Source organism: Meleagris gallopavo, chromosome 3 (assembly GCF_905368555.1).
Source record: "Meleagris gallopavo chromosome 3, MGAL_WU_HG_1.1, whole genome shotgun sequence".
Lineage (NCBI taxonomy): Eukaryota > Metazoa > Chordata > Aves > Galliformes > Phasianidae > Meleagris > Meleagris gallopavo.
The window spans coordinates 63,960,484-64,032,572 of record NC_139406.1 but is presented as its reverse complement, the minus strand read 5'-3'; the positions used below and the strand labels follow the sequence as shown (position 1 = coordinate 64,032,572).

General features: G+C 36.7%; 1 protein-coding gene across 3 annotated transcripts; it reads right to left on the bottom strand.

Moving 5' to 3' along the window:
• Positions 1-11,640: 11,640 nt before the first annotated feature.
• CRISPLD1 (cysteine rich secretory protein LCCL domain containing 1) lies at positions 11,641-49,973 on the bottom strand. Of its 3 annotated transcripts, XM_085221300.1 has the most exons (15): positions 49,513-49,654; positions 48,298-48,620; positions 28,884-29,002; positions 28,609-28,741; positions 26,910-27,025; positions 26,204-26,304; positions 24,928-25,107; positions 24,778-24,838; positions 24,555-24,621; positions 23,816-23,946; positions 21,322-21,365; positions 21,159-21,231; positions 19,270-19,345; positions 15,016-15,146; positions 11,641-13,205 (listed from the first exon to the last, which is right to left on the bottom strand). In XM_085221300.1, the coding sequence occupies exons 2-15, from the start codon at positions 48,553-48,555 to the stop codon at positions 13,154-13,156; spliced, it is 1,542 nt and encodes a 513-aa protein (XP_085077426.1). In that variant the 5' UTR covers positions 48,556-48,620; positions 49,513-49,654; the 3' UTR covers positions 11,641-13,153. The 3 variants fall into 3 exon arrangements, with proteins under 3 accessions (XP_085077426.1, XP_085077427.1, XP_085077428.1); XM_085221301.1 differs by lacking the exon at positions 48,298-48,620 and having other exon boundaries at positions 49,513-49,973; XM_085221302.1 differs by lacking the exon at positions 49,513-49,654 and having other exon boundaries at positions 48,426-48,559.
• Between the last annotated feature and the right edge of the window lie 22,116 nt (positions 49,974-72,089).

The following is a 72,089-nucleotide window of genomic DNA, read 5'->3' as shown; positions in this document are numbered from 1 at the left end:
GCTCTGTTTTTTAAGTTTATGGAGGTGACAGACTATGAATCCAAATTAATGCCCTTTGAAGAAATTTTGTCAATGTTTATTTTCAGTTTGTTTTTGAAGAATGTAGACTACACCATCAGCTTGTGTAAATTAGCACATATCCCTTGAAGTCAAGCGAGCCGGCCTGATTGACACCAGCTGAAAATCTGGCTTGAGTTTTTAAAAATCACTGTGATTAAATGCTGGTGTTATTTTTCTTGAGTAATACGTTTACCAAAGTGGAAAATGAGGCAAAATTTCAGAACTTTCAGCTAGGTATCCTGAAAGCAGCTAGGACAGTGGGCCACCATGGGGAGTTTCTTCTACATGACAGTAAAACTAGTAAATCTTATTTTCCTAAAATCTTGTCTGTTAAACCAAGAATCATAGAACCATAGAATCATAGGTACTTCCCACTAGACCAGGTTGCTCAAAGCCTGGTGTTGTATGCTTCCAGGCAGGGAGCAACCACAACCTCACTGCGCAACCTATTCCAGTGTCTCAACCCTCACAGTAAAGAATTTCTTCCTAATGTGTAGTCAAACCTACCCTCTTCCAGTTTAAAACCATTTTCCCTTTTTCTGTTACATGCCCTTATAAGAAGTCCCTCCCCAGCTCTCCTGTAGGTCCCCTCCAAATACTCGAAGGCTGCTATAACACACCCATAGAGTCTTCTCTTGTGTAGGCTGAGGAACCACAGCTCTTCAGCCTGTCCTCACAGGATGGTCGCTCCAGCCCTCTGACCAGTTTTGTGGCCCTCCTCTGGACCTGCTGCGATAGCTCCATGCTTTTCTTGTCTTGGGGGCCCCAGAACTGGACACAGTACTCCAGGTGGGGTCTCATGAGAGCAGACTAGTGGGGCAGAATCACCTTCCCTGACCTGCTGGTCAAGTTTCTCTTAATGCAATCCAGGATATGGTTGGCCTTCTGGCTTGCAAGTGCACATTGCTGGGTCATATTGAGTCTTTCATCAACTGGCACCCCCAAATCCTTCTCCTCAGGCTCCTCTCAGGCCATTCTTCATCCAACCTGTATTTGTTTTTGGGATTGCCCCAACTCAGATACAGGACTCTGCATTTGGACTTATTGAACTTCACGAGGTTGGCATGGGCCCACCTCTCAAGCCTATCCAGGTCCCTCTGGATGGCATCCCTCCCTCTAGCATGTCAACTGCACCACTCAGTTGATGTCATCTGGAAACTTGCTGAGAATGCACTTGATCCCACTGTCAATGTCACCTACAAAGATGTTAAATAACACTAGTCCCAGCACCAATTCCTGAAGAATGACACTCGTCACTGGTCTCCACTTGAACACCAAGCTGTTGACCACAACTCTCTTAATGTGACCATCCAGCCGATTTCTTCTCCAGCAAGTGGTCCATCCATCAAATCCATTTTTCTTTAATTTGATGACCAGGATGTCATGCTAGAAGAAACCCTGCTCGTTATGCCAGGGCGTTTCTGCTGGTAGAAAGAGATCAAGGGAAATATTGGCTGTGTCAAGCACAGAGACAAACTTAAAGAAACTATAACTTCAACCCAAAAAGAGTTTGGCATAACAGGTTAGAGACCAGCCCACATAAGAGAAGGTAGGGAATGCCAAATTCAGTGAATTTCCTGGACAGAGAGGTTGTGAATTAATTTCCCTTTTCACCCCGTTTCTGTGGGTAAAGCAAATTCAACCTTGTCTGGAAGATGTGCTTGTGCCTTGGTGTACTAATGCTATTCATAAAAATCGGAGGTACAGGGTTAGTAAGGCTGCTATGTTAAGAAAGATGGTATCCAGAGGGCAATACATAGCACCTCAAGAAAAATGTGCGGTGATCGCACAGTCAAGAAAATGTGTATAGTAGAGAGAATGGAGCAAAATTGAGAAAACTAAGCCTACTTTTATGATTAAAAACAGTCCTGCTCAGTTTGTTCAAAGAAAAATGAAAGGCACTCTTATGTTAGAAAGAAATAAATGGTTTGCTTCCAAAATAAGTATTTTGAATAATCTGTATACCTCTTTGTTACTTTTATTTTTTCTCTGAAAGAATCTCCCATTGTGTTGAATGATCCATAATTCATGCCACTTCCTGCAACGTTTCTAACCCTGGATGCTTTACTTCCTCTGTTCCACACAGAACTGTTCCAGGGAAATCAGACAAAGAATATTTTCTTACATCAGTTCATTCATCACATTCAAATGTCTTTGACTTGTTTGTGGAGCTAATGTAGGAAGGATTTGCCTTTTGCAGAGTATTATCTCATTGTATTGCAAATGGCATCACAATTTTACATTAAATCCTCTGAGTGGAGCCTTCATCTGATGTACACTGGCATGAATAAACTGACGGAATACTTTAGGTCTGAAGAGGTCTGCCTGTAACTATGAGATTGAATTACATCCATCTGAAACAGCAAAACTGGTCATCACATTCAGCAGACTGTTTCTCAGGTAGAGTTTTTGGGTTCCTGACAGTGGAAATTGGAGACATTGTTTAGAGCTAGATGAAGATCACAGCCAAATATCCAGTTAGGAGAGTCAGACCATTAAACTGAAATCTTTATTTAAGGAGAAAAGTCTGGAAATGAGATGGTAGCATAACATAAGGAATATTGTTTGTCACTCTATATCTATCTGTATCTATATATCTACCTATCGATCTATCTATCGATCTGTCTATATAGGCTGCCTCCACTTACAGAATGAGAAGCATTCCTACTAATCCCTGCATTAAATGTCTGAAACCGTAGCCACTGTGTCCTGGTTTCAGCTAGGACAAAGTTCATTTTCTTCATAGTGTTTGGTATGATGTTATGTTTTTGCCTTTAGGAGAAGAATAATGTTAACACAGTAATGTTTTATTTTCAATTTTTCAGCTTCTCATACTGAACTTCCAGTGAGTGCCTGAGGGGCATAAGGAGCTGAGAGGGAGAAGAACCAGAACAGTTGACTAGGACTGGTCCAAAGGGGTATTTCATACCATATGCCATCGTGTGAAAAAAACTTTAAAACTGAGGGGAATTGGCCAGAGGGACAGGCACTGCTCAGGGACTGGGCATTTTTTGACAGATGGTGAGCAATTGTGCTGTGCATCACTTTTTTTAGTGTATATATACACATTTACATATGATTATCATTAATGTTATTTCTCTCTTCCTTCTCAATCTTACTAACGTGTTTTTATTTCAACCTACAAGTTATACCTTTTTTTTCCCAATTCTTTCTCCCATCCCACTGGAAGAGAAAGGAGTTAGCAAAAGGCTGTATGGTGTTTAGCTGCTTGCTGGCTTAAATCACAACACTGAGCAAATTACTTGCAGACTAGTAGGAAGCCCTAGGGGCAAGGCATAAAGAGGACATCTCCTGTCAGTAGATCAAAGCTGCTTCCCATAACATCATCACACAGAAGCTAGTATAGTGTAGTCTGGATAACCAGGCACTGAGATGGATTAGAAACTGGCTGAATGACCAGGCCCAGATTGTGGTGATCTGTGGTACAAAGTGTAGTAAAAAAGCCAGTAACAAGGGGTAAATACTAAGTCCAAATCTGTTTAACATCTTAATTAATCACTTGTATGATGGGGTAGAGTGCATCCTCAGCAAGTTTGCTTAAGACTGTGAGGGGTGGCAGATACACTAAAGAGCCCTGCTACCACCCAGAGGGAAATGAACTGATCAGAACCTCATGAAGTTCAATAAGGAGAAGTGCAGAGTCCTTCACATGGAGAGGAACAACTCCAGGCACCTGTATATGCTGGCAGAAACCTGGCTGGAAAGCAGCTTTGCCAAAAAGAACCTGGTGGTTCAGGTCAACACCAAGCTGAATGTAAGGTAGTAGTGTGCTCTTGCCATCAAGAATGCTAATGATATTCGGAGTTCCATTATAAAGAGCATTGTCAACAGGTTGAGTGATGTGATACTTTCCCTCTACTGAACACTAGTATAGCCACAGTTGAAGTACTGTGTCCAGTTCTGGTCTCCCCAATACAAGAGAGACCTGTGCATACTGGAGAGAGCCCAGTGAAGGGCCATACACATTATTAAGATACTGGAGCACCTCTCTTGTGAGGAAAGGCTTAGACAGAGTTGAGACTACACGGATTTGAGAAGAGGAGGCTCAGGGAGATCTCATCAATGTCTATAAATACCTGAAGGGGGGGGTGCAAAGAGGACAGAGCCAGGTTTTGTTCACTAGTGCCCAGTGCCAGGACAAGAGGCGATGGGCACAAATTGAAACATGGAAGGTTCCCTCTGAGCATCAGGAAACACTTCACTGTGTGGGTAACTGAATGCTGGCACAGATTGCCCAGACAGGTTCTGGAGTCTCCTCCTTGGAGATATTCAAAAGCCACCTGAACATGGGGCCTGGGAACCCTGCTCTGTGTGTCCCTCCTTGAGCAGATTTGGACTAGGTGACCTCCAGAAGTCCTTTCCAGCCTTAACCATTGCATAATTCTGTAATCATCTAAGACTTGAATGTCCCAATGAAATGGATTAACTACATTTTATAAAGTTATCTCTTTATTAAAACATCTAGTACTGAGATAAGACATTCAGAATAGGCCATGCTGATCCTTCTTTGACAAAAACACTTGAAACACTGACATAGGTAAAATTTTATGATGCTCTAATCATCTGGTGAACACATTGCTTCTTTCAGAAATATTTTTATAACTTGGAAAAGCAGAGCTCTTCATACCCCAGTTTTTGAGGAGCACTACAGGTATTTATGAGATTATTCTGTTCACTGAATTACAACAGTTTAACTGAAAAGATAACCCAACCTTTCATTTATCAAATTTTGACATTTTATCTAACAATAAACAGCTTGACTGCTGCATAATATGGTTTGCTAAATTGCATAGAGAACAAAATCTCTGTTGTCAGTATTGTCCCTGTGCTGAAGACGCCTTTGTTACCACACTTTCTCATACATGCTCATGTTCCTCCCTCCCTCCCTTTCTCTCCTCTCTGATTTCACATGAACATTTCCAGAAACAGAGCCCTGCAAGGAGTCTGCCATCCCATTCACCCTGCTGTGCATTGCAGTGCAGTATCACCAGAGATATCCTCTCAAGATTTTCTCTTTCTTTGTAACTCCTACCTTTTACTAGGAAGGAAAAGAGGCGTTTATGCCTTGCTGAGGCTCAAAGCAGCTAGGTTAGGTGAGAGGAGAGACACGACTTCTGTTTCACAGTCACTTCTGTTGCTAGGCATGAGTCGTGAGAGTTGAGTCACAACTTCAACTGTGCAGATACTTTCAGTAACTTCAGGGTCAGAACCAGAAGTTGCACTGCATAACAAGTATTCGAGCTAACATATATCATTTTGTCAGTAGCTTGAAGGAAAGAAGCTATATCCTTTATATCGGCTTTTTTTTTAAGGGACAAAGACTTTATTCCCTGTGTGCAGATTATCTTCCTTGTACTGTGAGTTAATCCCCATATTACTGCATCCTTTCTAACTCTTCACCAATGTCTAATGCTCTGAATTTTCATTTCTAACACATAGGTGTCTGGGAATTTGTTTGTCTGGGGAGTACTGTGTGGTTTTATTGATCAATGAACTGGGGGAAATCAAGCAAAGAGAAGAGTTTTGAGCTGAACAGACTACAAGAATTTTAGTTCATTTTTAAATTCTTCAAATTCATTCAGAATAAAACAATTGGTTGGCACCTTCATATTTTCAATCTTAAGTAAAGATTCATCCTAAAAATTAAGAGAAACTTGATCTGTTATTACATATATTATAATATATATTATGTATATATATATTTTAAGGGAAACTTGAACTGTTTATTTTAGAAGACTTTGTAAATACAAACAAACCAAAGCAGTTTGGGAAGCTTTCTATGACATACCATTCATCCTGTCTTCTCCTTACTGAACAGTTTGTTCTGCTTTCTGTATTATGTGACTTTAGCTGAAGTTTATTTGATTTAGGATAGTAACCACACAGTTTTAAAGTACTGAAATCAATCTTTATTATGATTTATTATTTGAATTCTTCTATTCAGGGACCATGTGTTTGGTACAGTCGTATAAGTTTGTCTTCTAATACACAATAACGCCCTGTTTTTCAGTAAGAGATATTTTCCATATTCTCTGAACCTCCGATGTTCCAGCCTTTAGCTGCAAACTAGTCTCACTCTTTTTGTTAAAGACCAATTCTGTGATAGATTATGGATGTTATTTAGTATATTTTAAAGAATATTCACTATTTTGCCTATGCTTTTGGTTAGCGCTAAATAAGAAGCTGGGTTGAGTACTCAGCCCTCTAGGGAATCATAGATGGCAATTTTTTATAGGAGTGGCTCTGAGTTATTCTGTTCTGTATTGATATAAGAAAAATAACAGCTGAAAGTATTCTGAGAGATCATGGTAGAGATGGTGGTTTTCCTTAAGTATATTTTAGTTGTTTTGATTGGACTGCACTTCTCCAGGGACTGTAATAACTACAAATTGAACTGAAGCATTAGCAGAAAAGAAGTCTCAACCAAAGAAAAATATGTATATTGTGTAATAGATGCAACAACACATCTCATTCTATGCATAACTTCCTCATTCCTAGGACAAATCTGTTCACATTACAAAATAATTAAAATTACAAAATAATTGCCTTGCAACTTATGGAAAACTGCTTTAAAATGATGTGGGTTTTGAAGCTTCCAAATATGAATTAACGTTAGTGACAAGCTAAAACTGACCATATCTGCATAATCTGCACATCACTGAATACATCTGTTATAATATGCTCGAACTCTCAACCGGTGGCAGAAGGACAAGTCTTTGTTAGTCATCCACCAAACCTTCTGAGCAATAATTGCTTTATTTTCAAAATGCAAACTGATCTAATTTACTCTGTAATTCTTACTGGATAAGAGAGGGGGGCTCAGAGCATTTCACAAAACTATTCTTCATTTCAGTTATAGGCATGCCAGAGTAGGACTATCACCTCCACTATAGCAAGCACTAAATCAACTCATACAATGTACTTCTTTGTGTATGGAACTGGGCTAAATCCAAAATCTGAGACTAAGTCCTTTTGCATAAAATGATTGCTCTGTTTCTGTGCTTAGCGCAGCCTGCAGCTCAAAGGTCTTGGAGTCGTTCTGACACAACAAAATAAATGCTTATTCAGAAGACATGATCTTTCAGTATGAATAAAGAAAACCACCCAGCACCAACAAGAAACAGATGGAATGGAGATTGAACCGACTACAGGGAGATTTATTTAGCAACTGTTTCCAATTTATGTTTGAGATGTACAGTAGCAGTAATTTATGAGAAGTCAAAGCCAGCTTGCTATTTACATTGCATATAAACAAGCCTAAGTGAATAATTATGCAGCTGAAGTACTTGTTTTTCAAACATTAGGTTAAGTTTAGGAGATTTGGTACCTCTTAGTGCTTTTTCGTTTCTCAAGAATAGTAAAAATAATTTGCATTGCTACAAATCCTGTGGAGTCTCTCAGATAATTGCAAATAGATGCAAGAGCAAATCTAATATGAGTTTTTCCATTTATTCTAAGCTGATACTCCTAGTATGGATATTGTCTTCATAAAGAACGTTCATACAGAAATATCTGCAAACACACCAAATGAGGTTTGTTAAATGTCATCTAAAAGCCAATGCAGACTGCATGTCTTATATGCAACAAAATTTCAGATTATTTTTAATATTGCTGGTGTTTGGTACAGCAGTTTTTGTTCAGCTGTAATGGCTTTCTGAACATCTTACTAAACAGTCAGCATACAGTGACATTTTTATTTCCTTATAATGCCCATGCATTAAATGAAATCCTTGAATTTTAAAGCCTGAGTGTTTTTGGCATTGAAAATTAAAGTATTTTGCCTGAAGAAATAGGGTACTGCAACTTTATTCTAGTTGTTTGGCCAGTGTATCTCAGTTCTTAACCAACAATTTCACTGCTAGCCTTCAGACATTCGCACCATTGTTAATGAAGACAAAAACAATATTGGATAAATCACCAGGGGCAAATACTGAATTGAGTAACTAGGGCAATTACTACAGAAATCAGTGTGACTAGTAAGACATGGAGCATCACAACTGGCGACTTTGTTCACATGTTCTTGACTTTCCTCCCTTGGTCTCTTATATTTTACTGTCCCTTATTATAAAAGCTGGTCTGATGTGGGCTTTCAGGTACTGCTAGCTTCTGAACATTTAAGACTCATTAGTAGCACTTTGTGCAAAATGCTGTTATGGTTTTATGATTTGGACATCCGTCTCCCAGCAATCAGGCTAAGATGAACAAGACATTAGATGGATCACTGAACAGCTGATGGCAAATTTCAGGTGTCATATTATCATCCTGTGTTAACATGGAACAGGAACAGGAATCACATTTGATTCTATTTTCACACTGCATGGCAAAGACCTCTGATTTAATAATATCATTAATAAATATTGATATTTAAAATATCAATTTAGTCATTTATTCATGACAGTAAATACAGGCGAGAGCTAATGCTGACGGCATGGTTACTTTTCCCATAAGCATAATTTATGTCTTTATAAAATCATATGCAATTTTCTGAACACTAAAGTATGCTCTCATCTGTACATCTAAAGCTCCGTAAGATGCATTTTATACAGTGAGTGAAACAAAACTCTCCAAGCTCTTCATTCCTTGTTTAATTCCCTAGAGTTTCGCAGATGCTTTAAAAGGCCTTAAGATAGAAATTGTGACAGTACAGCATTTTATACAGTATTTATATGAATTTCCAAATAGAATATTGCACTGTATGAATTGTTTTTGTCACTTCTAAATATTTACATTTCTAAATTTGACCCTTTGTATTACTGCAGAAATTGCAGGAAATAAACCTTCCGTTGTGAATTCACAGGAAGCTGGCTTATCTGAGCTTTAAGCCAAATTCAAAACATACTTCAAAAGCAATTGCCACACAGAGGATACTGTATATGTGAGTAACTTGGTTACATCTCTACTATATGAAATAAAGTGCCATGCATTTTTCTGAGCATATGCATCAATACAGGAAAAAAAAAAAAAAAAAAAGATATTAGTATTCCTTTATTATTGTTATTATTTATTGTCTCCTGATAATCCATACGAAGCTGACAGTTGGGTATTTACATAAAATTTGAGACTGGGTACTTCATCAGTTAAAAACACACAAACTTATATACAAATTTTCCTAACCTGTGTTTCAGGCTTAGTTCTGAAAATACTTTATGCATAATTTTTAGATCAGACTGTCCCCTACATGGAAATGAGACACAGCAAAGTCTGCAAACTCTCTAATATATTTCAATATTGACAAAGTTTAAGAACTGCTTCTCACCATCCCTAGTTTATGTCTGCCTAGTACTGTAAGCAGTCTGCTGGCATGAATATGGGTTCCAAGTTCCCTAAAACTAAAATATTCTCAAACACTTATCAGAATGGTGAGATGCGAATGACTTGTGTCTGACCACTTTGCTATCATACTAATTGCTGTTTAGTCATAAAATTAGCCACTCCATCTGGAAGCAATGCAGCATAGCAGAGAGACCACAGCTGATGTGCACTGCTTCATCAGGCAGGTGAACTATGCTTGACGAATACTTGATCCCTCTCCACATGATTCATATGATTTCCTTTTGAAAAGATTGCAAGTTGTAATTGGAATTACCACAGGATCATGGGATGAGTTTCATAGTATTCTTCCTTGCTTCAGATAATGCTTTTAAGGGCCTATTGCATTCACTGGGTTTACATTTCTTAATACTTTAACTCTGAAATTCATAAATAGCAGATATCGGTGTACCATAACACCTTGGGTTTTTTAAGGGGAGAGTGTTTATTATTTTAAAAGAGAATTGTTATGGATCAGTGCTAATTACACTTGACAGCTATTTGCTGCTCAGTGGCAGTCAGCACTTAAATGGAATCTAGGAGAGGTGGAGCCAGGCTCCACCCCATCCAGTAGCACAGGTGAATTGCCTCCACCTGTGCTCCTGTGGCTGACTCATTGCTTGTTTCAGGAGGTCAATCAGAAGTTCAGGCCGTGATCAACAGTTCCCATACGTTAACCATGCAGTACTTTAGAATGTGAAGTCTTACTTTCTTCTATATTTTCTGCTTATACTATAATATGCTCTCAAATACAGCTAGTTACTCATTCAAACTAGTTGTAACTATCCGACATATAGTTGCTTTGTTGTAGACAAAAATGAGTAGCTCTCGCTCTACAACCATTGGGAAACAGATACTTCTCTCATTTTCAACAGTTCCAAGGGGCCAAAGTTAGCTGGGGATTTCTATTTTTATAGGTTAGAATGCATGCGGAAAAGCAACCAGGCTCCCAAATTTGTGCAACAGGTGTGAGGAGAGTTACTTCCCTTTCTTCTTTAAACAGTGTTGGAGAACTGCTCCCTGCAACTCTTTAAATACACTGGAGATTGCCCCGTTTTTTCCCCCACAAAACACTCTCTTTGTTGTTACACTGCTGTGGATCCATCCCTGACCCCTTGCACAGGAACTCTCAGAAAACATAGATTTGACTTCAAAGGGGAGAGAGAAAGCAGACTTGCAGAACACAAAAAGACATCACAAACAGAAAAAAAAACCAAAACTGTTCAGGAAAACAAGTATAGGAAAAGGCAGAAATTTGGTGTGGTAGTTGCATTTCCATCTAGGACCCCTTTCACACAAGTAGTGAAAGGAAAGAAGGTGTGGTTATGACTGAAGGTTTGACTGCGGTGTCCCTCCCTCTACCCTGGGCTCTGCTCTATCCAAAGAGAGGTATGAAATTTGCCTGGTCAGAGAGCAGAAAGCTGGTTCACCACTGAAACCCTGCAGCACTGGTAACTTGCAGCAACAGGGTTGCTGCTGGGCTGTAAAGCCAACCTGTAGGAAAGTCTCCTGTCTGTGAGTACACTGTGTTTGCTTTCCCACAATGTAGTTTCAAATATCTTTACCAACAAGTCTGCTTTTCCTTAATTTCAGAAATTGCCTTATTCCATTTTATGTTCTGATAATGTTAACTGTTGTTATTATTTAAAGAATGCTGGAGCAAATCTGTCTCAAGCCTTTGAGTGACTTGGTGCCCCATCACCCCATCACAGTCAAAGCCTACTTGCACTATGGTTTCATTTCTGAGCAATGGTTAGTGACATCACTGTGCGATCTACACAAAGCTTCTTTCAATGCATCCTCCCCTGCCAATACCACGTTTCGTCTCCCTCATCAGTTAAACAAATTTCCCAACTAGAACTGATGAGGAACACTTCTCACCGGAAGCATTTACCAGAAGAGCAAAGGGCTGGATTGAGATGGAAAAAGGTGGCAATTTTTTGTTTTATAACATTGTTTTTTATAACATTGGCTTTCTGACACAGTTCCCCTTTGCAATGACAAAACAGTCTGCTCCCAAATATCCTGGCTAGAACTTGAAAAAATGACTGCAAGACTTACTCAGAGGATTCCCAGTGTAGTTAATAGAAATTGTGTGCCTACACTGCCTCTACAGCTTTTGAAATTTCAGGCTGCGTCTACTGCTTGGTTGTACAACTTGCAACAATTAGTTGAGCAGAAGGAAACTGTGTGGTTGCTAATTCTTCTTCTTGAGGCAAGGGAAACAGCTGAACAATAAAGGCCATCAAATGAATTCTAAGTAAATAATTTTTATTCAAAACAGATTAAAAAAAAAACTAACAAAGCTTGTCTAACTACATGAGGTAGTACATGTAGCAAAACAGAAGGCAGAATATAATATTCTGAAGTATGAAGAATATGAATCAGTTTACAAGTTGAAAGGAAATAAATTCAACAACAGAAACAAAAAATACCAAAAATAAATTTTAACAGCTTTTCAGTCTTAAAGCACAATACACTTTTCATAGAAAGAAACATAGTATCACCATTACATGTTCTCCATATACCATAATATGGTAAAATTAATGCACAAGGCTGTTCACCATAAATGAGTTTCAAAAAAATGGTGAAGCAACAAATGACAACTGTCACAAGGATCCGCACCACTATACTTCCTGGCCTGCAGGAATATTTGCCAGGTCATGAGGAATAAGCTTGCTATTTTCTTAAAATTTACCCTCATAATTTTGTATAGTGTACGGATACCATGTACAGCTTAAGCCCTCAAGCTTGCAAATAACTATGCACGTGTACAATTCTATGTTTTTTTCTGAAACCCAATTTAGGTAAATTGAATGAGTCACGTGGTAAAAGTAAAGCGTATCTTTGCAGAACTGCACCGCAGATCTGATGGTTTATGCTTAATTTACGGTTACTCCACTTCTGAATATGAAAATTTACTTTCAGACTAAGATCCTTCAAGGTTTTATACATCTCCCTCAATCTGCCATAAGACAAGAGAATATATGTGAAGGACTGGGCCATAGTGAATCGGTACCTTGAACTAAAGAGCTTAGCAGCATTCAATAAACATTGTATTTATAAATGTATTTAAAAAATAGCAAATATGAATGGTCCTCTCTTGTAGAAATATTTGTTTAGAGGAAGACATACTAATATGTTTTCTCCAAAGGACTTCTCTGTATTTTGTATTTTATTTAAAAATTGTATTTGAACTTGTTATGATTTGTGTGAAAATTGAAAAACAGTCTAGCTCTTCATTTCTGCTTGCATGGCTAATGCTACTGTAAATCATCAAAAAGTTACATATATTTTTATTTTACTTTAAGGCATGATTCATTATACTGAATTTTTGGGATGGCTTCTTTTATGTACATTAGAAATAAAAACTCAGGCCTCCCTATTTTTAAGGCTACTGTTAGTGGCATATATAAAGCACCATACAATAATATATTCGGATGAAGAAAACACAGAACATTTATGAGCTTTAATTAGCCATCTAGGAGTAACTGCTAAGAAAATATAGCAATATTTAACACAGGATTCAAAATACTGTTATTTATCAATATAGATTTTCAAATGGATTCTTCTCCCATGTTTAAAGATTTTTTCATTAAAATTTATATGTAATTTAAAGGTTTTTTTGTGGGAAGCAGTATATATCTTCTGTACAAGAATGTTACAGTTTTATACAAATTTTAGCAATGATAAGAAATGGTCTTTAGTATTCTCTTCCAAGTGCATGGTTTCACTTGCCTGTTTTATAGTCTACCCGCTTGATTCAAACAACAGCAAATACTCTGAATGCCTTGCTTCCTGGAGGATTCTGTAAACTGAAACATTAAAAAAAAAAAAACAACTGCTTTTATTTTTAAGATTATGGCACTTCTGTGACAACTTTTTTGAATTGTTAAATATAGCTCTAGATTCCTGCAACTCTTCCTATGACCACTCATAACTTTTAATAGCTAATATTTTTTTTATTTGTAACAAAATTTATTAAAAAAATCAATTTTTTTTTTCTTCCAGTAAATTTATTAGGAACAATTCATAACATATGAATTTCAAGTAATCCTAGATTTTCCTTTGTAAAGGAAACCAGAGATTCTGGTAGCAAAATGCTAAAGAACAGTTTATGGGAACTTGCAAAAGCATATATCTTATGTTGACTATTAAAGAACTACATTCAGATATAACTTGCCAATCCAAGAGATCACTTGCTCGTTCATTGTTTATACTCTAAAGGATGATTGCTAAACAGAATTTAGATTTTACAAAAACAAAGGAAATATATTTAAAGCACCTTCAGAACAGATTAATATGTGGCTTCAAAAGAAACAAAAACAAAAACAATGAAATTTTGTTAGAATAAATATTTTTGTAATGAGAACTGAAAGAACTTGTCATGTTTAATGATCTAATGCTTTTTCCTTTTGAAAAACTTATTTGAGGCACATCTGAGAAAGAAGGGGATATGGAGCAAACATAAAAAAGGGAGTAATTAAATATGTTGTCTCCACTGGCATTGCAGTCTTCAGTACAGTTCTTCGGTTTCACAAAATAAAAATTTCATGAGAATGGTCTCCAAAACACTGACCAAGATGGCAAAGTACAAATAATGACTGAGTTTGCAACACTTAACTACTTTTCTACGCAGTGAGGGAATTTAGAAGGAGAACAAAAGAAAACAATAAGGAAGTATTCTTTCTGAGGGAACTGGAGGATAATCAGGAAAAAGCCAAAGAATATGCAACTGAAATTATTCACCAAGGAAATGAAATATGTATTTTACAAGTTTCTAGGTTTGCTCAGAGGTTTATGAAAGAAAGGGGCAAGACGGCCTGACAACTGTAATAAAAAAAAAATAAGAAAAAAACTTCCAAGTTTTTTAAAAAAACTTTCTGAGATTTTACAGAGGGTAAAAATCATTCATAGTTTTACAGGAATTAGGAAGTTTTTCTTAAGGTTATATCTTTTTCTTCCTGTAGAACCTGGAGAGCTCCTTCAGGAATTAAATTTGATTTGCAATGTACAGCCATGAGTTATCATCACAGAACTCACTACTATACTGAGTATAATTAAATGAACTTCCACAGCACATCTGTGTCTTTCAGAAAAACTGATAAAAACAGTAAAACCGTTAAAAAATAGAAACTAAAAAACTTTTAAAGATTTCTGTGCATCAATCGTGGTCCAGGCTTATTGGTTTGGTACTATATAAACCTGTAAAGTCCATTTCAGAGTGAACGAATGAACCTGCAACTAGCTACCAGTACCAGCCTATCACAGATTCTCTCAGAAAGAATAGATTGCTGATATTAATTTTAAAAAATCACAAATAAACCAGAGGTGTTTTTTATTATTCTATTGCAACATAAACAGAAAAATAAACAAGAGGGTTATTTATTATTTTTTTTCATAAGCAGCTTTTTAGAATAATGATTTAAGAGCTTAGAGGAGGCAGGCAGCTCTGGTACCACAGCTTCTACAAAGTCACTGCAGCTCTTACACAAGCTCTGTAAATCACCCATGTTGGCCTAATGGTTACTAGCTGTGCCACAGGTGCAAACAGATATAACGCAAGACTTTATTATCTTATCAAGGTGAAGAGTAAACAGTAATATTAGAAAATGAGCTCTGTACCTTTCTGAAAATATGCCATTTTGGAAGGAAGCAATGTACAGTTTTCTTTTGTCTACTGGCATAACATCAACATAGCCACCCTCGTTGCGGACTACGCCAGCATGTACAGCTGCCCGGCAGATACTGGATATCTAAGAAAGAATAAGGAGAAGCTTAGTATTCATTTTTCTATTTCAAAAGTTTTTAGAAAAAAATAAAAATGTGTAAACCAAGTTTTAGGAAACGTGAAATAATTACACTCACTGCATGACTGATTTTATTAATCTTTAGTGTCCTTAAATCAGTTACATACAGATTAAGCCAATTTATAGAAGTAATACAGCCACTGTCTCTTCAGCAAGGTTTCACAGCATGATCCAAAAATCATTTATTTCGGCCTATTTCATTTCAAGAAAGAAACATGTTTAAATTCTTGGGCTTTTCACAATGAAAGGTTCCATCTGCCTTCATTTCAGTAGCAGAGAGGTAGTGAAAACCAAACCTATGTCCATGAATTATTATAAATCAGGAAATTCTGTTAAATCTCCAGTCATAGCCAAACAGTGGAACAGCACAGTAGCAAAGGCATACTGCAGTTGTATGTTTCTAGGAAGAGATGTCCTACCCCAAAAGTAAGAGGGATAGAGGACAGCAATTCCATCTCCATCTGAATAACCTCAAACAGAGGTGAAATGGTCCATATTCAAGGGAATATTACAATTTTTCTGTTCAGGCATGGGCTAATATTAAAAGCTAATTAGATTAAACTTACAATGTGAGCATCAATTCAAAGAGATCTAAAATAATTCCTTAAATAAGATAGTTGATTAATGCCAGACTAATGATTTTAGATCCTTAATTCTGAGTGAGGAAATACAGTTGGGACGTGAAGTCTCTTCAATTGCTTCAGAAGAAGAATTTTTCTATCACAAACTTTATGCAGGCAAAACTCTCTGTGAACTTAACAGCACCTTCTTCTGTGTGAAACCTACTAATTTTCTATCCAGAATCTATGTAGCACAAATAATATTTACAGGAGAGTTCAGTGACAATCTTGAAAATGCTAACTTAAATAATTGATTTGAACTTGCAGGTTACGCCTTCAACGATATTATCACTTTCAAGATATTTTAAATCAATAGCCATAAATATGAAGCTTTCTATATAGTGCAGAATGAAGGCCCCAATCTTCTTCAATACAAAGTGCTGCAAAGCATAGTTCCAGTTAGAACGAATCTCCATTTAAAACCACGCTATTTTGTGGAAAAACAAAAAAAAATTCACTGCAAAAGGTCTCTCCTCAATCAATCTTAAATTTGAAGCCAATATAAGTCAATAGCTGGTCACACGGACCACTGTTCAAGCAAGAGCTGCATTTCTTTCAGTTGTAACTGGAATAATTTATATCTGTTCCTGTAATCATTTTGTAATCTCAATACTATATAAAATCAGGAACTTAAGATACAAATGATTTTCCTACTCTTATTCCAAACACAAATGCTGCCAGCTTCAATGTTAACCAGTTTGTCTTTTGATGTTACAGTATTTTTGAAAGTAACGATTTGAAACTGTTCATGTAAAGAAGCTTTAGCAAAGATGCTTTAAAGTTTTTCCTTCCATAGTGCTGGCTGCGTTTTTGAACATGTCAGAAGTGATGCCGTTTATGCATTCCTCCATACTTTTTCCTTTCCCAAATCCACCAGACTTTCATTATATCCTGAACAGTAGTAGTCACTTTAGTTTTAGGGTTACAGCATCCTTTATGTACTCATATTATGGCAGTAGCTATCTATCAGATTGCTACTGTGTGATATCTGATATACAGGGGGATATCTACCTCAAGATAAGAGAAACAAATGGAAGGTATGAAAAGTAGAGGGTATAGAATACAAAGAGATTAGTATGAGGTGAAAACTCAGTCCACAAATAAGTTTATAGGCATTGACTATATCAACTGCAGTTGTAATTCATCTGTCCCAGACAAAGTGACAATATTCAGCAGACTGGAAGAACAGAGGATGAAATAATGGATGGTTTTCCTTTAGTTATGTTAGGGATAGTCATTGCAATGTCAAGGCTGTAAAAGGTGGGAAAATAGAAGGATAAAAGTTCTGTGTGGTGCTACTGACAAATCAGAGAAAAATCCCTTTCCGGAACAAGGGAAAAAGGAGTACTTGTAAAACACTGGGAATTTAAGAATGAATATATGATCAAACTGCAGATAGAAAAGGAAGTGGTTAAATAGTTTCCAGTGGATACTACCAAAATCGTTCTCTAAAGGTATATTTTTGAAGTGGTATCTGTTAATTACTTGTCTCTAATGAATATTTATGCAAGCAAATTCTTCTATATCTACTGAATGCAAGTGGCCTAAGCAGTAGTGCAAATAAATAGTCACATGCATATATGAATACATACATACATCCACAAATGGGGGGAAAAAAAAGAATTTGCAGGAATATCATAAAAAAATATTGATTTTCTGGAATTAACCAAGAAGATCTTTGACTGCAATTAGAAATACATTTGCTATGATACGTGCATAAATGAATTCCCTATATCTATGGACAAATCTGTGCATACAAGAAAATCTGAAAAAGAGGACACAATTGTTAGACATTTTCTATAAATATTTAATATGAAACTAGTTCAGTCATACGTTATAGTGTACAAAATACACAATCATATTAGATAGTGAAAATTTCAATTAAAAGCATCTTAGCTTTAAAATACTTTAATACTTTAAAATGATAGCAACAACAAAAAAACCTGCAGAAAATCATATAATGACAATACTATCAATAGAAAAATCTGCACAAATATAGATAGGATGCATCTGCCTACATCTGAGCTTGATGCTTTAGGAACCTTTTCTAGGAAATGAAGAGGAATGGACATCTCTGCTCGGCTATTCACCTCACACAGAGATAGACACTCAGAAATAGTCAAATGCATTTTCCACATTAGTTGTCCATCTACCTTACCACTACTAATGCAAACTGCTGTAAAAATAACCTAGAGGAGCAGCTTCAGTGATTATATCTACTATAGCAACACCTGAAGTTGGTAAAAAGACTCCCATCACTGGCTTCTTACCTGTTTTTCTGTCCATTTTTTCCTAAAAGCAGTATGGCTGTACACATTTCTATCCAGTGGAGATGAATAATGAGAAAGTATGTCTAATATCTTTAAAGCATAATTCCATAATTCTAACAAAAGCCATCTAGGATTTTTCCAGCCAAAATAAACATACACTGTAAGATGTCCTCTTGTATAAGTTAAACAGAAACAGGTCTTCTTTCTCTCACAACAAAGCCTCATCTATCTCACTGGGAAAATTTGGCTGTAACCTTTGGACTGAAAATTGTCTTCCACAAAATGAACCATCAATGAATCTTAATCTTAATCTCTTAAGCACATTAAGGACCAAGTTGCACATGCATAAATCAATGTTATTTACTAAACAGGAATGGCTTTTCAAACAGGTAGCACTTTTGTCAGCAAGTACAAAAGTGTTTTTAGGATAGGGACTCAAGTTACACAAGTAACCTAGCTGGTTGCCATACTACTCGTGATGACAGCTAAAAAATAGTTACAACATACAGCAAAATCTGCCACTACTTCCTGGCTTCTTCACAGAGAGATGACAAAGGATGTACATGGAAAAGAATATTTATTTAGTTCTGGCTATCCACTTGGGAACTAAACATGATGTACAGAAGACATGGCAACAAAAAAAGTTGATTAGGAAACAGAAGGACAGAAAATGCAACGTTAGTCTCTTAAAATAATACAATATGAGAAACTTTATACAAATATATCAAAATCCTTCTACAAACATTTAGCTATCTACAAAGATAAGAACTATCCAAAACAATAATACTGTGGACATTTATTTTCAGAGTAATTTTGGTTAGTCAGACAAAAAATATGGTTGCCTTAGGATCTAAAGGGCAAGGATTTAAATGGGTATACATTGTCAATAATGAACAAACCAATGGGAATTTAGATCAAAAATTGAGAACATGAGTCCAGAAGTCCCATGACTGAAGTCTACACTGAGTTTTTAACAAAATTTCCATTGAATTGTCTGAGTATTTAAAGACAAAGAACTTCTGAAAAGACTGTTAGGTACGTCTTTTTATTATATTAAGTGTAAAAAATTAGCATGTGGAAGAAAACTAAATATTTCTCTATTAGCATTATTTTTACATTATAGCTTTTCACAGAACTTTCCATTTCATTAGTTAATGCAACGTAGATCACAGAACTTACATCACAATAAATTCGTGTTCCAATGACTCGAGCATAGTGTGGATTTGCCTGCATACAGTTGTGAGGACAATACACTCTGAAATATTGAAAATAAAGCACAATTAGGAAGAATGATAAAAGAGTACTACTATAACATATTCTATATCAACATTAGTGAGTATTAATCAGTCTGATGGTGCATACAGAAAGGTCCATACAGATACTAGAAGGCTAACAGTTTTGAGCTTTTGATACTACTGACTGAAAAGGATTCCTAAAGTAACTTGTGATTCATAATAAAGTGCTTGAAAACATACTTCAAAGCTGTGGTCTTCTTCTCTTTGGATAAGTTTATGATATTTTCGTTTTACATATCTGAGTACAGTAATAAAGCCAGCGTATTATTATCTGCTTCTACAGATATCTGAACTGTACAGCTGAGTATCTTCTCAGGAGATGAATATTTCAATGAAGGTCTGCTATAGTGCTAATGCCACGGAAAATTAGCAACTCATAATGAGGGTCAGCGTTTAAAATCCTAGGATAAAATAGAAAATTCTGGAAGGTAATGAGATTCCTAGATCTGTTGCTATCCATGCCCTTGTTGATATTTCATATGCCACAGCCTTTGGGCAGTATTATCAGACAGGTCACCAAAATAAGCTGATGCAGCTGTGAGAGAGATTTTTGTCTAAAGGAAGTAAGATGTCAAAGAGTCCTTTGAAGACTTCCTGACTTATGGGCAGAGCATGAGGGAAAAACAAGGTTGCACAATCAATGCCATAGACAATCACACTTTTAGAATTAAGTATGTATACAGATTCCTAAGTGTATCACCACTGTTGAGAAGCTCTCTAAGTTGATACTTCAGAATTAATTAGTTCTTTGTGTGTGTGTGTTTTTGTTGTTGTTGTTGTTTGTTGTTTGTTTGTTTTTAAGCTACACACTATTTTTCTTCTTAATTAAGGTAGTTTCAGTTTTTGATTATGAAAAAAATAATAAAGGTAGAAGTATAAGTGTCCATTCCTGCATTCCACTCCTTCGCTTACTTCTCCACATCCTTCAACTAAAAAGCCAGAAGTCATAGCCAAACACCAAACAAGTCCTCGGACCCAAGTGCTACATGAAGGGATGTTTTCCTAGCAGTTCTGGCTTTGTACTTGCTTCCTGTTCTGGCGGTAGGACTGCTATGAAAGTACTCCTGTGGATATCTCTAGCTTAGCTTGCGGTAAATCATGCTACAGTGTATTTACCTTTGACTCATCTATGGTCTTAAGAACTGTTACTGATTTCCTTCCCCTAAATATTGAGGCACTGGCTTCTACTGAAGAGCTAAAACATAGGCTTCAAAGAAAAGGAGCATATATTTGACTGAAAGGTGTTAACTGACCTGCAGACCACACCTTACCTTAAAAACATATTCTTCAATCTTTTTACAAATATATTTGCTCACTGAATCCTCCAGAACTCCAAAAAAATTGATTACTTCTGTGATAAGTATCTGCATCAGTTCCTTTTAATTTATCTATCTTACAAGCAATTACATTGAAATAAACTATGTTTTGCTCAAGATGCATAGATTTAATAATGAACAGTGAAAAAGAAAAATAGATTTTCCTTTTCAGTCTTTAGTCTGATTTACTAAGATTTGACAAGGAGATGAAAGAAAGATCTGAACAGGCAAAAGAAAGTGAAATTCTTCTTATGAAAACAGCCAACGGATCATCTTCACCTACCTAACCATTTATTTAGACCTAAGATGAAAATATCGGGAAAATATTTCTGCCTTCACATTTACAGCTACTGCTGTCACCTTTGTTAATGTCAACTATATAACTAATATCAGATAATCGGTATCTGATATAAAATATGTAGCATTTTGTATTAATAAAAGATTCAAAGAATTTTACCTTGGACAGTGTGAAGCTGGTTTTTGAAATGGGCACAATTGTTCCACTGTTGTTTCACAGGTGATAGCTTGAACTGGAAAAAGTAAAATAGAAACCAATAAGTTTGTGCTATTTAGAAAATTGTAGTTTAAAATAAATGAGTTCATAAAAAATAAATGCTAACCTGTTACTTTAGAGACTGTGAAGGAATTAGCGGATTGGTATTTTCTGAAGAAGATATAACAGAAATAGTCAGTAAATAGCATTTCTTAATGTTTCCAGTCTTCTATGTCTTTTTAGTTAGGAGAACTTTCATACATAAATCTAAAAATAAACTTAAGACAGTGTTCTCAGTCAATTGTTACTCATTAAACCCACCCTACCCAAATGTGAATCTATTTGTTAGAGTAGCACATTTAGTTTGTACTCTCAGTAAATCTAATTAGAAACCAGGAATGCATGTTAAACTCTTTCAGGAACTTAGTTTGCTAAGAGATCATGTGTGCTAACAGCAAATTATGCAAACTCAAAATATATGTCCCTCAAAATGTAGTAAACAAAAACTATAGTTGAGAATTTTTCAGAAACATTCATTTACGATAAAGGATCATTCACTTGTTTGCTTGGATTGGTTCATGACATTGCATAGTCTACCAGTTCCATATTTGTTCCTTTACTGCCTTTCAATTTGTTTTCACTGTTACCTCATAGTTGGGTTGCCCTACCATTGCCAAACACTGATACAGGAACAGATGACTGTATTCTACTGTTGATTGACTAGTAGACATATGGTTTAAAATGTTAGCCTATACCCTGATAATAGAATAGATGGATAAAAACAACTGTATTAGCAATCCTGAATATAAATCAATGAAGAAAACTGGGAAGTTTGCTGTATGCTAAACTGAAATTTCTTTTTCTAAGTTTTGGATTATACACTATGAGTGAAATCGTCTTCATAACAATCATCAAATTTATGTGTAGCTTATGCAAGAATCCACTTAGAGACATTGGTGAGATAGCTGCAAGGTCTCCCTAGTCTTCTTGTTTGAAGGTTTCATCCATCAACACTAGAGAAATCCTGGTCAGGTAGTACTGTCATTTTACTGTAAACAGGTATCTTACAAAACTGAGAAATCAACTAATACAGAATTTGCATCATAACCTTGCAGGAGGGACATTTACTAGATGTGAAACTTTGGTAAATCTTTGTTTATCCCAACGGCTACAATTTAGGAAGTGACTTACTATGCTAATGCTGGATATCAATATTTTATAGATTCACTCTATAGTGTGAAGTCACAAACAGTGCAGGACATTAATGAAGAATTATGTCATCTGTACACACATACAGCAGCAGAAATTTCATGAAATATACTTGTAGAGTGGAAGCTACAGTAGCCTTTAATGTTCAGATGTGATACAACTTACATGTGTCCACTCTGTGATCTTATGATCTGTTTATCTCTTTGTCTCAAAACATTTAATGAAGAAATAATTATCTGTATGTTCCTTTTAAGGAGGTATAATTTAAACTGCAATTCAAATCATTTGATGACCAAAGAAACAGATAAATGTCAATGTCTGAAGTGCTACCTAGGTAGCCCAAATTCTAGCTACTGAACTTAGTCTAACTGGCCAGTGTTTCTCTGTATTCTGGGTTATGTAAATCTGTTTAAGAGAAAAATTACATCAGATTTTACAGCATGTGCAATTGGTTAGCACAGCACATAGACACAGCACAGCTTCTAATGGTTACACTAGGTTCACACACAAACCAAATACATAATTCAGCAAAATGCTGTGTTCTTTCAATTTGATATTACTCATACATTCTTACATGTACAGTATTATTACATATATACTAACTACACATAGTATTATACAGTTCTCCAGAATACATTAAGATGTAGTGGAGATTCCAGATACTATTAGTATCTTATATTCCAACATATTAATATTAATGCTGTTTTACCAATAGAAAATTGTGCATGATATACTCCAGTTTTATATGCTACTTTTCTCATTTTACTTTTAGCATAACAGGGAGTATCTGGATTTATTGTTACAGATCAGTCTCAGGACAGGCACCTGAACAGTGTAGTTCATGTCCAAATGAAGTTTCCACGGCACACAGTATTATCCCATCACTGGCCAATGCAGATATTGAGCAAAGTATTTGTGCAAAATGTCACTGAACTGTAATGAAACTATTAGAAATATAAGAAGAGATGCATTTTTGCTTGGTTCGTATTGTTTCTATGTGCAGTACAAGAGGATCACTTCCAAATACGAGCTTGGACAATTTTTGCCTTGTTAGCTGTCATACACTTCTGTGTAAGTGGACCAATACTAAATAAATTAACAGGTTTGTCCAAAACTTTTAAGGCAATCTATGTTAGTGTCAATATGTACTACTTTTCCTACAGCAATTCTATACAGTTACAAATGAATTAATCGTTCTGTCACTTTTCTATACACCATTAAATACTGGCTAAAGTTTCAAAATGGATACAATACCTGTATATCCACATAAACTTCTATAGTATTTTCATTTTTTTATGATAAAAGAAGTATGCAAAATACTACTCTTGTTACACATCTTGTATGAAATAACAGCAATAACAGCAGAAACAAATGAAAACTCTTCTACATGTTTTAATTTTAAGGAAGCTTACCCAATTGATTGAATGCCATTTCTGTAAGATTTGATGAAGTAATTTTTTCTTCCTTGCCTTGTGACATCAACCCAACCACCTTCGTTGTCTAGGATCCCATAATGTATTGCAGCTTTACAAATACTGGATTGCTGAAAAATAAAGTGTGAGGAGGAATTCCAAGTCAGAGAAAAACACTACTTTCTACTGCAATTTAATTCAGCTTTTAATTATGTCATTAAAAACTTGGTAGATAGTCTGTCAAGTTTGAAGTGGTCTATGTAAGTATTATTTCAAATGAAGAAAAAAATCACTTTGCCTTATTCAGAGATAAAATATACTCATTTATAATATATTCATTCACCTTTGCTCTTTTTTTCCTATACTATTTTTCAGTTATACATGATAAATTTTGCAGCAAGATATTAAGTTTACATATGTAGATCTGTCTTATCAAAGCAATTTGTGCCCACAGTCATACTTGTCCTGAATTTGCATGTTCACAAATTTGCACCCCAACATTTGGGCATGCAAATTTTCATTCTGTTTGTGTGCAAGAGGAGGAAGTACACATGGATAGTAAACGCAAAGGTGCAAACCCAGTTTGGTACTATTTTAAATATTTGATATAGGCTTTTATTTAGGCTGAAAACTGTTTTCTTCAAAATCCATTCTTAATGCAATTTTAACTAGCATTCCAGAAAAAAATACATTTCATTAAACATTCTATTTGTACAAAATCTTATTTTAAAATATTTACCATTTCATAATGTACACTTCCAATAACTTTGGCTTTGCTATCCAAACAGCCGGCAGGACATTCATACCTAAGAAAATAAAATATAACTTGGTTTTAGAATCTGAGATCATATAAAGGGAAAGCATTCCAGTTTGCATACATTTAGAATAATAGCCTTTCAGAATAATAACAATATGTAACACAACTGTAATGTAATGTAATGTAATTGTAAAATTGACCATACCTATTGCAAGTTGTTCCTTTGCACTGATCTCTTAACCTTACTTCACATGAAACAATCTGAGCTAAAACAAGAAAAGAGCAATTTCATTGAAATTAGATAGTATATAATTCCAAATTTGTTGACTACTTGAAAAACAGTTGAATTCCTTACACATTTGCTGTGTGCTTATTACTTCATTTTTCTCAGTGTCCTCACTGCCTGTGGAGCCTGAAGGTGAATGAGTTCTTGGTCGGCTTTGTGCTGTTGCATCTTGGGCTTTGGATCGTTGCCGTTCAATCTCATTGGTTTCCTCTTCTGGCTCATGAGGAGAATAAGGTCTCTCTGAATCTTCTATTTCAGAAAGCAAGTGAGAAAAGATTTCTCACACAAAATGTATTTATGGAATGTAAAACTCTTAACATGTTTTCGTAACACAATTCTGTTTTCATAAAATGGTCATTGAGTATAAGCAAAAAAGCAAGGAAAACTTTCCATTGTTTCATAAGAAGAAGAGCTCAAGCTTCATAATACATTTCAATTATCCTTTGTATGCTGACAAAAGGTAGATTTTTTCTAGAAAAAGCAGTACAAATGAGGCATGAAAATGACCCTAATACTTTTTTGAACTATCTTCTTTATGCCATCAGAAAACAAATAGGTCAAAGGAAATAATTCAAATAGATGGTGAAAAATTTTACCAAATTCAAAAATAGTTTGCAATTAAGTAATATGATTTTCTAAAAAATTGTACCTGAAAATATGACACATAATGTTAATAATTTTGAAACACTCATTACTAAACCTAAAGTTTTCACTTAAATAAGAACCATAAGGAAGGTGTTTGGAATCTGGGGCTTTTATGGTCCATATGAATAGATAGTAGCTTTCAAAAGTTTCTAACTGAAGCAGCTGAGGTACATATACACAGAGCAAAACAAAAAGAAACACTTGTTTCATGATGTACTATAATTCAGTGCAATATATACAAGATTATGACAATTCTAAAAAATGAATAATAACACTAGCTGACAATTTAATTATTAACTCATTCTTGTTTTGATCTTCTCTTATAGTAATGCATATTACTATGTCACTGAGCTAATATGTTTCCCTTTAAACAAATCACTGCATAGACTTCACTACAATTTACAAAAAACCCTATAAATAACATACAGAAAAAGTCTACATTTTTGTGTACTAAAAGCTCTCATACAACAATTAAATCAGCAGCGCACTCCACTCTCTCATGATGCTCAGCCTCACATATCTACCATACATAGTACTTGATCTCATTCGGTATGGTAAAGCAGACCCCTACCATGTCTTTGACTACATGCATAATATATTCTATTCTACTAACTTAAAACATAAGAAAATTATGAGAAAATAAAGCAAAAGGTTACATTTCTTTGTCCAGTTATAGTTATACTGCTAAAATCCTACATACCTCTGTAACAAAGATTTTCTCTGCAACCTCCTCCAAAACTAGGGGGACATGCAGAACAAGGACGACCAGGCTTATAAGGAGCATGTCCCCACCAGTTACCTCTTCAAGCAAAACAAAACAAAACAGTTAGTAAAATATGCCATAATAAATTAATATATTAACAATAAGCATCATTCTATATGTTGACAAATACGTGATGAAATCTAATATTAATGTAGACCATAGCATTGCTTCAATAAATTGAACATGCTATAAGTCATTTAGAAGTACACCAAAAATATTAGAAGTAATGCCATTAGCTGCTCTAATATGTGTGTGCATGTGTGCGTGTGTGTGTTCTATATTGGCATAGCAATGTAAATCTAAATTCTTCAATTATGTGAGAACTGGCTCCACTCCACTAAATGGAATAACCTGTGGGATGTGATCTTAAGCATCAACTTCATGTTACACATACTTTAAGGTCAGGATGGGGAGATATATTTATTTTACAAAAAAAAGTCACTCAACATTGAAGGCCAGAAAACCAAAGCTCTACAAAATCACAACAGTATTTGTGCAGCCAAGACTGCATTGGGAACAATGCTCTACTTTGTAACAGTACAAAAAACAGAAAACTCAGACCAATTTCCTTCTGGATTATTTCCTGGATTACTACAAAGTATTTCCCCCCATTCAAGATATTTTTGGGTGTCAGATAACTTACTTAGGAGAATAATTGCATACAAGATAGACTGCTTTTGGCCAAATCTGTCCCCAGATGTTCATGTTATGACACAAATTAATTGCACAACCTATTCTGCTACTTGTAGCCCAAACAACCTATGGAGAAAAAAAAAAAAGAAAAAAAAAAAGAGAGAGAGAGAGAGAGAAAGATGTGGAAATTAAAGCTAACTAACATGAAAACACAACTTCAACACATAGAACTCAAATCACAAGAGATGCTATATTCTGTTCTGTTATATATGGGTTGAAGCAACCCAGCTAAAACTGACTAAAGGCCTCTCATGGCCTTTTTCATTAGAAAGAAAAGCTTTACATTGATAGAACATACATGATGTTTATTTTAAATAGAAGTTCTGAGCATGTATTTGAAACTGCAGCAAATGTTTTCAGCACATTATCTGAAGAACTGATCCTTGAAACTAAAATGACTTATTGTAACTCAAGGTTTTCTACTCAGGTTCCTATGCGTTGGAGTTCTCAGCATGAACTAGGAATGCAGAAGGATTCAGATTGCTTAGACTGAGAGAATGGACACTTGTCACTCATGAGAGAAAGTGACAAACAATAAAACTATTAAAAAAAAAAAGGTCATACATCAGTAAGATCCCGGTCTTAGATTTTAAATGAATATGTCTTCATGTTATTGCAATATATGATGTCTGTGCTCCTTTATACATCTACTGAAACACTTTTTATTGCAGAACTCAAAATAATTTGAGAGACAAAGTTGGGTTATGTTCAAAGCAGACAAAAACAACAGATGTTAATCTTGTATTAATTTAAGGGAAGTCAACTATGTAGTTCCTTCAGGACTTCGGGAGTTGAAAAAGATATATACTTTGAAGAAAATAGTAACATAAGGAAGTATATATATGTATTATAAATTATGCATGTGACAGAGAAGTGTAATTATAGTCACTTTTAAAGAAATTGTAAACAAAAATATGGGAATAATTCTCTTCAAAAAATAGATAGAATCATAAATTGTGATAGTAAACAAATAGAAAATAAACTTTTTGAAATGGAGCATTTTGCAGTTTTCTAATAACGTATCAAAAAAAAATTATGTAGATTTTATTAGAATCTAAAGATCATGTATTTTCCATTTACTGAAAGCATGACTGGCTCCCCTCAGAAAAAAAATAAATAAATAAGAAATAAAAATAAAAAAAAATTGAAGTTACATACCTAGACTTCATGAGCAGAAAATAAATTAGTTCTTATGCAATTTCAAAATCTTGCTGAAGTTAAAGAAATGTGTTATAAACTGTACTTAACTGTTATTTGACCTGAGGAATTCATTTAAGAAAGCTTTTTTCATTTAAGCATGCATATTCCAGAAAAGAGTACCAGCACGCCAGCTGGCACAGAAACAAGATTATGCAAAGTGCACTGAGCAGCCACACTTAGTACCGGGTATTGTGAGCTTTTTCCTTAACCCTGTTAAGGAGGTGATATTTATGAAGAAGAAATCTAAAGATCTGCATGACAGCCCTACTCAACATCACCAGTACCCAATGTTTGTAACTAAAGAGTCTAGCAAAAAGCTCCCTTCCTGCTTTAGTACCACCATACACACAGTAAGACTATTACGTTCTACTTATCATGCAGTGACTAACTGGAGGTTAGGATTGCTCATTTCCTTCCATAGCTGACAAAACACAAACTGACCTACATACCTGTGTATAATGTGTACAAACAGGACCAGAGCATTTGTAAGGACAATATGGGTTGCATTCATGAGGATGTGGATATGTGAAATCTCTCACTTCATCATACCATGCTTGGACATGAAATGTTGGAGGTCTGTACCTATGAAAGCCAGAAGTAGTCTGTTAGATCACTAAACAGCTGTAAGTTCTGTCACTGATAGAGTCTATCATACCCTTAAAGTAATAAGCAACTTTTAGATTTCAAAAAACGATAATGGAGTATTTAACAATGTCTTAAATACCTTCCCCAGTGTGCACCCAAATTCTGTCCGATGGACGGAAGGAGGCTTGCAGGCCCATGCTCCCACAGACACGTTTCAGCCCATGATTCTGCAGATCTCTCCAGTTCTGTATCCCATGTCTGAAATTCGAAATAAAAGAAATTGACACCTGCTCAGAAATACTTGATGGGTACCGCATATACCTTAAAACAGAAAGGCAAACCAAAAGAAAGCTAGGAAGACTGTTCATTTTTAAAGCTTCTGCTACTGAGAAAAAAAGTGACAGTACAATTGTGTGCCTATTATATAAGAAATTGAAAAGTTTCCACAAAGAAGAAAAAAAGTTTTAATCCCTTCCCAGATTTCCCTTTTAGAAAGCCTGTGCAGGCACTCTGCAGTGAATAAAAGACAAATATGAAACTGAAAGGCTTAGTTCAACTTTTCAAGCTAAATTAAGTGCATTTTCTGTCTTGTGAGATTTCTGTTTAGTAACAGGCACTTTTCTTAGCCTAAAGAGTATTATCTAACACGCTTTCAACATAAGACTTTATTTCCTCTAAACCAGTAGTTTATTTGAAATGAAAGTGATTTTTTCTCTCTCTTCTATAATCAGCTTTCACTGAAATAATACACAATGCAAACAGAAAATATGGAAACCAGAACAACATTGTCAGACATTGATTTATGGCTTGGTTGGTAAGAAAAGGAGGAATTCATGTTAGTAAGAGGCTTAGGACAAGTTAAATAAAAAGCATCACTTTTTTCTCCTTTTCTTTAAAACATACAGAAGAACAGGTTTATAGCTGAAAGGCAAATGTAAGTTTCTGTCTTTCAAAAACATACTAAAACTTACTCATCTTTAAAAAAAATTAAATTATACTGTGTAAGTTTAACATGTTCATCTAGGGTTCACTCAAAGTGGTCCTTGTTAAGCAAAGTACCCATACTACTGATTGGCCTTTTAAATTTATTGCTACTTGAAGAAGCTTAGAAGTTTCTAAATATCTGACTCAGCGATAATAATACCCAGGCTAGGAAACTGAAATATATCCAGGAAGGAAGAAAATTGCTTATAAAAACAATTATTTCATCATATGTTCAGAATTAATTTCTTTCCATTAGACCGTGTTATCTAAGTAACAATAATTCAGTATTTCCAAACCCAAATTCCCATGTAGACACTGTAGGTCATGTCTACAAATTTTTGGCAGAGACTGAAGGTAAAGAACTCTTAATATAGCCAAAGAATACAGAAATATAACAGAAAAAATCCATGCGCTATAATTTATTTTTCTATTAATTTTGATATGCAGTTTTCACTTTATTAGATTACTCATTAACAAAAGATATGTTTTTGGTTATGCAAGAAGATGATTATGGAAAGACTACTTTCACTCAATTTAATCCAAGTTTATCAATTCTTTGTTCTCTTCAGAAGACTCCAGTGCTACTGCATTTCCATTCTGTCTGTTATTATTAGTAAAAAATTTACAAGATACATTTTGACTCTCAGAATGCAGCAGTTATTCTGACAGAATTCTTAAATATAACAATGTATAATAATGATATAATAATGCTCTTACCCTACATACGGATACTAAACTCCCCAACTCTAGGATACAGTAGTAATTTTCTATTTGTCTGACTGGGCCGGTATTAAAATGTCATAAGCCATAGTTCTAATCTCAACTCAGAAAGTTTTATGGGTTTGTATAAATCTTTTCTCTCTCCTTGCCACACTATCATAAACAGTCCTGCTTCCTACATTGTCTAAAAAAAAAAGAAAAAGAAAAACAACCAAAGATTAACACGTCTCCCATATATATAATATTTTCTTATAAGCAATAGTACAACTACTTTGTCATTCTGCTATAGAATTGCAACACTGCAGCATTTTAACATAAATGCCATACAATTTGTCCTTGTATATATTGTACAACGTGAAGTCGGCTCAGAATCTTTTATCACTTAGATTTAGTTCTGAATAAGTCCAAATGTAAAGCATATCCTGAAGGGAAGAGAGACCCAAAAAGGAAGTCCATAGAAAGTGGAAGCAGGAACGGGTTACCTGGGAGGACTACAAAGTTGTCCAAGCAGCCAAGGTTCAGGTTAGGAAATCTAAAACCCACACAGAATTAAATCTAGCCAGAGACATAGAAGGGAACAAGAAAAAAATCTACAAGTATATCAGTGATTAAAGAAAGGCTAAAGAAGATGAGGTGTAAGCCTTCTCCTAAAGGAAATGAGAGACCTGGTCACAAGGGATATGGAGAAAGCTGAGATGCTTCTTTGCATCAGTCCTCACCAGCAAGGGCTCTAGCCACACTACCCAAGTTGCAGAAAGCAAAGGAAAGAACTAGGAGAAGGAAGATCTGCCCTCTGTAAGTGAAGATCAGGTTCAAGACCATGTAAAGAACATGAAGGTGCACAAGTCCATGGGACCCAATAAGACTCAATCACGAGTTCTGAGGGAATTGCTACATAAAGTTGCCGAGCCACTATGCATCATATTTGAAAGGTCATGGCAGTCTGGTGAAGTTCCCACAGATTGGAGAAGGGAAAACATAACCTCTATTTTCAAGAAGGGTAAAAAAAAGAAGATCCAGGGAACAACAGGTCGGTCAGCCTCACCTCTGTGTTTGGCAAGATCATGGAGCAGATCCTCCTGAAGTCTCTTCCTAGGCATGTGCAAATAAAGATGAGATAATTGGTAGTAAACAACATAGCTTCACTAAGGGCAAATTGTGCCTGACAAATTTTCTGGCCTTTTATAATGAAGTTACAGCATCAGTGGATAAAAGAAGAGCAACTAACATCATCTATCTGGACTTGTGCAAAGTATTTGACACTGTCCTGCACGAGATCCTCGTCACCAAATTAAGGAAAAATGGATTTCATGGATAGACCACTTGCTGGAGAAGAAATCGGCTGGATGGTCACACTAAGAGAGTTGTGGTCAACAGCTCAGTGTTCAAGTGGAGACCAGTAATGAGCAGCACTCTTCAAGAATTGGTGCTGGGACTAGTGTTATTTAACATCTTTGTAGGTGACACTGACAGTGAGATCAAGTGCACCTTCAGCAAGTTTCCAGATGACATCAACTGAGTGGTGCAGTTGACATGCTAGAGGGAGGGATGCCATCCAGAGGGACCTGGATAGGCTTGAGAGATGGGCCCATGCCAACCTCATGAAGTTTAATAAGTCCAAATGCAAAGTCCTGTATCTGAGTTGGGGCAATCTCAAAAACAAATACAGGTTGGATGAAGAATGGCCTGAGAGGAGCCTGAGAAGGATTTGGGGGTGCCACTTGATAAAAGACTCAACATGAAGCAGCAATGTTCCCCTGCAACCCAGAAGGCCAACCATATCCCGGGTTACATCAAGAGAAGCGTGGCCAGCAGGTTGAGAGGGGTGGCTGTGCCCCTCTACTCTACTCTCCTGAGAGCCCACCTTGCACTCAGTTCGGTAGACCCCAATACAAGAAGGACATCAAACTATTGGAGTGGATCCAGAGGGAAGACTATCATCCATGAAGATGATCAGAGGACTGGAGCACCTCCCCCTATGGGGCAGGCTGAGAGAATTGGGGCTCTTCAGCCTACAGAAGAGAAGGCTCTGGGAGACTTTTTAGGAGACTTCTACTACCTGAAGGAGACAACACTAAAGCCGAGAAGGAACTTTTTATAGGATATTGTGTCATTATTCCTGTAAAGACAGAACAAGGGGAAATGGCTTTGAACTGGAAGAGGGTAGAGTTAGACTAGATTTTAGAAAGAAATTCTTTACTGTGAGGGTGGTGAGACACTGGAGCAGGTTGCCCAGAGAGCTTGTGGATGCCCCTCTCCCTGGAGGCATTCAAGGCCAGGCTAGATGGGGCTTTGAGCAGCCTGGTCTAGAGGGAGGTGTCCGTGCCTAATGCAGGGAGTTGGAGCTACATGAACTTAAAGATCCCTTCCAATCCAAACCATTCTATGATTTTCAACTCTCAGAAAAAAGTGACAGATTAGGGAATTGCACTGTTTCGTTATTGCTGTTTTTCTCCATGCAGATTTTGAAATATTATATGCAGCTATTTTAACTTAATGATTTTTGCATGTTTACAGCAAAGTAGTCAGTAGTAGTTGCTCAAAGCAATTCCTCAAGTTTGTGAACAAATTATTTAAAAAAAAATTTTGAAAACTAATGATAGCTATACATGACAGAGACATCCAGAGCACTGCAATAGTCTTTGATAAAGAACTTAAATTCACCACAAATTTTCCTGACCAATGTGCACCCAAACTCCAAAGTACAACTGAGATTGGATACTGTCTTCAACTGTTTCTTCAACAATTTTGTTTTTTTTTTCATTAACTGCTTCTTGTCTTTAGCCCTAGTATAAAATAATGTTACTCCTCTCTGCTTGCCATGCCAGAGATAGGCATGCCTTCCAGTTTCCAGGCCACAACCTTAGCTGCAGCAAAGATATAGTCTTTGAAACAGAAGATGGGCTGCAGTAAAGGTCTTTGCAGGAAGCATAATGCAGAAGACTATTCTAGCAATGAGGAGTTTGGGCTCCTTGAATATTTTTGCCTGTTGCAGTTATTCCTGACTATGGAAAAGGATGGTCTGTGAGCCAGAGGCAACTCTATCCTTCCCAAGAATGTGTGCATGAGACTGTCTCAGACCGGAATTTGCACAATTAAGGGCAAGAGGTTCTAGTTTATGGCTCATGTGGAAATCAACGTATTTCTTTTTACGTTATCTATATGCACATTTCAACATCATTTGTTCTGTCATCAACTGTTCTTTAAAAACAGCTTCGGTACAGTTTTATAACACTGGAAAAAGAAAAAAATGTAAAACTTGAGCAATTCAGATTATAGTACCTTTGTAAAATGTCTGAGATAATATCTAATGGGAACTGCATCATAAATCAGAATTTAAACAGAAGCATAAAAAGAAATGTTTATCAAAAATACAGTACAGAATTTCAACACGTTTCATACATGTTAAAGTTTAACCATGAAAATCCTGATGAAAAGTGATAAGAATTTTTTATGAGAAAATCATCAGAAATCTGATAGCAAAATCTGATAGCTGTATAAATTTCTCAGTTATATGGCATGCTCAAACACATGGTAGGATGATCAATTAACAAATAACTCCACCTTCAAAATACTGTGAGACAATGAGATGAATCACGTATCAAAAAGTTTGCATACATATTTTAGTTTTGCAACAAACAATTCCATGTCTTATTTTCTCCCTGATGTGTATACTACACAATGAAGTCACTTCAGAACAGTCAGCTGTTCAGGAAATTCTCTGTGTGTGCTGGAGAAGAAAGGACTCATTCATTTGTTTCTCAACCTTTAACACCTAAATCCCTTATTTCTAAAGCCAGACATAAAAACTACCTGGCATGGATATAATGCATATATAGCTAGCATGGTTTATTGTTTTTGTTTGTTTGTTTTTTGTTTTTTGTTTTTGTTTGTTTTTTTTTTATAAGGAGATCATGAAGAAATATCCACTTACAGCACAATTTAACATTGCTTCTTCTTCATCAAGACTACATTTGAGTTCAGATATACAATAATTACTCATGTTGTTGATGGAGACATATTTCAAAGCTAGTTCAAGTTTCTCATCATATGGAGGTACACCAAGTAGAATATGAATACCTACAATAAGGGTTGATCTGAAAGTAATATTTCCTATTAAATTATGTTGGCGCACGAAGTCAGAGGTGGACAATGGTGGTATGACAGTAGAAGATGAATCTTCCCACCAATATTCCATAACATTTGGTTGTCGTGTGGCAGATAGCAGCAGAGGAGCAGTCAGACAAAATGGTGTCTGACATGGAATTACACACGAAGCAAAGGAACATTATCAGATTCCTCCATGCAGAAAAAAAATGGCACCCATTGACATTCATTACACTTGCTGAACATTTAAGGAAACCAAATAGTGGATGTGAGCACAGTGAGGTGGTGGGTGGTACATTTCAGCAGCGGTGATAGCAACAAAGGATCACGTAAGCTGATGCAGATTTTTTTGTGCGTATCACATAGGCTCTTATTCATCGCTGGTGAAAATGTCTAGCTAATGGTGGTGACTGTGCTGGAAAATAGTATTTTGTAGCAGAGAATTTGCTATATCAAATAGTTTTATTGTGTTCTTTATTTCCATGGAAACTACAATAGATAAAAACAGGAGGCATTACTTTCAGAGTGACCTGTGTAGATCTTATTTTCTTACCTTCTTTCTGTACTATACACAGGTATTGAATCCTTCTTAATTCTGGCTTTCTCAGAAAACTATTGGTATTAACTTACCACATTCCTGCAGATTTAAACTTCATCAGCTTTACTAAGTCATGTACATCATCCATGGCTTTTACAAGACATGTACCAATTTTACCAGTTTGTTGACCTAACCTCAACTAGAGAGATATTAATCTCTTACATTCCAAGCTGTGCCTGATAGTGGATGGCTAGAACACTCAATACACACATATTCCTGAGAACTGCAGCTACCACCAACGTCAGACAGGTAGGTTCTCATGAAGACAAAGGATGATGTTCTTCCCTCATTCTGCCTTCCATTCTGGACAGGAAATTACTTCCTACTGGTCTGGTTCCAAGTGATGGACAGATTCATGAGTCCAGCTCTACAAAATTCTCTAGAGAAACAAATTGTGCTAAGTGTGTTTCATTGAACGAACAGAAATATTTGGCATATATTTTAGTGATAGTTGACCATAATTTTAGAGATGCTCACTGAACTTCAGTTGTTGATATAAACATTGCAAAATTCAGAAATACAAAAAGGAAAACAACAAAACAGGCATAGGTAATACAGAGTTTGCTGCTACTCAAGATCAACATCCTGCAAGGCAGACTCCCTCAAGCAAGTGTTGTTTTTTTTTCATACTTAATCAAGATACTATCTCTTAGCTTTTAACCTTGCCAAATTTACTTTTTCTAAAATCCCCCAGCACATACAGACACAACTAAGTTCACAAGCAATCTGCCTCCTTATGACAAGCAAAATTTTCTTCTAATGAAATATGCACATTCAAGACAGGAGATCTCAAATGCTGGAAATCAGTTTCTTGACCATTCAAGAGAACATACATTTTTCTGTAGAAACTTACCAGCATAAGCAGTTCCTTTTTACACCTGTATCCTCATATGTGACTATGAACTTTTCAGGTATCATTGCTGTGAAGCATGTTCCTCCATATATAAAACCCTTAGCTGAAAGTTTAATGATGCTCTAGACTTGATTCCATTATCTATTCTGAATAGTTTACCATTGACTTCTGCTATCCAAATAACTATGCTCAGAGTAAAACTGTTATCCCCAAAATTATATGTGAGCTGGTGTGCACATCATGGGCATTGACTAAACTTCCAGAATCTGCAAGCAGTAAGAGGAAAAAACATTCAGCTATACATATTCCCACCTTATAGTCTCAGTTGGGTTTATTTTACTGTCTTCTTCTGTTAGATTTGGAAAATAACTTGCATATCATCCAAGTACCATGATTATTTACAACTTTTCTGCATTATTCACACTTATGTACTAAAACATTCCCATCCATGAAGGAAACAATGCCAATTTTTTAAGACTGTAACACCATCACATACACCATGATGGAAGTCGGATCAGATTAGGATTTTTCAATGGCAGAATTTTAATTTAGATCAGGAATGTGATTTTGAAATGAAACTCCTAATCATTCCCACTTAGTGTACATCACAGAGCACTCTTGGGGTACAAACCAGATTCCTTCTAGACAAAATGCTGGGAGTTGTGTTCTAAGAGCACATCTAATGCTTTACAGCTGTTAACGGGTTTTCAGTCTACACCAACAGATAAGACCCAGATCAAAATAGAAAACCCTGAAATGTAGAAAGTATGAATTTCAGGCCCTTGGCACCAATTCTTTTGCTCTACAAAACCTGCTGTTGTAACACAACACTTGCTGACACATGCACTGCCTTTCTCAATATTTTGTTAAATTTGTGTGCCAATAACAATCCTAGAGCTTTGCAAACCTTATACTAGATTAGCTGAGGCTAGCACCAGCCTGGTTGATTAAACTAAATAGTGAGAGCAGTTACCAATTCCAGTTGCCAATTTTTCCCCTCAAGAAAGTTTTATAGGCTTAGCAGAAGGGATGTCACATGCAATGCAAATCTTTTAAATATTCCCAGTTTACAACATATCATATTAAAATAAACCAAAACTAACACCAGATTAACTTCACAGACTGGACTACAAATTGTGGTATTTAACCTCTGTCAATATGGGGTTCAAGTAGCATGTATATTGAAACCAATGCTCCGCTTATTGAAAAGCTGCTTCAGAGAGGATACTGCAGCTTACAGTATAACTCAGCAACAGCCAAACCAATCACATGGGGTAGGATTAACCTTCCTGGAAATTAAACAGGCTCAAAGTAGATACAGGCATTTGAGCTAATTATCTAAATTACCTTTGTAGTTACATAGACAAATAAGCATCTACAGAAAGAGATAATTTTAGCTACCTATCTTTAACTGAGAGGAACTGTGTGCTGGAAATTCTCATTTCTCTCCACTAATTATAAAAGAGATTGGCTCAAATGCAGACATCTACACCAGACAACAAAAGCTTGGTGAGATGAATCTCACTATTTATATTATATGAGTGTTAAATCAAGAGGAAATTCTCTACCCAAGGCAGATCAGCATAAGTGAGTCCACCAATTACAGCAACAGGTGTTGCATCAAAACTGAGAAGCCCAATAGTTCAAAAACACAGTGATAACAATTTAATTGGAGAGATTTTCATATATGCAGGAATAAAGAAAAAATTGTATGGAAAGCAACTGTATGGAAAGAAAAAAAAAGAGCTAAAATTTAAGCTCAGTAAAGATGGAAAAGTAAGTACAGTGAGCACCACTTAAAGTAAACATTTACCATGGCATAGTATAAATACTTCATTGCTGTATACATTCTAAATATAGGGAGAGAGTAGTAAAGTAAATACCACAGTACAGTATGGGTATTTATTTACTGTATTCTTTAAGACTAATGATACTAAAAAGGAAAAAAAAAAAAAAAAAAAAAAAAAAAGGAAAGATGATACTAAAAAGGAAAAAAAAGAAAAGAAAAAAGGGAAGATGAAACATTGATTAAGAAACGTCATGAGCAACTAAGTCAGAAATACACTTAACAACCAGAAATCAGCTATGTGGTAGCAGCATAAAATGGCAGAAAGGTACAGCTGAAAACAACTTCAAGAGATGGATCTCAACTACATTTTAGCCTTGTACTGAGATGAATCGAATATTTGTGTGTTGTCCACTTTTTAACAATTAAAACTAATAATGGTAATTTCTGAATAATATTTATTGCCTTTTTCTTCAGAATTTTATGACTGTAAGAGTAAAGAGTTTTTTCTTGATAGGCAACCTAAACCTCCTGCCCTGCAATGATAGCTGATTTGTTGTTGTTGTTGTTGTTGTTTTTATTTGCATGTAAAAACAAAACAAAACAAACAAACAAAAAGAAATCACTCTTTCCTGTAATAACCTTTATTTATTTCCTAGATTAAAGAAACTCAGCTGTCTCTCTCCTTCAGTCCTCATAAACCACACATTCTGCATTTATAATCAACCCCATTAATCTCTTTCATTCACCATGAAGTGGCTAGACAATTCCTAAAATACGGCCAAAGCTGGACATTGTGTTTCAAACAAGGTCTCACCAGTTTCACACAAAGAAGTCACTCTCTTTCACATATTGTTGGCTCATTATTTTCTAACTCAGTGTAACTTATGGACAGGGTAGTGTTACTCCTAGCTATTATTTACTCCTTGAGTTTCACCTACTTGATACTCTACTTATTCTACATCTTGCAGTTAAATTTACTTTATTTCACCACATTCATTCCAGGACATTTCCTCCACTTGACAAGTTCTGATAATTTTTAAGTAATTCTAAAACAATCCCAACCTACGTTACTGTATTCTCCAGTTCTAAAGTGCATTCCTTGCTCATCTAAGTCATTACCTACATGCTTAACTGAAATGGGACTTGCTCTGACATCATCAACATTTTTGACCCTTTGCGTGTTTAACACCAAGCTTCTGTCACCTTTAACTTGTGTTGGGTAAAGAGTGTTAAAACCCTTCCAGAGTTAAAATGAGACACCCACTACTTCTACCAGTATACTACACTAGTTAACTACCAGGTCAGTTTTCCTTGTTCTCACTTAAGGTGAGATAAGACAATTTCCTCCATACCTAGCCTTCTGAAGGAAGTCCATAAAAACTAATGATAATTAACACCTCTGAAAAGTCACTTACTAGCATGCAACTGAGAGAGCTACCTTCAAATATATCAAATTCCGTGCTAGCCTGAGGTGACTTGCATAGTATATAGCAGAGTGAACACAAAACCCCAGGAGTACTGAAACACCAGACAACTGTCCCTGAAAATACAAAAATGCCCATTCTAATAAGTACTGATATGCTCCTTAAACACAAAGAAAGCACAGATAAAATCATTAAACTTTCCAGTAGCAGGAAAGTTAGGCATCCATTTTCTGTTGGAGGAAGAGAGCTTGTCTAAAAGTAAAAAGGTAAGAACCTTACATGCTACCACGTGGTAGACTGGAGTTATAGAGCATTAAGCTGGGCAGAGATCCTTGAATAGATCTTGAGGTTACAGCTACTCTTTTGGAAGAGAGTAAAGAACAGGAATACTGCGGCTTTTGCCTGGAAACAGGAAAGCAAGATGAGGCCAAAAATATTGTTCCCAAACACTGAATAAATTGCTCCAATATTTAGAAGTATCTCTCTATTACAGTTTCATGTGTTTGAGCTTATGTGTTCAAAAAGTAAAAGCCAGGAATAGGAATGAGTAGACATGACTAATCACATTTAATTCTGTGTGTACTCTAAGAGTGTTAAAAACACCCTTGCTGGAATAGTCAGGTTTCCAAGGTGTTCTGAAACAGTACATTTACTTTGCTACTTTTTAAAAGCAGTGCATAAAGACTTTCTATTAGAAGATGACTAAAAATCATCTATTTGCTTCTATATTCTAACATGAATGGAAAAGAAACAACAGTGATCACAGATGTACAAACTGATCTTGATTTCTGCATTTTGTGCATTGCCAAAAAATGAATTACACGTTCATTACAAATAGTATTCATAAATATGCATAGCTAATTATAAACTGACCACAGCACAGCTCCTTACCTCAAATCCTAGTACTCATTACTACTATAAACTAGCTGTAACTGATTGCTTTCATGCAGCAGTTTAACAGATGCTACAGAATTTCCTGGACTTTGAACAGGAATTAGTCACAGTATCTCACATACGTGTCACAATGAATGTTCGCTTTTAAAAGGTGACCACCGCAATTTGATATTAGTACAGTAGAAGTGAATTGAACTTACTGTAAGAGATCACAGTGATCATACGTAACATCGTCCTACTGACACAAATGTTTAAATAAAATTTAAATGAAGGGAATTAGAAAAATATGTCTAAAGAGTACTTGACCATTCAGGCAGCCAACAAGGCACTGAGAATGTATATACTGCATTATGTAGTAGGTATCACTCTTTCTTGAAACTGTCTGGAAACACAGACAAAGTTCTGGGTTTAATGCAATCTTCCTTCATAATAAAGTAAAAGTTGTCCAGACATAAGATAGTCTTCTTAATGAATTATGCCTTTTTTGACTATTATATTCACTCCACTTTATGCCAAATCTAAGATTGAAGAGTACTTTTATAGAAAATAGGCTGAAGACATATCTAATTTTTCAACATCGTTATTTAAGAAATAAATATATTTTTTATTTTCCTCAAATAAAAAATGTTAAAGAGGGTGTCATAAACATGAAAGACTACATGGAGTTGCTTTCACAAATCTTGCTGATTCTTACTGTGTTTAGCCTACTTTATGTTTAAGCTCTGATCCCATTACTACTGATCAATAATTTTTTCTGTTTGGGAGGGCAGTGAAGGAGTCCTCTGTCAGCAAAATAAAGGATGAACAATATCTGTTCTATGTTGCTAATTATTTTCATTATGGGAAGGCTAACAGTAAGCCTTTCTGCTACTTTCCACTTTCAGTTTCTTTACTTAGAGTTGCTTAGTTGTGGTTGGCATTCTATCAATAAAAGTTATAACATGGACTTATCCACTCGCTTTCTTGGCCACTTCACATTGAACAATCCTTTTCTAAAACAGCCAGAGAGAATAAGAGGGTAAGTCAACGTCACTGAGCTCTTTGATGCAGTGTCAGTAAGTTCTGAGCACAGGCAAAAGCTGAAGCAATTCCATCAACCTTTGAAGTGGAGCAGGAAAGTGGAAAACCAGAGAGAAAACAGACAGGTTCACTCTGAAAAAGGCTGCTCTCTTTCTGGCAACTATAGTGCTCTCTGGCCATTTAAGGGATTCCACAAACCAAGGTTTTCTGCTTGAAGGGAACAGGAATTGTCTTTAACCAGGCTATCCAGACTTTCTGCAAAATGGACAAGAAAAACTAGAGACATGTAAGAGTTTTATCAGTAATGTCTAGGAATTCCAACAGGAGGCTGTCATTCAGCACACAAAAGTTCATCACATCTACTGCAAGGTCTCAAAGTTTCCTAATGCTGTTTCAGTTCTCCACACATTGAAGCACTGAGATTGACTCCTGAGCATACTTCAGTTCTGTAGCTACATAGGTAATAGACTGAAAATCTCAGCTGAGAGCTGACAGACCTGTGCAGAAACCTGCTAAATCCATACATACACAGATCATTATATGAAGCAGCATAAAATTGCTGAAATTATTTCAATCTCTATTAGAATAGCCATTGTGATGACATGGAAAATGTTTTTCTATTATCCATGCAAGAGCTCTCTGTACTAGTGGGTTCATTTTATCCAAAGTTGAATCATCTGTATTTAAAAACTGCAGGAATTTGCTTGAGAAAAATGAAGAAAAATCCAAATTAGTTATAGTCATTCTTCTTCTTCTTCTGAAGCCTTCATGAAGCTACTGAACCAAGTTGCAAGTTTTCAAGATCCCTAGAACAAGGCCGGGAGGAAGCCAGTACTCATCCAGAAGCCACTTTTGAAAGAAAAGATACAGTATCAACACTTGCAACACAACTCTATGGTAGTTTTCAGATAGATAAGACCTTCTGAGGAAATACATCAGAACAAACTAGGTATATTTCTAGCTTTCCCATGAACAAAATATGGATGCAGTATTGCTGTCAGATGCACATAGATGTTTGTCCCTAAGAATTATGAAGTATAAATATGCTAATCTGAACTTTTGAAAAAAGTACTCCTACAAGATTTTCATTTCCTTCACAAGGCTTGCAGAAAAACAAACAAACAAACAAAAAAAAGTAAAAAAATCTGAAAATCAAGGCAGGAGGCAGGGGCTTTGTGATGACATCCCTAACAGGTAATGGCAGGATGTGGACAACAGAAGACTAGAAATAATTAAATAAGAAGCCTAGAAAACACTGATGTTCCAAATTATTTTAATTACAATACTTTGTTGTCTATCAAACTAGGAAGTTGAACGCTTTTCAGTACAAAAAAGGGACATACAAGAAATGAAGATCTCACATAAGCTGTTCAACTTATTTGCTTGAGAAAATATATATATTTATATGAAATCAATAACTGAGTACTAAAAGAAAGGTTTAAAACAGAATGCATTACAAATTCAACACTCAAAATTTATTTTGTAATTTTACTCATGGTGGGTCCCAGTTTGCAGGGTGTAGCTGTCCAGAACATAAAGGAACTAACAGCATCTTATCCATCTTACAATGACTATTTTTAAAGTGCTGATCTCAGCTTTCAAGGATATGTTTCAACTGTATTAAGCTACAATGCTGACAGTAATAAAAATAGTATTGTTGGATAATTTCAATTTATTGTGAGACACCCATAATAATAATAATAATACAAAAAAGATACTGAAATAGGATTAGGTGATAGAGAAGTTATAGAATTATGATGCCTAAATATGTTTTTTCTAGTTTTATTAACAGTTTACAATTTAGTAATAATTTATTAACAATGCAATAAAAGCTTGTCTAACTAACTGAAGGTAGAATAAGGCTCTTCATGACAATCCAGTTTCAAAGGACAAACCAGTATACTGATTTTGTGATTGGCTAACAGTCTCTTGTAAAATACCGATGACAGGAGAATGCAGAAGTCTGTCTAAAGTCAATTTACCAAATAAGGACAGAAAAAAATGTGTTGCCTTATATGTTCCAAGGCTATTGCATACACTGGCAAGTGTATGAGAAATCATGGCATTTTCCATTTTTGTCTTAAACAGCAGGTCTGTGCCAAGGGATGCTGGGCAGTAACAGACAGCAAAGCACAGACCAGCCTCAGAATAGAAAAGCCTCACTATGACACTGTTCTGGTCAGACTCACGACTGCCATCAGAAGTTTGCTTCAGTTCCCTGTACTACTACAGACATCTTTTCCACAGTCACCCCAAGTGACTGATGAGAAGGCCACATTGGGTCAATGGCTCAGGATAGGAAATATTGAAAGCACCATCTAATTTCAGCTCAGGAGTCTTGGAACATTAGCACAGAAACATCATCTCTCACTGCTCTCTTAGCAGTGCTGTTAATCCTTGCACACATCATGAAGAAAAAAGATCTTCACTCCTTTCTGTATTACCGTTTACTGTACACAAAAAGATAAACATCCATAGAGTATGGACTTGCTGTATGTTTTCATAACAAGCTGCTCACCATTACCTCAAGACCTTTTTTTTTCCTACTATCAAGCTGCAATACTGACAATTCAAAAAGTCTCAGGGCTGAAGGAAGAGCTCTAGGAAAGAATGATCTAACATGCAGTCATAAGATCATCTGCAGCCACTGCAGAGGAGGCAACTGAATATGTCGGGTTGCTGTTCCCTACACAGGAGCTCAGCCAGGTCCTCACACCAAAAACTTTCTATACAGAGAAAGAGACAGAAGGTGCACCTATATCAGAATTAAGCAATGAAAAAAAAAAAAAAAAAAAAAGGAAAAAAAAAAGGAAATTGATACTTTTAACACTAACAAGTTGCAAGGCCTAGATAGTATCAGTCATGAATTTGGAGGAACTTAATTATGAAATTGCTGAATTACTGTGTAGCATACAAATTGTCTTCCAAAACGGCCTCACTAGCAAAATACAGTATATGAGTGCTAATATTTTAAAATGCTTCCAATGGATTCTGAGAAACTGCAGACCAGAAACCGACTTCTACTTGGATGATTTGATAGGCTAAGTTGTAAAATAAATACTTGGATAATACAAGCTCCTCCCAAATCTATCAGACTTCTTTGAAAGCATCATAAAGATACAAAAAGGTGTAGTTAAGTCTTTTTTGCAAAGTCTCTCACTAAGTTCTTAAAAAATGAAGAAAAAAAAAGCTATGATGAAATAGCCGAGATAAAGAAATAAAGATCCAGTTTAAAGGAAAAACATAACCATAGTAACAGTTTGTGTAGCATACAATTATGCGGAGAGTTCTGCAACTTTTTATCACAAAGATATATATAGACTCAAGTATTTAGATTCATAGAAAAGAGTTCGTTCTCGAACTACTGGTAGAAAAACAAAACAAAGTGCCGATTTAGAAAGTCCCTAAGCTGCTGTTTGCTCAAAGCTGGGAGTTTTCATTGCAGAAGTTTCTCTGTTTCCATTCTCTACTTTTATCCTCTTACCCTAGGAATCCCCTACTGCTCACCACCAGAGCCAATTACTTGGGAAGATGAACTTTTCATCCGGTTAGTTCAGCCAGACAGCCATAAGAATGTTCTGTTTATTACGCATAGCCACTAAACTTTGCTGCAGTTAGTAGCTTTGGGTCACTGAACTGTGATAATCTCATAGCCTTTTTCTTTTACAAGGCAAAAGGGTAAAGTTTACAGCTGTACAGAAAACCAGTAATTCAACCCTTTTTCTTCCTTCCTAAAATCTAGATCTTACAAGATGAAGTCCATCCTCAAATACAAGGGAAGTCAAAGGCATGGCAAAGAACTACAGAAATCTGTACTTGAGTAGCACCATACACACACTATTTTCTATCACTACAAGTGTCTGTCACGGAGGCTAAATCAAAACTGCAATGTGCTGCATGACATGGAACATTATGTCACGGTTTATTCTTTTCGGTCTTCATACTGTATCATCTACCTGCTGAATACATTATGCAAAAGTACATTAGTGTAAAAAAGTTTTCTCCTCTGCACAACTCAAAAAAAAAAAGAAGTGTTGGCCCTGCAGTTCTCTCAAAGATATGGCTGATATGGCTAGCAAGGTACAGACCAGCGCTTGTACATAAACTGCAGTTCCTCATTTCTCCCAATCCTTAGCTATTCATTCCCACCCTCTTTTATCAGCACCACTACTCATCTGATTCAGCCACGTAAGGAATCAATTCCAAACTCAAACTGGCATAAAATTAAAACTACTGGGAAAGGAAAGGAAAAAGAAAAGGGAAAGGGAGACATGTTTCTTATTCTTTAATCAGTTAAACCAATTTCATCATCAACTCAGATATGTACCAGTGGCAGGAGCAGGACAGAGGCATTTTCAGGTAAAGCTGACTGTTAGTTTAGCATGGTTGAAAAATATGAATTGTGTAATGAGAGAAGACAGCTCCCACATACTTTTTCTCAGCTCCAAACACACTTGAAGATTTTAAGCTCTATAACAGACTTACAGAGAAATAGGCACATGAGTGAGGCACCTGAACCTTCACCACCTCCTCTCAGATTCTGTACACTGTTAAAACGTCGTTTTCACCAGTAGAGCCAGCTCTGTTTTCAAAGAGGGACTGTACTAGTATAAAGGGCTGCTCATACTGACATGGCTGTGCCCATAGCAGGAAGGTTTCTGCCAGGAGTTTTATACTAATAAAGCACTCCAAAAGTAGACAAAAATATTTCAGCTGTACTTCTCTACTCACTAAATATCAGGAAAACAATTAGAGGGATTTCTGAACTTGCCTTTGTAAGGCCTCACATATCTTAATCATATTGCAAAGATCTTTCTTTTAATTACTTTTAAGATTCTCAACAACATCCATCCTTTATCAAAGGAAAAAAAAAAAAAAAAAGAAGGCAAATACAGTTATAATTCCATCCATAATTGGCCCTTTGACCTTTCTGTAATTCACAAAACTGACCCAGAGGTCACAAAAGCTTCTGAAACCAGATCTAAGAGTGCTTATCTCTTTTTCTGGAAAGGCCACAATGGTGGCACACCTTACTATGTGTCCAGAAAAGTAAAGTGTTTATTAAGGTGTAAAAACATGTATCTGCCTATATTCAATTGTGGATAAGAGAACAGCACTAATAATTATACAGCTACAATATCTGTCAGAAGTTATGAGAGAATGGACTTTGCCTCTAAGTTTATCTCTTGCATATATGCTCTGTAATGACTGGGCATTAGGTTCCCCAAGACTTTTTTGTTTTGTTTTGCCACTTAAATGACAAAACAAGCTTCCCTGATGAACTACCATGTTTATTGCTACCTCACAGCTCAATCCGGGGCTACCTCATCTCATGTGCAATTTTGTACTCAATTCTTTGAGCTAGGAAGCAATTGACCAGGCTTTATGACATCTTATGTAGAAAAAAAGGTAGACAGCCACACAGTCATAAACTGTATCACGAAATGTGTCTTCCAGCATTCACAAATTCAGTCACTATCTTCTTCTTCTCAAGCAGTAGACGTGTTCTTTCCTAGACCATCCTCTTGGTTCACCATCTTCAATTCTGCTTGCTTCCTCCCTCTACAACCTCCCTTCTCAAACAATCCCAGGCTCAGATTTTCCAAGTAGCCTCTTAGCAGTCTCTAAACCTCCTCCTCTAAGCTCTGATTTCTCAGTTTTTCTCCATCCTGAGAAACCAAGCTCTTCTCCTAACTGCATGTACTAACCAAATGTTCTTTCCCTTTCTGCTGCCAGTTCCTCAATACCTCCCCAGGCACTCTCAGTCTACTTCCAAGTCCTTCTCATAGCTTCCTGCATCTGAGCACATCTCCATTCCTTTATTCAACCAGTTACAGACTTTTTATCTTCTCTAATTTAATAGTCTTTCCTAGTGTAATTTTACAGAAAGAAGGCTAGACAACTTTTTTTTTTTTTTAAAGTTTCCCAGAAAAAAAAAGAAAAAGAAAAAAAATCAACCTTCATTTTTAGACACAAAAAATGTAATGCACATTCCTGAAAAGTTTGAAAAAAAGCCCTCAACAAAGTTTAAGGGTATGTGCAGACAACAGTAACTGAAAGGGCTAAAGAGGCTTAAGATACTATCCTCTTTTTGTTTGGAGACAAATGTAGTAACTAATTATTTGAATGTGCATAGCCTAATATAATAAAATTCATATAGTACATTCAAGTTAAACTACCTTTATTGATGACTTAAGCAAACATGGTTTCTCTATGACACATACATTCTCAGTTCAATGACATCTCCAAGCTAAGAGAGACATCACTCCAAGCTGGGAAAGATATTGAGATGTGCTAACATGATCCTCTGTCATAAACTCACAATGAAAAGTGTTATATTTGGTGTAATGTTTGGTATTAACAACTCAGTAACACTTCCTCTGATGAAGGATCAGATAAATAATACACACTATAGATACAGGAGTAAGATTTGGGTGCTTCTACAAGAACAAGACTCTAGAGGAAAATGTGCCCATTCTTGTTAAAAGCTCCAATAACCTAGTTTGATCTAATCAACAAGAAATAGATAGTGTTGAACTATGGCATGAAATTTAAGTTCAAAAACATGGGAGATTTATATCTACAAATGAACTAAAATAGACAGACTTCTATATGTCTGTATATTTTACAGAAGACAGATTAAAATACAGAAATTATGTATTGCATTATTAATCTGTTAAACATAGGAACATACAGAACTCCAGCACATGCCAACTCAAACAGAAGACCTTATAGGAGCCTCCTTTTGCTCAGAAATTGCATCCAACCTAGAAGCATGGGAGAGAATCCATGTTATTTTGAAGCTCCATAGTTCAGCGCTCTTCTCAGATGGCAACTTCATAGGCCACAATCAACTATTTTGAATAATGCAATTTTGGAAATTGGCCCTTTATCCAAAGGAATTGCCTCTTAAAGTCAGGAGAGCTATGAGAGATTAAACCTATTAATATCAATAAAATACAAGAGCCATACATAAGCATTTTTATCTAAAAGTTCACTCCTGTACAAAGTAAAAAATAAACATAAAAAATAAAAAGAGACAAAAACAAGCACTCTTAAGAAGAAATCAGGCAAGCTATGACTGAAAGTATGGTGCTTTATAAAGTGACAGTAACTACTCTAAAGAACATTTCTTTCTGCATGTGGCTATCAGTTTTTCCTTACCATATATTCCATATTGGAAGCTGGTGGATACACCTGACCCCGTAATTTATTATGAAGATCCAAGATACTTTGCATATCACTGTCTGTGATAGCCCTTTTCCCTCTCTGCTTGGCGATCCACCACTCACCATCTTCATCCATGTATTTTTCCAAAAGTTCCTCTAAGAGCGTGGCATTGGGAAGAACCATTGCAGAAACTGCTTGAGCTATGAATAGCAAGGTAGTTACTCTGAGCCATTCCTGCACTACATACTTCATGATGAATGATCTCAGAATGCTCAGGAGTTAGCTCCAAGACAAAGTCTTTTTTCCAGGTCTGTTGGCTGCAAACGCATAAGAGAGAGTAATGTAATTTGGAGGTTGAAGCACTGGTCTGTATGAATTCATTAAGCAAAAAAGTCAAACTGTAGTGTGTATAGAGTTGGCCACTGTTGATTTAGAGGGAGAAGCCAGAATGCTGCGTGTTATTTACACTAATAAATACAAGCTGCTGTTTGGAAAGATTGCTTATCTTCAACCTTATGAACTTCAGTTGTCCGAGTGCTTTTGTATACACTCTGGCATGCACATTTCAGTGTCTGCATACAAGAAAGCATGCCTTCTGCAGCTACTTAACAGAAGCCAGACATCAATGAAGATTAGCTGTAGATAATTCTCCTAGTACTGGAATTTATTTAAAAAAAAAAAAAAAAAGCATTCAATTTCAAAATGTTAAATGAGAAACACAGTGGAGTTGATACAAAATATCCATTCTTCATGCATTTCAAAACATGACTGCGATGAAAGCTTTTATTTTATGATTTCCAAATACCTAATGGAACTAAAGTTACTCAGCTCTGGCAAAAGAATGGGGGGAGATGGGGGTCATCCCACTCATCGAAAAAAAAAAAAGAAAAAAAAAGCACGGACAACACTTGAAAAAGTACTACTGCATCGAGAACGCAACATGCCAACGCCGTCTGTTACGTGACTGAGCGATGCGAGGAGGAAAACCACGGTGCCTCCCTCCCCCAGGGGAAAAAAGCGTGAATCCCGCCACCGCCCGAGCCGGACCCGCCGCTGGGAGCACAACAAAAAGAGGCGGAGGAGCAGCGCGGGGCTCTCCCGGCGCTGAGCGGCCGCCACGGAGCCGCGTCCCGGCCCTGCCCTGCGGCCCGCGGGGAGCGGCCCCCTCCCGGACGGTGCCTCCGCCCCCGGGCTGGATGCTGCCCTTACCCTCCGGCGGCGGCTGCCTCCTCTCTCCGCAGCCAGCTTCGCTCCGCCGCCCACCGCCTCGCCAGGCCCGCGCCGGGCTCGGGAGGCTGGGGAGGGGGCCCGGGCACGGCCTCGCCCCAGCGGTGGTTGCCGGGTTGCGAACGAGTCGTGCCGGCGAGGGGAGATATCGCCGAGCGCGCCGCCGCCCCTGGGAGTTCCACGCTTCTTCCTCTCGACTCCCGCCTCGCCGGGCATTTATCGCGGGCGGCGGTGACGTGAGGCGGCCACCCCTCCCGGCACCCCGCGGGGCGGGCCGCGATCCGCGCTCCGGGTTCCGGGCTCCGGGCCCCTCGGCCGCCCCCCGCTCACCGCACCGCCCGTCCTCACCTGGACGGCAGCGAGCTCTGCCGCCCGTCAGAAACTGGCCTTGCTCCTGCCAAAGTTGTGTCCCAGAAAAGGTCGAGAGAGGGCCCTACTCCCCTGCCACCTCCACCCGTGGGCAGCTGAGAGGATGCTGAGCGGTTGGTTGGCTTCAGCAAAGCCAAAAAGCTGGGTGTTCAGCTCCCAAAAGCTCAGACTGTGTGAATGCAGCAAGAGGTATCAGGGCAGGAATTTTGAACTGTGGATTCAGAGCAGCTGCATTAAGCTTTGCTTCACAAAGTAGAATGCTATTTCCTATATGTACTATGTAGCACAAAGCTACAGGAAAGAAGCTTGCAACAAGTACATTTTCCAGCAAAACTAGGTATCGGAGGTGAACTTTTGAATTATACTTACATCAAAGTCCTATATCTTGGTTATTATTTTTTATCCAAACCACTAGAGACAATGTTTCACTTATTTAGTATGATTTGGTACCCTGAGCTAACAGTGGGATTGACCAGCTTCCAGTCTTCACAGGACTGCTATACCAGCTTGCAAAGGTTTTCTGTATTTTCGTTTTCAGCTATTGAGAGGCTGAGGTTAAAATTCACCAGAATCCAGCTGGCTTCAGACTGGCTCCATAAATGCTTCCAAATTTCTTGGGCCCAAGAGAAACAATAATGTGAGGGAACACACTGCTTCTTACTGTACTCTCTCTTTCTCACTTTTAGTTAGAATTTCCTTAAAAACTTTGTATGTAACCTGTTTTACAAGCTTCTGTGAGTACTCTGCTACTTATGTACCACAATATGTAGTATCATTATGATCTATATTGGTTGCTCTTTATGATTTTTTTTTTTTTTTTCGGAGCTGAGATATGGATCAGAACTTGATAGAGTCTGCACATCAGATCTGGATTTTTTATAGTAGTCACATCTTATTCATCTCATTTGATGTAGTTACAAAAATGTCCAAAGACCAAGGCTTGGTTTGGAAGAGACTTTAAAGATCATATAATCTGAAGAAGCATGGCCAGCAGGTCAAGGAAAGTGATCCTGCCCCTCTGCTCTTTGCTGGTGAGGCCTTACCTGGAGTACTGTGTCCAAATGTGGACTCTTTTGTGCAGAAGAGACATGGAGTTGTTGGAGCTCATCCAGAGGAGGGCCACAGAAACTACCAAAGGGGTAGAATGACTCTCCAATGAGAACAGGCTGAAAGAGCTGGGGCTGTTGAGCTTGGAAAAGAAAAGGCTCTGAGATGACCTGACAATATCTAAAGGGAAGCTATGGGAAAGAAGGGGACAGACTCTTTAGCACAGTCTGGGGTGATAGAACAAGGGGAAATGGCTTCAAGCTCAAAAAGGGTAGATTTAGGTTGGATATAAGGAAAAAGTCTTTTACAGTTAGGATAGTGAGGCACTGGAACAGGTTGCCTAGAGATGTGGTTGATGCCCCATCCATGGAGACTTTCAAGGCAAGTCTGGATCGAGCCCTGGGTAACCTGATTTATCTGTGCTTGTCCCTGTTCATTGCAGGGGAGTTGGACTACATGACCTTTACAGGATTTCAACTCTAAGGATTCTATGATTCTATGATCAAGTTCCAACCCTCCTGCTGTGGACAGGGTTGCTAACCACTAGATCAGGTTGCACAGAGCTCCACCCAATCTGGCCTTACACATCTCCAGGAATGGGTCTTCCACAACTTCTCTGGACAACCTGTTCCAGTGCCTCATCATCTGCTGAGTAAAGGATTTCGTCCTAACATCTACATCTCCCCTCCTTTATTTTAAAACTGTTCACCCCTGTCCTATTACTATCAGATCATGTAAAAAGCCAGTCTCCATTTTGTACATAAGCTTCTATTAAATACTGGATAGCCACAATTCACTTCTCCAGGCTGATCAAGCCCAGGTACCTCAACCTTTCATTACAGGAGAGGTATTTGAGTCCTCTGATCATCTTTTGGCTGTCCTCTGGACTTATAGGCCCATGGCAAGCTTTTCATCCATTGTAATTCCCAAATCCTTCCCAGCAGGGCTGCTCTCAGTGAGTTCTTCTCCCAGTCTGTACATATTTCCAGGACTGTCCTGACCCAAGTGCAACACCTTGCACTTAGACTCACTGAATCTCATTAGGTTCACATAATCTCATTTTTCCACCTTGTCAAGATCCCTTTGGATGGATCTCTTCCTTCTGTTGTTTCAACAATACCACACAGCTTAGTGTCATCAGCAAACTTCCTGATGCTGCATTCAATCCTGCTCTCTAGGCTGTTGATAAAGATTTTGAAGAACATTAATCCCAAGACAGAACCCCCAGGGACACCACTCATCATCAGCCTCCACTTGGACATAGAGCCATAACTCCATCCATCCAGTTCCTTATCCATCAAACAGTCCACCCTTCAAATTCATATGTCTCCAATTTAGAGATAAGAATTTGGTGTGGGACCTTTCGGAAGTCCAGGTAGACAACATGATTCATTTGTCTACTGATGCTGTTACTCCCTTGTAGAAAGCCACTTGATTGGTTAGGCATGATCTTCCTTTGGTGAAGTTGTGCTGGCTTTATTGAATCACCTACATTCTTTGCGTATGTCTTAACATGTTTTTCAGGAAGATCTGTTCCATGTTCTTCCCAGGCACAGACATGAGGTTCAATGGCTTATAGCTCCCCAGGTCTTATTTTCTACCTTTCTTAAAAATAAGAGTGATGTTTCCCTTTCTTCCAGTCTCCAGGGCCTTCACTCACAACTTGGCAACTTCATCAGCCAGTTACTTCAGGAGCTTGGGATGCAGTTCAATGGTCCCTATAGACTTGTGCACATTCAACCTTAACAGGTGGTCTCAGAGTTGCTCTTTGCTTACAGTAGGAGGGATTTGCTCCCTCACCTTCCACCTAGATGTTCAGGTACTTGAAAGACATGGGACTGACTGCCAGTGAAAGTGAGGCAAAGAACTTGAGTACCTCAGTCTTTTCCATGTCTGTTTCCAGTTCTCCCTTCTTACTTATCAGAGGGAGTACACATTGCTTGATCTTTCTTTTCTCACCAATGTACCCATAGAATCCTTTCTTGCTATTTTTCATATCCCTTGCTATGTTCAGTTCCATATGTGCCTTGCATTTCTTTATCTCACCTCTATGTCATTCATACCAAGCCATTTATTACTTATACAGGTACAAGTGGTGTATCATTAGAAAGCAGCAGAAGTTAAGAGTTATAGCTGATTATGAATATTGTCATAGTCAAGAAACTCAAAAAAAAAAACACCTAATCTAAGGGAATGATAATATTTATGGAGTTCCCTTTAGTCACTGGGAAGTGTAGTAGCTGTCCTTGTACATCATCAGCACTGGACAGTTGCTGAACTTTATATATAATATGTATCAAACATCTTTCATTCTCTGTGTTCATCACACTTTTTAGAAAGCACTTGTTCATATTTGGTCTTTGTCAGATTGAGGACCTTATCATACTATTATAATGCAGGTTTTTAAATGAATTAAATACTAATACAAAAAGAGAAAGTTCTCATTGAATTTTTGTTGTTGTTGTTGTTGTTGTTGTTGTTGTTCAGTTAATTTATCAGTAAGTGAATAAACCCTTTACACCCTGTGGCCATTCCCTTTGTATTTGATTTATGGCTGTATGATTTGTGACCACATAAAAGTGTTGTGACTTTGAAAAATGGGATTTGGGTCTATCCACTAATTTTGTTCTTATATTTTTGCAATTGCCTGAATCTATTGCCTTGATCAGTTTGGGGGAGATCATTTTTTCCCTTTGCTTTATTCTGGATTGGTTTAAACCTCTGACATTGTGGGTATAACTACTAACTATATTTTAAAATTGTTATAAAAATCAGTTAGGCACCATTACATCTCCTGAAACTAAAAAACAAACCATCTTCCCTTCCCAAAGGTACATGCAAACAAGAATATATGCAGATGTATAATTGTTTTTTTTTTAAATAGCTGCAGCAGAAATAAATTAAAAAAAAAAAAATCATAAGAATGCCCCAGCTACATGCTGGACAAGCAATAAGAATAGGCACTGAAGAAACCCTGGAAGGGAAGATTTTTAGCACAAACTTTGACTAAAATCCTTTCAGTTTTGAAGGGAATATCTTCTGCTCTTTGAGCCTTTCTGGATTTGAGGAGACAGAATTCCAGCAGTCTTTGTAAATAAACAAAGGACTGGATGTGAGATATTTTACTTCATCACCAATGTTTTCCTAATAGAAAACATGTATACGGTCCTTAAGTGTGGATAATTTGATTAAGAAAAAGTGGCATCACCAAGTAAGAAAGAAAGCAAGAAAGGCTCTTCTATATACAGTGCATGCTTACAAATCTTCTGAATTATAAAAGCTGGCTTTTAGTTAAAAACCAAAGGAAGACTCAAAACCCAGACCATCTTTCTTTTGATTTTAAACATCTTTGGCTAATATACTTTCTGGTTTTCTATTTGATGCTGCGGTGTCACATGAACAAAAAGTGCTGCTATTTCAAATCAGGCCTGCCTCTTTAGGTACCATGCCTACTTGTGCTCATCATGTGGTAACTGTCTTCAGACTTCCACAAAAATGGCGAAGCATGAGACATTTCAGCAGATAAGTCTGTAAGGTAGGAGACCAATTATTAAATTTCAGTCTCTGCTTGATGCAGAGCAGTGCTTCTTTGTTGGATATGCTCAAATCCTGGCTTTTACCTTTTGCCCAGTGTGCCTCTACCGGTTTTGAAATTTTTTCTTGAGCAGGTTAAAAACATACCGCAAAAGAAAAGGACAGTGAAAGAAGAGAGGATACATGGAGATAATTACCTGTTCTGTAATGGCGGGAAACCTTCATCCAAAACAAAATTATTCTAATGTTGCAACATTTTCTTCAACTGAAAATGTCTCGGCCAAATCCATTGTTGAGGACAGCATTAATGGTGATTGAGAGGCAGAACTCAGCAAAAAACAACCGGACATAGCTTTCCTAAGGCCAGATTTACCAGTGTAAAAAGATGCATAAACATCCCATGTAACCTATCAGAAATTACACAAGCGCCTAAGTGTTTTCCATTGTAGAAGATGGCGTTGCAAACCTTTTCCTTTTATGAACAAGCATTACTATGCATTCTTTAGCACAGTTTTTGCAACATGCTGTTTGGTAGTTCATCATCAGAATTCACAAAGATCATGGTTCCCAACTGTTTCTCAGAGGAGCCTGAAGAATATTTAAAAGATCAGCACTTAACAAAGACATTCATAATGTTTCACCGTTATTTACTTTTGGGAAAAGGAACCATAACTATTATCATGGAATATCTCCATCACTATGATGGAAAGCAAAATCGATAAAAATGTTTTTCTGTGCAGTCTTCACTGGTTATTTCTCCTAAGTGACTCAAAAGTAATCACAGTTGTCCATGAAAGTAAATGAATCAAATTACAATTGGATTTTAAAGGCACGTAAAATAAAAGAACAATTATTTGAATGTAATTTTTATAAGTTAGAAATAAATAGCATGAACATTTTACTTTTATGTTACCAGTTTAAAAGGTTTCATTTTAAAATTTGAATGCAGTGGTTGCATGAGGACAGAAATATGATTGTATCGTGGCATTATTTTGAAAAATATTCCTTTTTTGCCTATTCACAATGGTTGGAAGCAATTATTTCTACTTAGGGGAGCTTTTACTTTGTTTATAATTGAGATTAAGTACAGTTTATTTTTTCAGCTTTATTTTATTTGAGATCAACAATTAAAAAAATTTATCATCCGTTAACATTCTGCAACTAATATGAAATCCAAAAAAGACTTCAACCAACGGAGAAATCGCTGAACCACAGGATCCCAGAATGGTTGAGGTTGTTAGGGATCTCTGAAGACATCTAGCCTAATCACTCCTCAAGCAGGGACACTCAGAGCTGAGTGGCCAGGGCAATGTCCAGGCAGCTTCTGGAGATCTCCAAGGAGGAGACCTCACAGCCTCTCTGTGCCACCTGTGTGCCAGTGCTCCATTAACCACATAGTAAAGAAATGCTTCCTAATGTCAGAGCTTAAAGCCACTGGGGAGCTGGGATGAGAGGAAGGCAAGCTATCATTAAGAAAAAAAATCTCATGATTTAAGTTTCTGTAAAGATATGTCTTAGAAGAATAATACAGGAAATTGTTCTAATTGTAGAATTATTTTTTTTTTAATTATAAAACTAGTGAATTTTTCCCCTTAGCTGCTAAAGATCAATAAGTATATTGTTGACTGAACAAAAAAAAAGAAGTGCTGACATGAAAAACAGTTACTTTCTCACAGAAATAGTCTATTTTTTCCTGTGGATTTTCTCCTGTCTTCCAAGCTCACAGACACACACTTATAACTCTTGGGTTGTTTTTTTTTTAATTATTAATATTTGTTTTGTTTAGTAGATATACCCAGAGAGTTGCAACAAATTCAAGCCTTAAGGACAATGCTTACCATCCTGTCTCAGAAACATTTTGTTCCAAGTCCTTTGCTGCTAACTGATTTGGAATAGGATTGGGAACTTTGCTGGTGGTTTTTATTGTCTCCAGACACATAATTTAACAGAATAATTTAACAAAATTTATGTTGCTTTTGGGCTCACAGTATTGCTTCACAGGCAGCATTTGAACATTTTCCCCAAAAACAGTTTTTACTCCAAGATGAGTGGATATCATCCTGTGAAGTTTTGAACAAAACCTAGTCTAAACTGAATGTACTTATAAAATGTGGTTGACTGTTTAACTGTAAATTTATTTGTATAAATTATTTGAACAGCATATTTGAGGAAGAAACTGAAGTTTGCACCCCTTCCTGCCGGTTAGAATAGAGCATTTAATTTTACTGTGGCTTAACAGATAAATTGTAATGGCACAATCCTGTTTATAGTTTGATTCTCTGAGAGTTATTAATTCAATCTTTTCTCTGGAAAAAGAATGTCTTGATTTAGCCATCTCTAAAGTATATTACACTTTCTGAACTGAGGTGGGAATATAGGTATTTTTCAGTTGCAGTAGATATTCTTCACAGTTGCAGTAAGTAGGGGGAAACAACCTTTTATAGTGAAATCAACTTTTTACTCAGGTAGGTAAGGATGGGACAAGGGGGAATGGTTTTACACTCAAGCAGGGAAGGTTTAGATTAGATGTCAGGGGGAAGTTCTTCACAGAGACAGTGGTGAGGTGCTGAAACAGGTTGCCCAGAGAGGCTGTGGATGCTCCATCCCTGGAGGTGTTCAAGACCAGATTGGATGGGGCCCTAGGCAGCCTGGACTAGTAGCAGATCTGGAGGTTGGTGACTCTGCCAATGGCAGGAGTTGGAACTTGATGATCCTTGGTGTCCCTTCCAACCCAAGCCATTCTGTGATTCTGTAAGTCATGGCAGAGCATAATCTCAAGCAGAATTGTCAGATGAAATCAGCAGCAATATCAGCCTGCTGATATCAGGTCCCTTCAAGCTGAGAACTGCTATGATTTACATAGTGCTAATATGACCAGAGCTGCAAGGTACTTTGGTCAAATAGCAGCACAGGTTCTCATAATCCTCCTAGTTCAGAGCTTTTTTTAGTGAGCTGGGAGAGATGCATATGATACAGGTTTTCCCAAGGCAGTGGACAGAGCACTGAGCTGCTGGGGTTCAAGAAATGTTTACACAATGCACTCAAGGATAGAGTTTGATTTTTGGGTGGTCTTGTGTGGATTCAGGATATGGATGCAATGACTCTTCTGGGTTCCTTCCAACTCAGGATATTCTGTGATAATATATTCTATTAATCTAGCTCTAGGAAACAGATTTTAACACTGAGACATCCTCTGCCGTAATTGCAACTCTATCTTGAACTCAACTTCTAGTTCCCACACCACACATCTTAAAAGCTGCTTGCCATGCTGAATGTGAGAGATGTAGGGAAAGAACAGGTCTATTTCCTCACTTATATTATAACTGAAACAAAATGGCAAACCAGGCTGATTATGGCTCCAGTAGAGTATCTTCATCTGTGAAACGTGTTCAGGTAACCAATACTGAATCATCTGCATCAGTGTCCATAAAACCTTGCACCATCCAGGCCCTCACTTTTGAATGCTTCTTGGAGCAACATTTCTTCTACAGACCCAGCGAATCCAGCACTTTTGCTTAAGTCAAACAAAACATCTGTAACAATAAAGAACGTTCCTGTCATGAAATACATATTGATGTATTGGGTTTTGCTTCATTTTAATCATATGTCTTTTTAATTTGGGCAAAACCAGGCAGAGGCATCATATTTCTATTGATCCTAAGTGTCATTCCCCTAGAGGAAGGATTTTAGGGGGCAGCTGTTCCCGGGAACACCAGAAGCCAAAGGAAAGATACTGGAGGTTATGTCTGTGATATAGCTAGTATGTCTAGAGCACAGGACAGTTTTAAGTCATTCAGCATAATTTGTATTATTTAGCTATTACAATTCTGAGTTGGTGCTAGTGTTTCACAATATCATAGCTTAAATGTCAGGTGAAATTTCCTTCCCCCACATCCTGATGGTGTAAGTTGAACACTCAGTACACAACTGTCCGAGGATCAGTAATGATATTTAATTCTGATTTTATTTTGGCATGATTGAGCATTCTAATTTTTCTGTTATAGGTTGTTAGTAATTCCTTCTTCTTCTCAATAAATTGCTCATATCCTGCTGTGCAAGAACAGGGTCTTTATAAATTATACCAGCAGGAATATTTATGATCCATTTATTAAGAGTTAATTTATGTCATCCTACACATTACCTCAGTTTTCAATGGCAACTCATTCTAGTTGGAAAAAATCAACACAATGTTTAAGACAAAGAAATTAAAATTATTATATGTTATTATATTTTCTTTAAATTTCCCGATAAATGTAATTAAATATATAATTCTACCATGTCATAAAAGGAAGGTATGGTTTAAAAACTGATTAATAAAGAAAGACTTAATTAGAATTACAAAGAACATCTAGACCCATGAACTTTGTCCGTTGGAATATGGCTCTTTCATAAGCAGATCTTTGAAGAAGGGGCTCGTTAGCATATTTCTATATTTTGCCCTGGAGCACTTCAGCCAGACTTATTCAAGTTTCATTAATATTTTAAAATTTGTGGCAAAAATGTAACTTTAATTATAGGGTTGGATTATTTGAAAATTAAAATGCTGCCTTTAGCTGTACTAAAAGAACACTCAGAAGAGACCTTGTGAGAATCTTATTTCTCCCTAAATCCCACAAGATGGAATCAATTTCTATTTTAATTAATAGCTTATTTGCCAGTCATTTACAATTCAGTGTGTAGCCTTGACTGTTAGCACCTCTAAATACTCATTCCTAACACTGGGTAAATTATTTCGCAGTATCAGGAAAAAGTCTGTGACGCAGTGACTGTTTTGGAGGCACTGACAGCTTTAGGAACCGTTCCATGTAGCACATTTTGTTGTATCAAGGGGAAATCATGAAAGCATAAGACTGCCTGTTGCGGGCAGAGCAGGAAGAAATGTTCTTCCTTCATTTCTTCTTTAAACTTAACGGTGTCCAATGTTGATTTAAGGACATCATCCAACCACCAGATTCTCTTCTCCACTTCCTTCTGCCCCTCTCCTCCACACTTCTGCTGTGATCTTCTACTAGTAGCCAGGCCTATTACTCCCACTCCCTCACAGCAGCACCCAGTCCATTATATTCTGCCTCACCAGGTTTGCTGATGTGCAATACCCGCCTCACATTGGCAACTCCAATTCCTCTTCTCCTCAGTAGCCATCTATTCACAATGCTCAAACTTCCTACTCCATCTCTCAAAATAACTGGACATGTTTTTCTAAGTAGATACACAATTTATTTATCACATTTTTACTTGTGTAGTATGAGTTATGCATTACTATATTTTACATTTGGCAGCAGTATGGGCATGGGTATACAGGTGTTTGGAAAATACAGAGATGTTTATTAGAGAACTCCTATTTCCCAGTAATATCCCTTTTAATTGACCTTCTATACCATGATGTTTTGTACCCAGTAATTCCACTTTTACATTCACAGCTGCTGCAGAGAACTGCAAAGCCACGCAGCTAAAGGAGTTACAGCAGAGGGGCACGTGAGGATTTGAGCTGCTTAGAAGGCATAGCACCTTTAACAGAGTGCAGGTTATTTACAACAAAACAGTGATTTTTCCACTGGATACTTAGGTTATAAAAAAAAATTAAATGCTTACAAAATGTGGGGCCCCAGAAAAGGAAGTTTAAGCAAGTCATATAGCAAATGTCTTGCAAAGAAGCTTTCAGATTTGCAAAGTCAATTGGCACTTTCCAAAGCAGTGTCGCCAATGTCAGCCAGGTAAGTGCCATTGAAAACACCACCAGGGTAAATACTGAAAGGTCAGCTTCCCTTTTGTGCCAGCTGTGTGTGCCGGTTATCCAGCCTTCTCACTTTAAACAGACTGATATCTGTATGAGCACAAATATTAAAACATACATTCTAATATTGGTGCCAGTACCTGTTTTTCTTAAAGAAACAATATTTATATATGCAAACAAGACAGTTACAGAGGGTATAGGCTGCAATATTTTCACACCACAATCACTCCTTGCCTTCAAAAAAAAAAAGGGAGGGGAGGAAGGGAAAGGGGGGAATGAACAGGTTTCTGCTGATGTGGATGAGAGCTTTGGGATTTTGGCATCTTTGCGGAGGTATACGATACCTTATCAATCTGAGGATAAATTTTATGAGCCACACAGTTTTTTTGCAACTGGTTCTCCTGAGGTTGTAAAATTTCATAGAATCATAGAATCCTTAAAGTTGGAAGGGACCTTTAAAGGTCATCTAGTCTAACTCTCCTGCAACAACAGGCACATCCACAGATAGATCAGGTTGCTCAGAGCCTGATCCAACTTCACCTTAACAGTCTCCAGGGATGGGGCATCCACCACATATCTGGGAAACCTGTTCCAGTGCTTTACCACCCTCACTGTAAGAGACTTTTTCCTTATATCCCGATATCCAATTTAGCGCAACCAAGCAAAAGGAACAGCATCGGATCAAAATTTGTTTCTTTGGAAAAGAAATCCAATGTGGATTCATTTTAATCAGTTTGTACCATGCAAGAAAGACAGTGACTGCAGAGGAGTTGTGAAATGTCCAGAATGTAGTGAAGTTTCTAGAATTATGGTCTGGATCTTGATGGAGACAGAGAGTTAGAAGGCTTGCTCAGTTTACTGGCACACATCAAAGAGGGTGCAAAGGAGTCGGTGGATGATACAGTATGACTGCACAACTGAGACATATATTTGGTAGGGTTGGTAAGGTGGATTGTTGTGTTGGCCTTACATGGGAAAGATATCACTGTCTGCTTCTATTATCAGTAATGAGCTAGAAGTGTAACTTCCCCATATGCTAATGCACCGGGGAAAGTGAAGATTTTGATTCCTTCTGCTTTCCCCTGTGCAAATTGATATGATTCAATAATGAAGAAAAAAAAAAAGGAGTTATTCCTCAAATAATACTGATAGTCCATTTGTCATTTGAAGTTAGAAAACATCTGTGTTTGTTTTCTATGCTATTGCTTCTCAGAGTTGTAATGAAATGGCACAAAATTTCTGGTCATTGTAAAACATCTATCATTAGAAAGGTAATATTTTAATATTTGAGTATTTCTTGTTTTTAATAGTGGCATCTGTAATAGTTATGATATATGCATATTAGTTTTAAAAAACTATCTCACAATAGTTCTTTCAATAACAGTAAAATGGAAAACACTTCCAGTTACATGTGAAGTTCCCAGGCCATTTAGTATGGAGGTTTTACTAAAAGGTGATTATGCCTGAAGTTTTTCTTTTTCAGAAAATTTTCAGAGGTTGAAATTATTTGCGGAAGATTATGAAACATGATGCCAGTGTAATGGTTTTGTTGAAAACTTGCGGATGCCAATATTTTTATTCATTGTGGCACTTTTCTTCTAAATACTTCATATCAGATGAATTTACAACTGAATTACTACATATAAATGAAAATATTTTCATAAATGATTACATTCTCAAAATAGTGATCATAATAAAATGACGCACAGCATTAATGTGGTGACTCACCTTAAATGGACAAATTTTAACTCTACTTGCTTTCTCCTGTCAATCAGCTTTCCCCTTCACAATCAGTTCCTGAAATTAGGACCATGCATTCAGTGACATATGATAAGTTTTTGAAAAATTATCAGCAAGACTCATGTCTGTATTTAAGTAATTGCAATAAAAATAACTTAAATTTCTAAGTTTACCAAAATATACATTAGAAGGAAATGCCCTGAGAGAGCTATATATGCTACATAATACATTATTTCCAGATGTATAATAAATAACACATTTCTGTAGAAATGCTAGGAAAACAAATTCTTCTAATATTTAAGACAGCTTAAGAGACAAAGCACAAGAGAGTTAAGTGCAGAAAAGATAGTTTGGCATTAGTAATGTCTATAGTGATTTCTGTAAGGAAACTAAAGGTCAAAGTTCTTCTAATTTTAAAGAGTCTTATGAGTTTCTTAAACTACATGTATCTATTTCCATACGTAGAATAGTGACCTAGAAAATATGTGAAAATTTTTCTTTTGCGACTCATAATTCTGATATCCAATTGCTTCTCCAAGTTCCATACCTTGCCATGTTGCTGTTCTCAGTGCAGTATCTTTGTCAGCTCTAAGAGAGCTCCATGACTACTTTCAACATTATCTTCTGTGCAAGATGCTATTGTCAAGTCTGTTTGGTAAACCTTTATTCCTTCTTGCACTACAGACATCATTTAAATCAGCCTTTGAACCCTTGACCCACACATATCCTTAACCTAATGGTGCATTTGGTAACAAAAGCCAAGGTAAGTTGCATTTGTCTCACATCTAAATTGAAAGTATCCAGGAGTCCAGGGGAGCCTGGTAGAAGGCGAACTGATGGTTCAGATTTGGAGAACAGCCATTTATTTTTGGCAGTATACAAAAAATTGCTTAAATAACGATGATATATTTTGAAGTAATTCTAGAAGGCAAATTTAAATAAGCTATAAACTGTTGCATATCCTGTAATGAATACAGGAACATCACTAAGTTTAACAGAAAGGTGTGTGTGTGTGTATATATATATATATATATATGTATGTATGTATATATAAATTTTTTTCAGTACTCAATACTACACCCTATATTTTGTGCACTTAAAAGCATCTTTTGTTAAATTCAGGAATTTTCTCCACTTAGCCATTTACAAATATTTTCCATTATTTACTCCCCACAATATTATTTTAGCCATTTGTTGCCTGATAGAATGATTTTTCTCAGTCTCCTTCAGCTCACAGCTTTCCTTTCCTTCTTTAATCCTCAACTTTTCTTCTCTGTTATCTTTCTTATGCTCATTGTTCTTTTCATTTTTGGATCAGAGCACGTATTTGTTTCACCATCTCTCATTAAAAGGCATAGGCTTGTATTTGCTCTTTTTGATGTCTACTTTTATCATTGCCCTTCAATATGCAATGACGTACAATACCAATTAAATATCACTGCTATAAAATTGTTAATAAAACAGAAGTAGAAGTTATATATCATGCATTGAGGGTGTGTGGACACTGACAGATAACAGTTTCTCTAAAGCAGGATCATTTTCCCTTTGCTGATTCTCTTTGCCTCTTTGGTTGAGGCCCGTCCCTTTGTTCTCTCAATTCACTATAAAATATGATCTGGATTCAGATTATGATTTGCTTGATTTTCATTTGGTTTATTTTGTGCTATAAGACATACTAGATATACTGTACAAGATCAGTGTAGTACAACAGGAAGCACCATTTCAGATTTCTATAAGGAAGTGAAAAACTTGTCTGACTCAGTTTTCTTTCTCTATGTTTTCTATTCATTCTTTGAAAACATCCTCAGTGATCTATCTCCTATGGATATTAACAAACTGATATACTAATGACATTTCCATTGCTTTGAGTTCCAGATGCACCATTTATTTGTCATTGTTTCAAAGATAATTTGCATCTTTGACAGAAGGTAATCCATAGATTTGTTACTAATCTTTGGAAGTAAGATGAGTGTAAAAGCAATTCCTTTGTAAGTCTTTAAGTCCATCCAGTACATGAAATTTTGGCTTGAAAAATTGATGAGGTAACAAGAAAGAGACAATATAAATAATAAATAATGAATTAAAGGATATTACTTTTAATTTACTAATCCAAGATCTCTTGGAAATGAGACTAATTTCAGTGCGACTCCTTTATTTTTCCCCCTCTAAAAACAATATTCATTAATGAGCTCATCGTTTTTTTTTTACAGAACTATCTTAGATACTGTTTCAGAGATTTACTTAATTTTTAGGAGTTCATTGATATAAACAGCAGACTAATAATAGGTATCTACACTTATAATTTGCCATTTTGTAAGCAACCTAACACAGAACTCTTATTTTACATCATCATCCTTTCAAACATACAAGAATAGTATTACTCTCCAGGTCATGGCTGTGCTAGAGTTGGTAATTCTTTGTGGTTTGAAATAAACAAAACACTCTTGTGTTTTCAGTGTTCCTTCCTGGAGTGCTGAATAAGACAAATTATTTGCACTTATTAGTTAGTTCTACTTTTCTGTCTTTTTATTCTCTGTTTCTGCCTTCTTTTGTACGACTTTTTAATTAAATCTTTTCTATTAAATTCTGTCCTTTCATTACTTATTAATGTTTTCATTTGAGAAGCATGATTTTCTCTTCACATAAAAGCAGAGTCAATTTATTTCAATAACCTCATTTAGAACCAGTTACCAGTAATAAAAGAAATGATCCATTTTTTAGTTATGCAAATTGAAATAACAACCTCAGAACACATGTTTCTAATATAATGGTCAGCCGGTCACACCTGGAATTTGGCTTTTGCTTCATGAACAAGTGGGCTGAGTATTAATGTTATAGAATCTGATAGAGGATATTCACAACTTGTAACACTGAGCAGTTGAGATACGTGGCTAAGTGAGAATTATTTCACTATCTAATCAGTGATGACAAATATTTCCATTATAAAAATGACTTTGAACATCAAAGTTAACCTCCTCATCTTGGCCAGCCCTCTGAAGAAGCCTGCATTGACTATGTAGGAGCTCAAACTCCTTCTTATGTTTTTAAAGCTCAACAGTATGAATAATCTCTTTTTTACATTTCTACAAATAATTAGATCTCATTAAACATTGTATTCACAAAGACACTTTATCTGTAGCTCGTTTTAGCCTCATTCCCATAGAGCTGTTTCCTGGTGACATGTCTGAACTTCTGTCAGCGGCACACCTCCATGCATATTTGATCCTGACAGCTACTTTTCTTGTAAATTTGCATTCGTTAAGTAATGATTTAAAAAGAACACCAGCTTTTTTTTTTTTTTTTTTTTTTTTTTTAGATTGTCAGATTTTTTCTGTTTCTCACCTTCTTTGCATTGCCAATGGACTTCTAGCACTTTTGGTCCTACCATCATAATAGTAGAGGACAGTAACATGCGCATTTCCTTCAGAAAATATTTTTCATAAATCTTGAAGAACGTCATGCCACACAGTGTCTTTGTTTATCCGATAGTTTCCCATATGCAGTGAGCAATTTAAGCAAAATAGTTTCTTCCACTAATGACAGAGTACTGGTGAAGGATTGCTTTTTTCCTACCTGTTCCCCCCCTCCAGGCTCATATGGCAAAGCTCAAGGTTATAAGAAATGTTAGCAGTCACCACATGTTAGCATCCACCACAGATAATCTACAATTCCTAATGATACTAGGTTCACCATGCCTTGCTTACACAACAATCTGAAAGGAAAGAGTGTACACAAGGTAGTTTGCAAGTAAAGATCTCTTGCTTTCAGAGAGACTGCAACATAACTGAAGGTCTGAAAAGGATGTACACAGAGCTTTGCCATCCAGAGACTGAGCTCAAGTACCATCAACGGCTTTCGAATTCCAATCTAAACTAATACCATCTGTAGAGTGAAGTAAAAAAAGTAGCTAACACCAGTAATAAATTGCTGAATATTGTTGAAGTACGCAAGTGAATGGGTAGACATGAGAAAACAATTTGCAAAATAAAGGATTTCGGTACTTGCATGAAGGGAAAGCTGAACTTTTTCAGAGGTTATTTAGGTCATTTGAGCTATGAACTATCCTTTCCATCTGACTCAATGCTTTGCTTCAAGTTTCTCCTCTTCCTCAGCTTAGTGGCTCTTGTCTAATTATAGGTTAGCATGTTAAGAAGGAGTCAAACAGAATTGCCTTCTGTATATTGGATTTTACATGCTAGCCTTTGGCTTCTATCCCCACCACAACATCAGACTGCTTGTATAAATGGTAAAAGAGACACACTGGGCACTGAAGACAAACAGTAATCACCACTGCAGCCACAGCCCCACAGTGGCACAACCACAAAACTAGCATTCATAAAATAAGGAACTACATACAAAGGGCTGCCTACACTGAAAAATATAGACTTTTCAGATGCTAAAGGTGTTAAATATAAGAGTACGCACATTTTCACCAAAGTACCACAGAAGGTAATAGTGATATCTCAATAGCAAAAATACTGTAGCAATGCTGCATTACAACTCTTTTTTTTCATTTATTTATCATTTATTTGCTCAAAAATGGTGTCAAAAAGTGCATATTGAAAAGACATTTCATTTAATTGTCATATCTGAGGAAAACAAAGTTTCCCGGAGAAGTAGCTGCACTTGATTGATGTTGTAGTGCTCTCAGTTTACTAGAGAGCCTGTGTATAAGACTGGGTAATGTATCAGTAAAATTATCAGCTGAGCATAGGGTGCCCCAAGTCCTTCAGCATTGTGCAGTATCACACAAGATGTGGCACCACATCATCTCTTGTATCAGGACACTATCTCTCAGATGGAATTAGCAGTAGATGATAGAGCTGGCCCGGCAGCCACACCGGGATGCGGTATTCTGGAGCTTGGGAGAACTGTTGACTCTTACTGGCATGATACAAAATCTGATATGATATGAACATCAAAGACAAAAATCATAAGGAGAAAATTCAAGAAGTATGTCTCAGATAATTTTGTAGCTAAGAGCCTCCTTCTCACCCTCTTTCTGTCTAATGCAATATTTGTGAATTTTGTAGATTTACTCAGCGGTTTGCCTGTTTTCAGATTTGTGTTCCTTTGTGCTGGTACTGGTAAGCAGAAACAATTTACATATAACTGACCTTTTTCACTTTTTTCTCCCTTGCAGCTTGCAGTATGTAACTGCAGTCTGTACAAACTGACACAGTTCATAATATTATCCATTACCATGGTATATTATGCTTTTCAATAATGTGACATAAGCCAGAATTTTAAGCACAGCCGCACATTTTAAACATGGTTTTCTCAAGCTTGAAACATGCCATACAGTCATCATGAAGAAAACAACAGATTTCTTCTTGCCTTGTTTCATGTAATCTCATATATACCCCTATGTAGAGAACTTCTGAGCAAGGGAAAAGAGGAAAGTGCCTTTCAGAGAGAGACTTCTAGTTTGGAAAATCCTTATTTCTATCCTCTGTTGTTTTAATTTGTGGTTACGTATATATTGTTTCTTGCTGAGATCAGGTTCCTGCACTATAATGGTGTTTTGTTCAATTAATCTGCTAATGTACAAGATAGTTAACCTACATTTTAGAAGAAGTTGTATGGGTAGAAGAAATATTAAGGATACTGAAGTAATAGTATAGCATATGACTATTACTTTTTACTTGGTAGCCTACTTTTGCACCTGCCCCTGATAAAATGCAAACAACAGTTTTGTAGTTTTTTTTCAAAGGGAAAATGTATTTCACCAAAATAAATATTTCAGTGATAAAAAACATACCAACTGATGAAAGAAATCACTACTCGGAGACCATCATGGTTGTCAGTCAACATCATACAGATTACACCACTGTTTATTAAGCTCTTAATAGAACTGCAAGTACAAACACAAAAATTACTTTGCCTTTGAAAGTATATTCAAAATAGTAAAGGAAAAAAAAATGCAGTTCAAAGATCTGAGCAGCAGTTGTAGAACCTAGGCAAACAGTGAGATACTTTGGTAATTCCCAGAAAAAAAGTGAGGATCTGTAATACATTGTAACACAGACATAGCATGTAGCATTCATAGTTGTATACATTCCTCAATTTATGTCTACTAAGTGAATGATCTTGTTTCCATTTCCTTCTTCCTTTTAGTTCTGATTGAATCACTTGTCACACGGTAAACATTTAGAACCTTCCAGCCTGAACAGAAATCTTTGTACAACCTCAGAAGAGGTGAGACATTGTCCTGTAAGTACTAACCACCATAGCTACCTAGTCTAGGAATTTCTACCTGACCCAACCTTCGCTCAGTGTACCCCAACTCTGGTATTAACTAATACCTGAAGCTTTTCCTTTTTGCTTTTCATGCTTTCTTCATCCGTACAAGTTGCAAGCAGAAATTTTCACTGCTGCAAATAAGCTTGATGATACCTGTGAGCAGTATGCAGCTTTCTAAAAACACTACAATAAGATTTAAACAAAAACAAACAAAATTACTAATAAAATTAATATTTAAAGTATGAAACACACAACCAAATAGCAGTTTAGATGACAAGAGAAAACATCAAGAGATATCAAACTCAAAGATCTTTTCCCATGCCTAAGAAAGTCCCTGAGTAACAGATTGCTGAAAGTTCAATTATACCAGATGTTTATATGGCTGCTTTTCCCTTATGTTAATCCTGAAGCTTCTGTGCTGGCTTTTTAGAGAGAAGCAGTAATGAACTAGTTATGTATCTCTGGTATTTATGTTCTGCATAGTATATAGCAAAGTTTAGGTAGTCAAAACATATGAGAGAATAAAGTAATTGTATCATAAAAATATACTGTAATGATAATTTCTGGAAAGCACTTGAAGAATCAAAGAATGAAGCAATTAGGCATATGGCACTCACTGTTTCATATCAAATCTCTTAGCTAAAAGCTAATGTAGATTATTTACTGTTGTCTCATGATGGTGATTTGCCTTCTGACCAGTAAGTAATTCACAGATCAGGAGGGAGGTTTGCTTCCTCATTAGATAGATAACAAGCATATTAAGCAGATACTCAACATGAATACAAATCAATAAGAGACTTCCACTGTGGACTTTTGAAATTTATGGGTAATTTCACAAACACTGCATAGCAATTCAAATACTTACTAGTAATTACTGATTATATTTCATAGATAAAATGAAATAACCATTCTGTTTTTATTTTAAAGTCTTTACATATATCTCCTTCCTTGCTGGATTCTACATTAGACCCTTCGTGCTCTAGAAGGATCTGAAAGCGTGGCAAACGGCAGAAACATAAACTTAGCACCTGATTATTTCTTACTATTTTCTCTGAGAGAAGGTGCTAGTTTTCCAGGCAACGTTGCCAATTTGTCTTTCAAAGAATGTCATTTGGTACTCATGGCTGAATGAAGATGGCCAATCTATCTTATAGCACAGGCATTTAAGGTTTCTCTTGCAAACTGAAAGATTGTCCTAGAGGTGTGACTCAAGTTTGTAGCAGAGCATTAAAGTAAGTAATACATAATTTCTCTATAGTTTTTATTTATCTGTATCTCACAATTTATCACATAATTAAAATGTATCTCATAATTAACTGGAACGGATTACAGAATTTCTAAAATTCAATGATTTTATTAAGTCAGGCAACAGAAACGTGAATGATGTGGTTTGTATAGGTTACTATGTGCAGTGTTACAGGAACTAACATATATCTGTAACTAGGCAACTCAGTGATAAGTTAATTTCAGAACAGAAAATTCAGGGTCAGCAGAAAGGATGATTTCTGAGCTGCTGACCTCTTCTGTATTGAGTACAGGCACTCGCATAAAGTTCTATGATTTTTTTTTATTTTTATTTTTTTTAAATATCAACTCATTTTGCAGTAATATTAGAATAAAAACATGATACACTACGAAGACGTGTCAAAAAGTAAAGCTGCATTAAATATCATTTTAATATTTAATTCTAATATGAAGCTATTTTTGGTTACTTGTATTGAAAAGATCCATCAGAAGGCAGTTAGAATGAGTAGAAACTTGGAATGTTTTGTTGTTGCTTGTTGTTTTTGTTTTTGTGAATCTGTGAGATCTGACAAAACAAGCATTTGCAGTAATTAATATTTTAGGTGACTGCTTAAGTGTGTATTAACTATTTCATAATGAAAGGGCATAGGAACATTTAAAGGACTTTCAAATAATAAGAACAACATGTCTACAGTCTAAGTTCTGTAGAAATTTCTCTTGGATCACCACAGCCCTATATAACCACATAATGTAGAGTGGAAACCTAACTACAGATGGACTGCAGACCACACTCCTTGCCTCTTGGATTTTGGGAACCACTCTCTCACACACAGCTCAATGACATGGTGTGTTACAGAGCAAGGCTTCAAGGAGGACCCAGCACGTTTATACCTGTTAATAATATTTGCGATTCTGCTGAGTAAAATACAAAATGCAGCGTATGTTTTCATAGAATTACAGAATATCAGGGACTGGAAGGGACCTCAGAAGATCGTCTAGTCCAATCCCCATGCTGGAGCAGGAAGCTAGATTAGATCACACAGAAATGCATCCAAGTAGGTTTTGAATGCTTCCAGAAAAGGAGACCCCACAACCTCTCTGGGCAGCTTGTTCCAGTGTTCTGTTCCCCTCATTGTCATGTTACAAGAAAATATCTATCACTACCATCCTTCACTGCAAAAAGCTACTCAATAGCATGATATTGATCTGCTGAAGCACATCTAGTGGAGGACCACAGAAGCGATCCAAGAGATGGAACACTGTGAGAATCCTTCTTTGTTTTTTGGCTCAAAGCTTGCTTCCTGAGGTATTTATTGTGATAAGACTCTCACTGATTTGTTGAGGAGCCAAATAATGGGTACTACTGTGTGACAATCGACATCACTTTGGGAACATTTGAAAGCCGCTTGCCTCGGGAAGAGAGTGCTCAGAAGTGTTTACTGGAGGAAGATCTAGCCTGTGACTAAATAGCTCCAGCTTCGTATGGGAAAACTGGGGAATGATACCATTGTGTCCTGTGAAAAACAGGATGCAGATAGGCATCCCTGCTTCCTCTTATCTGCTGGCAAGGTCCGGAAGGTGGGAACAAAGGAGTTTCTGCTGAGATCCCAGAACCAGAAGCTGCCACTCCAAGGAGAGCTGACTCAACCACTTTGGATTTGAACTGTCACTCCAAAGGCAGCTGACTCGACCACTTTGAAAGCATTGAAAAGGGGCCATCATCATCGTCGTCATCATTGCCGTTGTTGTCAACAGAACTACACTGCCCAACGACCCACCACTACTGAAGATCAATGACTGAACCACACTGGATCCATGGTGGTGACTATCTCCCTCTTGCTGCTTATAAAGATTCCTTACTTCTTCTTTTCTATCTTTTCTGTCACCCTCCTTCCCTTCCCCATTACCCTAATTCATAATAATGTCCATCCTCCCTTTCCCCATCTCCCTAATTAAGATTTATAATAAACTGGTCGGACCAACATTTGAACCGTTGTTTCTTAATCTCACGCCGGGTATATAATATTAAAAGAACCTCATCTCCTTCCTATAAATCGGAGCGTGACAAACACCTGCAATATGAGGACAGGCTAAGAGCGCTATTCAGCCTGGAGAATGCTCCAGAGACTTGCTAGTAGCCTTTCAGTACCTGTAAGAAACTGTAAGAAAGAAATGGATAGACTTTTTAGCAGGGCCTGTTGTGAAAGGACTTGTGGAAATATTTTCAAGCTAAAAGAGGAGATATTTAGATTGGATATAAGACTTGTTTTTTTTTTTTTTGTTTTGTTTTGTTTTTTTTTTAACGAAGCACTGGAATAAGTTGCCTGGAGAGTTGGTGGATGCTTCTTCCCTGGAGTCATTCAAGGCCAGGCTGGATCTTGGGGCAATTCTTGTTAGCTGACTGGTATTTTGTCAGATGAAATAAAACTAGTGTTTGAGCTGCTGTAAATATGCCTATGATGAACAGCTTAAGGAAATGGGATTGCTTAGTCATGAGAAGAAGTTAGGGAAGACTTTATTTCTTCCTACAACTCCCTGAAAGGAAATTGTAGCAAGGTGTATGTTGGCCTCTTCTCCTGGGTAACAGTGATAGGATGAGAAGTAATGGCCAGAAATTTCAACAGGGGAGGTTTAGGTTGAATATTAG

What these genes read in the sequence shown, in the direction of transcription:
- CRISPLD1 (XM_085221300.1), bottom strand. Translation starts at nt 48,555, where the DNA reads ATGAAGTATGTAGTGCAGGAATGGCTCAGAGTAACTACCTTGCTATTC. An exon ending in TTGGGTGCACACTGGGGAAG is followed by an intron (nt 28,742 to 28,883) that starts GTATTTAAGACA and finishes TGGCTTTCATAG; the next exon opens with GTACAGACCTCCAACATTTC. An exon ending in CCAGCTTCACACTGTCCAAG is followed by an intron (nt 19,346 to 21,158) that starts GTAAAATTCTTT and finishes TCAATATTTCAG; the next exon opens with AGTGTATTGTCCTCACAACT.